Here is a 72,089-nt window from a genome sequence, read left to right as displayed (position 1 = left end):
CTCCCTTCTGTATTGTAGTGAAAATATAGATATTAAAATTACGACAACACCTCCCCTTGTGATCTACAATCATAATATTCTTCGAACGGCTCTAAGGCTTTTAGTGAAAATGTTCACTAATATTTATAAATTTTATTTTCATCATAATTAACAAAATTATTAAATTTACTTATTAACTCACTAATGAAATGTGTTTATTTTATTGAAAAATTATTTTATTTAACATTTTAAGTAGATATCCTAGATCTATATATATATATATATAAATCAGCAAAATAACGTTTGTATTTTCATCTATCCCAAAAATAAAAACCTACAAAAAACATGCAAAAGAAATACCCAAAATAAACAACAGAACATTGCAAACACATTTTGTACAACTAAAGTCAAATTACTTACCAAAAATATCTTAAAGCATATGAAATCTAATTGGAAAAATATACTTAAAGTATGATTTTTCATACTTATTTAGCTAAAAACATAAGTCTAACTACAAATATATAATTAACAAATTAAAAACAAATTACTTTTGAATCTTGAAAGAGGTGACCAATTTCAAATCCTTCACTGGAGGGAGAAAAATAGCACCTTCAAACACAATAATCAATTTTTTTTTCAAAAGGGTTTACTGTTTATAATTTTTACCATAATTATGTATTTTAGATTTTACATTGAAGGTCGGCAGGCAATAATCATCCCTAGAATAATTTTTCTCAAAAAGAAAAACATAATTAAATGACAAACTGAAATTTCCATAACATAATTAAATGACAAAAAGAAAAAACCCGTGTAATTTCCACTTATGTAACCCTGTTGATAAAATAATATTAGGTTCTCGTAAAGATAGTTTGGTCAAACTACGTAAAAAATATAATCTTAGTGCATGCATGTATATATCCAAGTAAAATTGGGTTATATCATGAAGACGAAACGAATTATTCTTTGACTTTTGCACTCTTATATATGTAAGCATTGCATACCAGTTATTATATATGCCAACCAATGCAGACCAAGTAGTAGTGCGGCTAGGACGCGTGAGTATGACCCAAACAAACATGCATTAATTATTATGACATAATAATATTACATTACATATAATCGTGTATCCTATAAATACCAATTGCTAGGTTCTCTTATTTCTTCACCATCGATATCAAATATTCAAATCTTCTCATCGACCACTAAAATTAAGCTATATATCTATAGAAAATATTCTCAAATCGGTAGTATTTTATATATTATACTTGTTAAGATTATTTTGACTCGTGTACTTTATTTTAGATTGGTTTCAATTAATATGGGGTTACGTCGTAATTATGAATTTTGGGCTGTTGCTCTGGTGTTGATTTTGAGTACGTGCACAGCTCAACTTTCTTCCACATTTTACGACAGCACTTGCCCAAATGCTCTTTCTACCATTCGAACTTCGATCAGAACAGCGGTTTCGAAAGAGCGTCGCATGGCAGCTTCTCTCATCCGCCTTCATTTTCACGACTGCTTTGTTCAGGTATATATTCTTCTGATTATATATTTAACTAAAATAATTAATCGTAGTTTTTGGATATATATATTGATAATTAGTTTGTTGTACGTAGGGATGTGATGCATCACTTTTGCTCGAAGATTCAGACTCCATCGTCAGTGAAAAGAGCGCTCTTCAAAACAGTGGGTCGATCAGAGGTGAAAATGTAATAGAAGATGCAAAAGCCAAAGTGGAGAGCATATGCCCTGGGGTCGTATCTTGTGCCGATATTCTTGCCGTTGCAGCTCGAGATGCATCCGTTGCTGTGGGTGGTCCCTCTTGGACTGTCACGCTTGGGAGACGAGATTCGACCACAGCAAGCAAATCTGAAGCTGAGACAGATCTGCCTCTTTTCACAGCAACTCTTCAACAGTTGATTGCTTTATTTGACCGCAAAGGTCTTACTGCCAGAGACATGGTTGCTCTATCAGGATCGCATACTATTGGACAAGCTCAATGCGGATTCTTTCGTGCTAGGATATACAACAACCAGAGTGACATCGATGCTAACTTCGCTAGAACTCGCCAACGCCGCTGTCCTTCTACTGCCTCATCTCAAGCTGATTCAACTTTGGCACCACTTGATTTGGTCACACCCAATTCCATCGATAACAATTACTTTAGGAATTTGATTCAAAAGAAGGGTCTTCTCGCGTCCGACCAAATCCTCTTCAGTGGAGACTCAACAGATAGCATTGTCAATGAGTATAGCAAGAGCCCTTCCACCTTTAGCTCTGATTTCGCTTCTGCCATGATTAAGATGGGAGACATCCAGCCTCTTACCGGTTCTGCTGGGGTCATTAGAAAAATTTGCAGTTCTCTCAGCTAAACTTCATTCTACATATATATTGTAATTAAACAAAAAGTTGTTATTATTTTATTCTATTCCTTGCTTATTTCAAAAATTGTAAACAAAAGTACTAGCTCGTGATCATTATTTTGTTTTACTTCGTTAATACATATACATGCAAGTGTAAACAATTAAGTCGAAATTCTAATTATTGTTATAAACAGAGGTATTATTGTTATATTTAATTTTTCTTTTGTTTAACTTTAAACTTTAAACTTTGATTGTTTTATGGTTAATAAAATATAAAAAGAAAGTAAAATGTTGCTTATCATTCTGGTCATCTTCTTTGATGATGGTGAGAAAGCATATTGTCAGGTCCCGACCAGTGTCCCTCGACCAGTGGGCGCACATCCTACGCACGGACTCGTACGGATGAATGAGTCGAGTAAATGTCACGACCAGTGACACGGCCCATGAAGGGCCCATTTGACTTGAGCGGTTTGGGGATTACTTAGCATGGATGTATTCCTCCTTCTTAAGTAACTTAGCATAGAGGGTTTACTCCCTAAATGGGCCGGCCATTTAGTTTATGGGCTTGTCCATATGCTTTATGTAGATATTTTAAGGGAAATGGATGGTGGGGAGCTTGCCACTTGTCGGCCTAGGGTGTTCTCTAGTTTCCTATATAAAGGGCAAGACCCTCACTTGTTTAGGGGCTGCCATTACATTTCTCTATACTTGTACACCATATTTTTATCAATACAAAGCACGGATTCTTTGTACCTTGTTGCTTGTTCCTTTCATTAAGTTGCTTACACTCTTTCGGAGTGGTTGTCCATACCCACTCTTTTAGGCTGACTTTGCCGACGGACTGGTGAAGTGCCGCACTCCCTAACCTCGGTGGGTTCGGAGCGTGTCAATATGCTTCCTACATGTTAAAATGACTACTTTGAAGAGGAGGTTGTGATAGTACCTCTTTTGAGCCTAACCGGCCATACCAAAAAAGATTTTTGATGTCAAAGGAAAGAGAGAGAAGAAAAAAGCTAGAGAGAACATTAAAAAAAAAAGCCAAAAGATTTACTATGTGCTAGTAACAATGTAGATAGTTGTGGAGAGATAGGTTTTATTATAATATATTTTATATATGTCTCTACAAGAAAGAAGGTCTTTGCCGGCGCAATTCGGAATTGCGTCGATAAAAAAAACATTTACCGGCGCAATTCGCGAAAAGCGCCGGCAAAAACTCAATCTTTTGCCATCGTTCATTTGCGCCAGTATAGGTTATCTTTGCCGGCACAATTCCAAAATACGTTGGTAAATGTTACTTTTAATTGTGTCGACAAAGATTTTATGAAAATTGGACGGGGAATTAGTTAGGTACTTTTTCCAGTGCATTTTACCAAACGTGCCGGCAAAAATCAACGTTTTATATTAATGTCCATGAACGTTTTAAACAAGGTTGGTAGGTAGACTTTTGTCGGTGCGTGGCAAAAGTCTACACTGCGTCGATAAAAGCCTTACTTATTTAAACGATGCCGTTTTGAATTAGGGTTTTCTACTTGACTTTTGCCGGTGCAGTGTAGACTTTTTTCAACGCGCAAAAGTCATTATGATATTATACATAGCCGCCGAGCCTTCTTACCCATTTTTGCAATCTCTTCAAGTTCTTCTCTTCTTCAAACTCCCTTCAACGCCACCACCACCACCCCGACCCTACCTTTAACACCACCACCAACCCGACCCTCCCTACAACGCCACCACCAATGCAATCTCTTCTCTTCTTTCCCACCATCGCCCCGACCCTCCACCACCACCCCAAGCCTCCAACGCCACCCACCCCGACCCTCCAACGCCAACCCACCTCGAGCCTCAATCGGCAACCCATCCCCCGAGCCTTCATCGGCCACCCTGACCGTCCAACGCCGACCCACCCCCGACCCCGAGTCTCTGCCTAAGGTAAGTTTAGTTTACTTTTGTATTTTTTTTTAGTTTTTGTTATGTATTGAATTTCTTTTGATTTTTTTTTTGTTTCTGTGGAGTCTCTCAACTTTGCCAACCCAGAGTCGCTGCCAACCCACTGTAATATATCTTTTTTTATTTACTATTTTTATGTTATTTTTATAATATATGTTTTTAGTATTTATTAAAAAAAAAATAGATTTGAGTATGTATTTTTTTTAAAATTTAATGTTTTATATGTATATTAAAAAATAGTTTAGATTATTATATTATATTGTATATTTGTATTATACTTTATTTTTTTATATTAAAGATTATTTGTTTATAAATATTTACTAAATAAATTATTTTGATGTTACTTATATAAAAAGATTTGATATATGTTATTAATCTGGTTTACATTGTGCATGCTCTGGTAATATTCTGTATATTGCTCTAGGAATATTATGTATATTTTTGTGTGTAGTTTGCAGGTTTTATAAAATTTTGGGATAATTTAAAATATAGTTGTTATGATGTCCAAATTTTGTTAGACTTAGGAAAATTAACATTAATTACAAAAACTAATAATTAAATTTTAAGTAAAATTTAATTTTTATTTTAAGTAATGTTGAAAAAACAATTAATTAAATAAAATCTAATTAAGTAAAATACAAATATAATAAAAAATTTATTAAATATTAATTAAGTAAATAATTAAATAAATTTGAGGAATAATTAAAAATAATTACAAAATAAAATTAACATATAATTAAATAAATTTTAAATTATATTTTAATTTATTAATATTTAATTAAATAATGAATAAATAAAACCAACAATTAATTAAATGATTTACAAAAAAAAATATAATTGCGTAAGACATAATTGAACGATTCTTCCATAATACATCATAATTTGTTGATTTAAAAATAAGAGATCATAATACATCATAAATATTATTATCACTTAGTGATAATTTGTTCTCTTAATAATTTTAGTTGAAGATGGCGAGCGACAGAAGATGGATGAGTGTGAGGACTCGCTAGTCTTTGGAGTATAGAAATGGTGTTAAGGAGTTATTTGAGGTCGCTCAAAATATGGTGAACGATCGGAGTTTGAATCTTTGTCCGTGCAAGAAATGTGAGAATGTTAAGTTCCAGCCTATAAATGCAATTTCGATGCATTTATTCAACAATGGCATCATACAGTCCTACAAAGTGTGGCATTACCATGGAGAGGCGTTAGTACGAGATTGGGATAGAGATGAGATAGCGGATATCCTGGAGGATGTTTACGCTAAAGATGACGCTTCCGCTGGAAACTATAATGATCCTCCCCAAGATGATGTTCAACATCGCGACAAGTATAAAAATTTATTCAAGGAAATGTCAAGTGAACTGTACCTGAGTTGCAGAAAGTATTCCGCGTTGAACTTCTTGGTGAAGTCGATGCATCTGAAAGTTATTAACAAGTGCAAGACTCATTACTTTGATGGTCTGCTGCAATTGTTAGTCGATGCTATGCCTAACGAAACAATTTTACCTAAGTACAACCATGAGGCGAAGGCAAAGTTGCAGAGTATTGGATTGGGATATGAGTCCATTGATGCTTGCAAACATGACTGCACATTATTTTGGAAGGAGAATGCAAATTTGGAATTCTGTCCGGTTTGTGGTGAGTGTCGCTGGCAAGATAATCGTGGGAACGGGAAAAAAGTGGCTCATAAGGTAATGCGGTACTTTCCGTTGACTCTGAGAGTGAAAAGGTTGTACAATTCGAGATATACTGCTGAGGATATGAGATGGCACTATTCTAAAAGGCCAAAGGAAGCTGGTGTGATGAGGCACCCTGCTGACAGTAAGGCGTGGAAGCACCTTGATGAGTTGTATCCATCTTTCGTAGTCGAACCTCAAAATTTTAGGCTTAGGTTTGCTATAGATGGTTTTAATTCTTTTGGCAACATGAACAACTCTTACAGCATGTGGCCTGTGATACTTGTCACATACAACTTGTGTAACGCCCCACGTCACTATGGTTGCTTTCTGGAATGACGAATGGCCCTATAAACCAACACGAGTATTTCCAGTATGCTTTGTCCTCACTCGCACGCTTCTTGGGAAAACTTCCCAGGAGGTCACCCATCTTGAGATTACTCCAGGTCAAGCACGCTTAACTTTGGAGTGCATCTTGTTGATATAGGTAGTACCCATCAATCCATTATAGCCATCTTCTACTCTATAATCCCATACTTACACAGTCTTAGAATCATCACACTTGACCTTCCCCAGTCAGTATGGGATTGCACAACTTTACCCGGTCTTTCCCCTTACAAATCACAAGATTCTAACTATCACAATCACCCCCCCTTACGAGCCCGACGTCCCCGTCGGCCACACTTCTGGCTGAGTCAAGGCTCTGATACCATTTGTAATGCCCCACGTCACTATGGCTGATTTTTGGAATGACGACTGTGTTAGGAAAAATAATATTGCCTCAATGGAAATGGTAAGATAATATTACAACTCTAGACAATATATTACAAATAAATATTGATTGATTAAAAGTGTTACAACTCTATGACAAAAGGTACATGTAAATATAGAGAAAGAGGTAGAAGATGATAGAAATAGAAAATACAACTCTAAGACAAAATATACAAATAAACTAGAAGTAGTATAATGAAAAGATATAGATGAGATTACAACTCTAAAACAAAAGATACATGTAAAAGAGTGAATAATAGAAGAAAAGAAAAGCAATATAATAAAAGAACAAGAATAAGAACAATGAACAAAGAACAAAGAACTCTCACTCACACAACCAAAGTGAAGAGTATTGGGGATCACCAACTTGAACAAGGTTTGAAACCTTTGCCCAAAAGCTTATTTCCCCCTAACTCAAGCACTAAGGGATCTCTCACAAATTTTGGAAATGCTTTCTGGAATAATCAAGCCTCAAGGTGTTTCTAGCCAAGTGCTCTAGTGGATAGAAATGGTGTGTCTTACAAGTGAGCATTAGGCTCCTATTTATAGAGTTTAGAGACACCCTTTGAATTTCAAATTCCACCAACCCCCATGGCTGTTACCAATGATAAATTGGGTGTTTTATGGAATTAAAATAGAGATTTGGGAGTTACTTGGCTGTTGGAAACGTTCAAAATTGGATAAAAACTGACTTAGTATGAATCTGTCAGCCACTAGCGCCGCGGCGCTAGTTTCAAGCGCCGCGGCCCTTGGTCAGTTTCAGCAACCAATTTTTTGAGTTTTTTCCAAAATGTTCCAATTTATTCCCACTTTGATTTTGTAACTTCCATACACAATATGGGAGTTAAAATCACATCTCTATCAGCCATTTCTCATATGGCTTTATGAAATCCAATCTCAAATGTGTAACATATAATATACACATTATTGGGTAATATTTGGGAGTTACAAATTTGTGATGAATTTGTAACACCAAATATGTTACATGTTTGGATTTTTCACATATATCCAAATAATGTAACTCTCTATTATATGTTACAATATGTGACACTCTATGTCACATTTATTTAATCTAAAACATTATATTATAAAATAATATAATATTACATTATATTATAAAATAATATAATATTACATTATATTATAAAATAATATAACATTCCCCCACTAGATTAAATAGTCATCTATTGTAACACTTATTTAATCAATCATTATATTTAAAATATAACATATCCCCCACTTGATTAAATAAGAACTCTCTCTTATAGGAGTCATTGCATTGATGCATAAAGTAAAGTGTTTTTCAACTTGCACTTTACTATAGTGTAATTATCACAAAATTTGTCGAAAATTTGGTTGCACTAGGCATTGAACCATCTTTTCATGATGACAAATCGGTGATAATACACACACCTTTGTGATGTTCACTTGAGACCTCTATGTCTCGCTTTGCACCGTTAATGGCCATGTGCACTTTCCATTCATGGACGTTCTTGAGAATACTCCCAATTCTCATGAGAGGCGGCACCACCCCTAGGTCCATATAGGTAGAATTGTTACAGTATTTTGTTACCAAAAATACTTGTCTTTACAAGACTGAATTCTATTAAAAAACCTTTCGGTTTTAACCCTCCATTTGGTAACACACAAGTACTCAATATCTCAGATGGGACTTGTTTTGAGTACAACTAATATTCACTTGATTGACTTGTTATTACCTATTGAACCTAGCACTAGTTGAATAACTAGTGTTAAGATAGGTTACCATCAATCGTGAATCTCTTTAGGGAGTTTAAGGCCCATCCCTCGAGATGATGCAGCCACTAAATCCCTCGTTAGTGGCTTAGTGAATGGATCCGCCAGATTTTCACTTGTTCTCACATAGGATATTGAGATGACTCCTCTTTGAATAAATTCTCTTACATATCCATGTCTGAGACTAATATGTCTAGACTTCCCATTATACACTCCGCTGTATGCTCTAGCCAATGTTGCTTGGCTATCACAATGTATCGATATAGCAGATACATTATCTTTGATTAGGGGAATCTCTATCAACATATCCCTTAACCATTCGGCCTCTTTGCCAGTAGCAGCTAGAGCTATGAACTCTGCTTCCATAGTGGAATGAGATATACATGTTTGTTTCTTGGAACCCCAAGAAATTGCACCTCCACCAAGTGTAAATACCCAACCAGTTGTGGACAAGTTGTCCCCAATATTGGATATCCAACTTGCATCTGTATATCCTTCTAATATCGAAGGAAATTTGGAGTAGTGAAGGCTTAGTCTTTTGGTTTTCTTGAGATAACCAAGGACTCTTCCAATTGCCTTCCAGTGATCCACACTTGGATTACTTGTAAACCTACTAAGTTTACTTACCGCAAATGCTATATCAGGTCTAGTACACTGGGCAGCGTACATTAGACTCCCTATAGCACTAGCGTACTCCAATTGAGCCACCGCTCTTCCTTCATTCTTCTCTAGTTTTACACTATGATCGAATGGAGTATTGGCATCTTTAACCTTGAGATGGTTAAATTTGTTCAATACTTTCTCAACGTAGTGGGCTTGCCTTAGCGCAAAACCTCCACTATGTTTCTTTACTTTGATACCGAGTATGGTATCAACTTCTCCAAGATCTTTCATCATGAAGGTTGATGATAGAAACCTCTTCGTTTCTTCTATCCCTTTCATGCTATTACTTAGAATAAGCATGTCATCCACATATAAGCAAACAATGATCACATATCCCTTACAAGTTTTGGAATACAAACACTTGTCTCCATTGTTATGTCTAAACCCATTAGACATGATGGCTTGATCAAATTTCTCATGCCATTGCTTAGGAGCTTGTTTCAATCCATATAAGGATTTTACAAGTCTACAAACTTTATGTTCATATTTTGGTAGGACAAACCCTTCGGGTTGTTCCATATAGACCTCCTCATTGAGGTCACCATTAAGGAATGCTGTTTTGACATCCATTTGATGAACATACAAGTTGTGTATAGAAGCTAAAGCGAACAAAATTCTTATAGAAGTTGTTCTTGCAACAGGCGCATAGGTATCGAAATAATCGATACCCTCTTTTTGCCTAAACCCTTTAGCTACTAATCTAGCTTTAAAGGTTTGGATAGTGCCATTAGTGTGGTATTTTCTCCTAAATACCCACTTACACCCAATTGGCTTAGACCCCGGTGGGAGGTCTACCAATTCCCAAGTGTTATTGGAAAGAATGGAATCCATCTCATCATTGATGGATTCTTTCCAAAATGCACTATCTCTTGATTGCATAACTTCTCTATAAGTCTTAGGATCATCCTCAACGAGAAGTACAATAGGAATTTTCCTAATGACTTCCTCTCTATTTCCTTCTACCATGTAGAATGAAATTCGTTGAGAATCTATCTCATCCACTACTAGACTTTTATGATTTTTAAGCCTTTGACTTCTTCTAGGTTCAAAGGGTTGCTTTACATCCTTTTGAGAATTCTCCTCTTGAGAATCAACTTTCGATGTAGAAACTTGAGAATTGTTCTCATATAATAAATTCTCCTTTAGAGATGTTGAAGCTTGAGAATTGTTGTCACATAACATATTCTCAAAGAATTCAACTTCTCTAGATTCAATCACAATATTAGACTCTAAGTCTAGTAGCCTATAAGCTTTACTATTGTTGGCATAACCAACAAAAGCACACTTTATGGCTCTTGAACCTAACTTTGTTTTATTAGGTTCGGTTTTCTTGCAATATGCAAGACACCCCCACACTTTGAAGTACCCTATGTTGGGTTTTCTTCCTTTCCATAACTCATATGGAGATATCTCATTTTTCTTCATCGGTATTCGATTAAGAATGTGACAAGCGGTTAAAAGCGCTTCACCCCATAAGTTGAAGTTCAACTTAGAAAACACCAACATAGAATTTATCATTTCTAGATAAGTCCTATTTTTCCTTTCGGCAACACCATTGTGTTGTGGTGTATAAGGTGCAGTGCACTCATGAATTATACCATTTTCTTCACAAAATGTATTGAATTCATTAGAAAAGTACTCTCCTCCTCTATCACTTCTTAGCACCTTAATCTTTTTATTAGTTGGTTTTCAACTTCTAATTTATACAATTTAAAAGCATCAAAAGTCTCATCTTTATGCTTTAAAAGAAACACATAGGTATATCTACTAAAATCATCTATAAAAGTAAGAAAATACCTTTTACCACCTCTAGTTAAAACACCATTTAATTCACAAAGATCACTATGGATTAAATCTAGTAAATTAGATGATCTTTCTACACTAGGAAATGGTTTCTTAATCATTTTTGCCTTAACACATGTTTCACATTTACCATAGTTTTTAATATTGCATGCAATCATACCACATTTTACTACTCTTTTCATGGTTGAAAAACCTATATGCGATAGTCTAAGATGCCACAAAAGTAAAGAATCATACTCAACAATATAGGCGGAATTAGCATTTTTATTGATAACATTGAAAGTTACATCATTGGTGCACAATTTAACCATACCCTCACAAGAGTACCCCTTTCCCAAAAATACATTTGATTTGGTAAGTATAAGTTTACCGGACTCAAAAACGGCTTTAATGTCGGGCTTGCCAAGCAAATCACCATTTACCAAGTTTCTACTCATTTCGGGAACATAAAGTACATTCACTAATGTAACTTTCTTGCCGGAGGTGAAGTAGACATCAATAGTACCTTTTCCAAGTACCTTGGATTTGCCCTCATTGCCCATTTGTATCTCATGGTTGCCCTTTGACTCTTCAAAGGTCTTGAACAATGATTTGTCATAGGTGACATGGACGGTGGCACATGTGTCATACCACCACCCTTTCACCTTGCCTTGGACCGCATTCACCTCACTAAGGGTAGCAACTATGTTTTCCTCTTGAGTTGCGTTCACCTTAGGTCCTTGTTGGTCTTTTCTATGTCTACACTCTCTAGCATAGTGACCCTTTTTCCCACACACAAAGCAAGGACCTTTCTCGCCTTTAAACTTGTTTGGGTTGGTTTTTGGACCCAAAGGTTTCTCATTACCCTTTTTCCCTTTGTTTTTGGGATGTTTTGGTTGTGACACCGCATTTGCTTTGGAAGTCTCTCCATTAGACCCCTCCACAAGTTTATCTCTACATATCGATTCCTCTTCGATTCGAATATGCTTTTGGATCTCCTCCAAAGAATAATCCTCATTTTTATGAAGGATTCTTTTCCTATAGCTCTTCCAAGTTGGTGGTAATTTAGCCACTATAGCACCAACTTGAAAGGCCTCGGGAAGCTCAATCTTTAACACTTTCAATTTATTAACAATAATTTGCAATTCATGAATTTGAGGAAGAATAGGTTTATCACCAAAAAATTTGAAATCGAAGTATTGAGATATCAAAAACTTTTTGGTACCTTCCTCTTCCGCCTTAAACTTTTTCTCAAGTGCATCCCATATCTCCTTTGCCGATTTGGTCTCGGTGTAGAGGTCATAGAGCCTATCGGATGGGGCGTTGAGGATATGACCCCTACAAAGAAGATTGTCCTCCTCCCTCTTCCTTCTCTTCTCCACCTCCTCGGGAGTGTCTTTGTCGGATGGCTCGGCTAGAGGTGCCAAGGAAGACTCAAGGATATAGGCGATTTTGAGAGTGGTTAAAAGAAACCTCACCTTGTCTTGCCACCTAGTAAAATTGGATCCATCAAACCTATCCAATCTCACTAAGTCTTGGTTCATGATTTTGATTGTCTCCCCTTCCATTGAAACAAAAAGGGATAAGCTTTTGAATGTTAGGAAAAATAATATTGCCTCAATGGAAATGGTAAGATAATATTACAACTCTAGACAATATATTACAAATAAATATTGATTGATTAAAAGTGTTACAACTCTATGACAAAAGGTACATGTAAATATAGAGAAAGAGGTAGAAGATGATAGAAATAGAAAATACAACTCTAAGACAAAATATACAAATAAACTAGAAGTAGTATAATGAAAAGATATAGATGAGATTACAACTCTAAAACAAAAGATACATGTAAAAGAGTTAATAATAGAAGAAAAGAAAAGCAATATAATAAAAGAACAAGAATAAGAACAATGAACAAAGAACTCTCACTCACACAACCAAAGTGAAGAGTATTGGGGATCACCAACTTGAACAAGGTTTGAAACCTTTGTCCAAAAGCTTATTTCCCCCTAACTCAAGCACTAAGGGATCTCTCACAGATTTTGGAAATGCTTTCTGGAATAATCAAGCCTCAAGGTGTTTCTAGCCAAGTGCTCTAGTGGATAGAAATGGTGTGTCTTACAAGTGAGCATTAGGCTCCTATTTATAGAGTTTAGAGACACCCTTTGAATTTCAAATTCCACCAACCCCCATGGCTGTTACCAATGATAAATTGGGTGTTTTATGGAATTAAAATAGAGATTTGGGAGTTACTTGGCTGTTGGAAACGTTCAAAATTGGATAAAAACCGACTTAGTATGAATCTGTCAGCCACTAGCGCCGCGGCGCTAGTTTCAAGCGCCGCGGCCCTTGGTCAGTTTCAGCAACCAATTTTTTGAGTTTTTTCCAAAACGTTCCAATTTATTCCCACTTTGATTTTGTAACTTCCATACACAATATGGGAGTTAAAATCACATCTCTATCAGCCATTTCTCATATGGCTTTATGAAATCCAATCTCAAATGTGTAACATATAATATACACATTATTGGGTAATATTTGGGAGTTACAAATTTGTGATGAATTTGTAACACCAAATATGTTACATGTTTGGATTTTTCACATATATCCAAATAATGTAACTCTCTATTATATGTTACAATATGTGACACTCTGTGTCACATTTATTTAATCTAAAACATTATATTATAAAATAATATAATATTACATTATATTATAAAATAATATAACAGACTGGCCCTACAAACCAACACGAGTCTTTCCAGCGTGCTTTGTCCTCACTCGCACGCTTCTTGGGAAAAATTCCCAGGAGGTCACCCATCTTGAGATTACTCCAGGTTAAACACGCTTAACTTTGGAGTTCTCAAATGATGGGTTAGCGAAAAGAAGATGCTTCTTGTTGATATAGGTAGTACCCATCAATCCATTTAAGCCATCTTCAACTGTTTAGTCCCATACCTACACAGTCTTAGAATCATCACACTTGACCTTCCCCAGGCAGTGTGAGATTTCACAGCTTTACCCAGTCTTTCCCGTTACGGATCACAGGATTCTGACTGTCACAACTTGCCATCGTAGAAGTGCATGAAACCACAGTCATTAATGTTGTCTATTCTAATTCCAGGTCTTTCTTCACCTGGAAAAGATATTGATGTCTATATGAGACCTTTGCTTGACGAGTTGAAGGAGTTATGGGTGAATGGTGTCGAAACACGAGATGCATACAATATTGCCTTATTCAATATGTGTGAAACAATCTTTTGGACCATTAACGAATACCCAGCTTATGCTAGGATGTCTGGGTGGAGCACAAAAGGGTACAAGGGGTGCCCCACATGTAATGAAGAAACTCCATCTGTAGGGATTTGAAGTAAAATTGCATACATTGTCCATAGAAGGTTTCTTGATATGGATCATTAATGGAGGAGTAAACGAGCACTATTCGACAGTAACAAGGAACTCAGGCCACCACTGAAAGATTACTCCGGTGATGATGTGTTGAAGCAATTAGAGAATTTGTAGATTAGACAACCTGGGAAACACAAAGAATTTGGTGGTGTGAAACACAAAAGAGCTTCGGGTGAACTTAATTGGTCGAAGAAGAGCATATTTTTTTAGCTTGATTATTGGAAGGAATTATTGTTGAGGCATAACTTGGACGTAATGCACATTGAGAAGAATGTTTGCGATAGTGTCTTGGGAACTTTGTTGAACTTATAGGGAAACTCTAAAGACACTGACTAGGCAAGACTTGATCTAGTAAACATGAAAATTAGGGAAAACCTCCACCTTCGCCAAAAGAGAAACAAGTGGAAGAAATTGCACACCAATTACACCCTCAGTGTCCCTGAGCGTCGAGTTTTCTGTGAATTTGTGAAGTTAGTTGAATTCCTAGACGATTTTGCTGCAAACCTTTCGAATAATGTCAATGTCAATAATGGAAAGATAATTGGGCTGAAATCACATGATTACCACGTATTGTTTCAGCAGTTGTTGCCCGCTGCAATTAGATCGTTTTTTGTTCCTAAAGTTCGGAAGTCAATTATAGAGTTGTGCGATTTTTTCAAAAAACTTTGGTCATAGAATTTGAATGTGAAAGACCTTGAGAAGATGGAGACGAACATTATCACCATTTTATGCATGTAGGAAATGATTTTTCCTCCTGCATTTTTTAACATTATGGTGCATTTGATTTTGCATCTTCCAAAAGAGGAAATTCTTGGTGGTCCCGTGCACTTTAGGTGGATCTATCCCATTGAACATTCAATGATGGTTTATAAACAGTATGTAAGAAATCGTGCATGCATGGAAGGTTCAATTGCAAAAGCTTACGTGGTGAACGAGACCTTAACCTTTTGCTCAATGTACCTCTGGGGGGTTGAGACTCGATTCAATCGACCTGAGAGGAATGATGATCATGTTGAACCAAACCGGGAATATTCTATTTATAAGACTGTTGGTCGTCCATTTGGTAAGAAATCAAGTATGCTCCTTAATCCGCAATTAAAGCAAAAAGTTGAGTGGTATATCTTGAACAATTGTGCCGAAATTAAGGAGTACCTTAGGTGTGTTTTCTAGTCTTTTTCAATAAATTTGTTTGGTTTATATATCGAGTAAAGGCAAAAATCATAACATTGTTGTCTGTTTGTAGTGAGCATATGGATGAATTAAGAAGACAAGGGGGCTCGAATCTTGAAGTTTGACAAGAAGCTGAGTTTCCTCAGTGGTTCAAAGAACGATTATGTATATACGTCAATTCTTTTCCAAAACCCCACGTAATCAATCCAAAACTAACCTCCAAGCTTAATGTTTAAAAGTGAACGGTTTGCACGAGTCAACACCTACTAAAGTTAATAATGAATTGTATGCTCTCGCAAACAAATCAAGCGGAACCGTGTTCTCTTATCCAAGGATGATAGTGAATGGGGTCAAACTTGTGATTCATGGTCGTGATATGAAGCTTAAAACACATAATTGTGTTGTAATGGTGCCAAGTGAGAAAGCAGTGAACTACAATGGAGTTTTGGAAAAAGTAATTGAATTGTCCCACTTGATGGGTTACAGTGTTCTCCCATTCAAGTGTAGATGGTTCAATACAAGTAAAATTAAAGTGGAATCCAATTTTACAAGCGTATATGTCAAGGAAGAATATTATAAAGATGATACTTTCATTCTCGCATCTCAAGTGAAGTTTGTGTATTATCATTGAGATGTATAAAATGGGGATGATTGGAAGATCATTAATGAATACATTCCAAGGAATGTATGGGATTTCTCAAATTCCGATGTTGATGATACTGAGACCACAAATGATATACCAATATTGCAAGAAGTTAATTTTTCTTCATTTCAATTGAGGGTAGAAATTCTAATTTTTGATAATCTTCAGTATGATCGGGTTGATGGAAATCCCACTGAAGTGTACGACGTCGATGATTTGGTTGGCGAAGGTTAGATGAATTTGTTGTCGATGATGAAGTTGAATTTGAAGACGACACGTTGGCCGAGTATGAAGACAATGAGAATGACGACAATGTTCTAGTCGATAGTCGATAGTGATAGTGATAGTGTTGTTCATAATGATGTTGTAGTTAGTGATGATGAGGACAGTGATATGTAATTTGAACAAATATTTGTAGCTTTTTATTTAATTCTATGAAAACATTATTTATTATCATTAATTAATGATATTATCAGATATACGTACACATGCACCTAGTGGATGCCTTGGGGATAGTCAATGTACTCATGTTCTGGTACTCATTTTTTCAAGATATTTGATTAAATATCTTGAAAAAAATAAGTATTAGAACATGTCTACTTACTCTCCCCAAGGGATCCACTAAGTCAGAAAGGGTAGGTTAGGAAAGACAACAAGTAATCAAATGTTAATTTTATATATATAAAAAAAAGTAATAGACATGAACCTATTGGATGCCTTGGGGATAGCCAATGTATTCATGTACTGCTCCTCAGTTTTTCAAGATGTTTGAGAAACATTTGAAAAAATGAGGAGAAGTACATGACTGCTTACTATCTCCAAGGGATCCACTAGTTCGAAATAGGGTAGGTTGGGAAAGACCATAAGTAATAAAATGTTAATTTTATAACAAAAAGCAATAGACATACATAATTTGAATTATTAATTAATGAATATTTAATGTAGAATGTCCATACCAAGTAATGACACCAGTGGTGGCTCCAAGAGGGGTAGGGGAGCTTATTACGGTGCCAATTCGAGAAGGAGCTGGCCACCAAAAAAGTTAGCCATCTGAAAGTAGAGTTCGATGCACAAACTGGAAAAGTTATTCAAACGTATTGCAAGTAGTTCAACAATTCCATGGCTCATTATATGCGTGACACCTTACCCTCAACTACACTAGCTTGGGAACAAGTAACGCCAGCTGATCTCCAAGTTATTCGGCATAGGTTATCTGTAAGCATTTTTTAAATCTTTAATGACTCACTATTAATTATTTTTTCTATCTTCATAATATTTTAACAAATTCCAAATTTAATTGTGATTTTAGGACAAATTCATTTATTCACAAGACAATCCAGTAATCAACGATGCTATGGTAAGACAAATGCAAAAGCATCTGAGTGGTTGGTGCCACACAATGAAGAAACACTGGGTACAAGTTGTAGGAGAGGTGGACAACGAGAGAGCGAAGTCAAAACCTTTTGGGTCGATTATTTCTTCTGATTGGGCAATCTATGCGATTTTTGGGCTTCTAATTCTCAGCAGGTATACCTTAGTTTTTACATTAATGTTTAATTATAAAGTTACAATCTAGATTAATGAGTATTATTTTCTATTTGAAGCGTATATCGACGAGAAATAAAGAAGCTCGAGCAAAAATGACCATACCAGGAGGACACGGTTCCAAATCCATTGTTACTCATGTTTATGATCACGTAAATTATAATGACCTATATCTTTACAATTACGAAAATATTATGAAGGTAACAATGTTTAAATAATTTGTTTTTTTAGATCGACCCGTCTACTGGCCAGCTTCCGAGCATGATCGACACATTCGAGCACCTCCACAAGAAGAAGGATAAGTGGATTAGCGATGAAGCGGCGACAAAACATGCAAGTTGTCTAACCTTAACTAATTTATGATCATTTAACTTTAAAAAAAGTTTAGTAAATAATTAATAAATATTAATTATTGATTGGTTGGTGTCAATTAGTAATTACTTATTAATTAAATTTATAACAATAAAATCTTTATAATCTATGTGATAATATTTTTATGATTAATGATTGTGGACTAAGATAAAAAAAAAAAAAACATAACTAATGTTGTCCCCGTATTAGGGAGCTTATGGGCTAAGTTAGTTTATTCATGAAAATCCATATCTAAATCACAAACATGCAAATATTATTGATGTATATGTTTAGAGATGAAAATTGTCCATTAATGGAATTAACTGCACTTACTCTATATATCAACAATATCTTCATGATTGTGAATTAGATATAGATTTTCATGACCAAATTAACTTTAGCCTATTTGCTCCCTGATACAGGAACAAAATTAATTACATTCTTTTCCAATCACTAGTCTGCAGTCATTAATGATAGAATGTTGGCAGATAGATAATAAAGTTATACTTTATATGTAGTTATATTAAAAATTTCTAAGTTAGGTTTTCAAATAATGTTATATTGGAATGTGATATATGTGTTTTTTATTGTGCAGACTGAGATGACCAAGTGTCGAGCATTGCAGAGTACGACCTCTGTATCATCTGATGTTTCTTGTGTCGGTGATAATGTAGACGGTCAGTTCCCGCTTGATATGGATATTGTCACAAATGTCATTGGGCCCCGCTCGCATTATAGGAGAGGGTTTGGGGGGTTGCCTAGGTTGATGGCAATTGGCGCAAAGAGGGCAGCATCTTCATCAACTTCTCAAATTTCTGGGCAATTGCCACCTGAAGTGGACACCATTTTGCAGCAAACTCAGGACATTATGCAGGAAAATCAGAACCTAAAGAAGTATACGACTAAACTTGAGAGTCGTCAACGGCGTCAAGATGTACTGCTCAGTGCTTTGTTGAAGCAGGTTGGTGTATTAGCTCCTGGTTTTACTGTCGACTTACCAAAAGAGGATCCGAACAAGGACGATGGTCCAGGTGACGATGATGCTCACGGGGGCGGGGATGATGAGGAGGACAAAACACATTTGTAAAACATTTTTATTTATTTAAAATGTAATTAATTAGAGATTTAATTTACTAAACTACTTTTATATTTTCATGTTTGGTAGAGGCAATAAACATTAATTTTTATAAAATATTTTTTATTTATTTATAAAATCTAAATTTTTATTTTATTTCTAATTAAATAATATTACTCAAAAATTAAATAATTATTAATATATTAAAATTGAAATTTATTAATTAATATTAATATTAATATATTGAAAATAAAATTAGAAATATTATAAAAAATTTATTTAAAAAAAAGTTTTACCGACACAAAATTACGTCGGTAAAAGTCTCAACCTTTACCGGCGCAAAAAAGCGTCGCTAAGAAATACTATTACTATTGGCGCAAAAAAAACGTCGCTACAGATATGCATCTTTGCCTACGCAATATTGCACCACTAAAAGCAACAGATTTTCCCGGTGCAAATTTTTTTCGCTAAAAGTGTTTTTTTCACAATCCCGTGGCCAATTTTTTCACCGGCACATCCGTATTTTTTCCAGCGCAGTTTTGCATCTCTAAAAGATACTTTTGTCGGCGCAGTACGTTTCGCGTCGGCAAAAGTCACATTATCGACGGATGTACGCCTTTACTTTTTTCCGACGCAAATGTGCGTCAAGAAAGCCTATGGGGCTTTTACTGGCGCAAAATGTGACTTTTGTCAACGCGAAAAAAGTCCCGTTTTTTGTAGTGTGTTAATATATGTAACAAAAAAAATAGATACATGGGACTGGGAGAAGGTTGGACAAGAGAAATTGTGCAAAAGAAAAAAATGGTATATAATAAACTAAGAAATGGTATAAAACACAAGATAATATTGTAAATATATAAAATAGTACACATGATTATTGTAAATAAAATTCTAAAACGGTACTAGTTGAAAGTGATGGACCCAAAATGGGTACATTTTAAATATTTATACTCGCAAGCGCATGAATCATATTTATAGAATAGTGTTCGTGTAAGCACGAGGTCGAACCCAAAGGATTTGTCTAAAATCGAAAAGAAAACTATTTTAAACCAAAATTAATAAAGTCTAACCTAGCCCCAAAGATTGATGAGATTTTGTGACAATAAAATAAAATAAAAGATAATAAAGACAATATATAAAAATAAATTAATATTAGAAATCTAGATGGTAAAAGAAAGATTATTAAGATAATAGAATCCACAAAAATATAAGTTCAATAATATTTAAATTGATTCCTAAGTTTTAGTAATAGTAGAAATTAATCAAATCATCACTTATTCAAACTAGATATTCTATTTAAGCACAAGTTTTCATAAAAATATAGGATTTATCTTCACTTTTAAAATTATAATTTCAAAGCATTTAGTGTAAATCAATCTAATGAAATAACAAATAAATCAATGAACATTATTTATAAAGCAAAACATAATATTTTTGTTCTAAGCATTGGATGTGTACAATTTAATGATACATCTTACACAAAGAATATTATGTTTTTGCACTAATGAAGAACAAAGTTTAAATATGTGCTAACAATCCAAAATACATGATATTTAAGATGAAAAGAAGATATTTGAAGAAGAAAATTCCATAAACTTTGTTGCACAAAATGGGAAATCAACATACAAAATAAATACTATCTAGTTACATAATGTTTCATCATCACCTTAATAATCTTAAAAAGATTAGAAACTCATAACTAAAATAACAAATACAAACTAAAAATTACATACATAAATAGGAAAATTTGAAGGAGAAACCCCCAAATTTTTCCTCTAAAAACTCATAGGAAAAATGACCAAAATATGCACTCAAATCCCTTATATATAGCCAAAAAATGAGTATTAAAATAATTAATTTAAATTAATTAAATTGATTAAATTAATAATAATATGGAAAATAGAGGTAAATTATAGAGTGTAATGATGATGTTTTGGGGTAAAATGTATAGAAAAGTTTGGGTAAAAAGTGGTATTTTTAACAAAGGGGACAAGGGTACAAAAGTGTATTTGTTGGGCTCAAAAATTGGTGGCTTTGGTGGGTGTTGGCAGCTGGTGGCATGGATGGAGGCAGGTGGCATTGGGCCTGGTGGCAGCTAGACATGTTGGGGCATGGCTGGGTGTGTTGGTGATGGCTGGCAGCTGGGTTGAAGGAGTTGAACATAGTGGCTGGCATTGGGCCGAATGGGATGGGAGGCTGCATGGAGAGGCCGCTGCTGGGCAGGAATGGTGGGCTCGTGTAGGTGGTGGAAGCCTAGCGGAATGGCTGGGAGAGCCGAAGGGTTGCTGGAGCTGTGCCAAAGTCTTGCTGCTGGGTGCTGAAGGAAGGAGTGGCACGGGCCTGGCTTGGGCCGAAGTGGAGGGCAGGCGGGCTGGGCAGAGGAGCTTGATCCATGGAATTTTTAAAAATGTCATTTTCCCTTCTTTCTTTTCCTTGAAAATGCCAATTTTCCTTCATTTTTCTTGCTTTTTCAAGAGCAAAAAATGCAAAAAAGTCTCTACAAAAATCAACATAAATTAAATTAAAACTAAATATTTTCAATAATAAAATATACAACAAAAGTTTCATGAAAATATTAATTAAAACTTAATTTACTTAAACATTTAAGCTCAAAATTGCATCTTTTTACTCCTAACTTAACAATATTAATTTTAAATAATTAAACTATAACATATTATAATAAAATATCTATAAAAACACACAAAAATCTATAAAATTAAAATAAACCTAATAAATTCAAAATTACTTAAAACTTAATAAATCAATTAAAAACTCAAGAATTAAGCAACAATTACCACATAAAAAGTGGTAAAATAACTCTATTTTTTAGAGTTATCAGTAAGTTTAACAAGAATGAATTATAAAGGCTAGGTTGATGACTTCGTAGGAAATTTCAATCAAAGCACTACAACAAAATTACATTTTAGCGCCGGCAAAAGTCCGCGACGTACCCCCATCGATAATGGTATCTTTTGGCGATGAAAAAATGCGCTGGGAAATTTTTTGTCACGTTGTTGTGGAAAACAATTTTAGCGGCGCAAAAATGCGCCGCTAAAAGATGTATCTTTTAGCTGCGCGTTTTTGCGCCGGGAAAGGTGTATGTATATAGTGAAGGTTGAGACTTTTGCCGACGTAATTTTGCGCCGTTAAAAGTATTTTTTAAATAAATTTTTTGATAATATTACTAATTTTATTTCAATATATTAATATTAATTAATAAATTTTGATTTTAATATATTAATAATTATATAATTTTTTAGTAATATTGTTTAATTAGAAATAAAATTAAAATTTTATAAAGAAATAAAAAAATACAACTACTAATATTTATTGTCTCCACCAAACATGAAAATATAAAAGTAGTTTAGTAAATTAAACTTTAAATAAATAAATAAAAAGTTCTACAAATGAGTACTGCCTGCCTCATCATCCCCGCCCCTGTGAGCATCATCGTCCTCGTCCGGATCATGTTCTGGTAAGTCGACAGTCAAACCATGAGCCAATATACCAACCTGCTTCAACAAAGCACTGAGCAGGACATCTTGACGCTGTTGACGACTCTCAAGTTTAGTCGTATACTTCTTTAGGTTCTGATTTTCCAGCATAATGTCATGATTTTGCAGCAAAATGGTGTCCACTTCAGGAGGAAATTGTTCGGACATTTGAGAAGTTGACAAAGATGATGCCTTCTTTGCGCCAATTGCCTTCAACCTAGGCAACCCCCCAAACCCTTTCTTATAACGTGAGCGGGGTCCAAGGACATCCGTGACAATATCCATATCAGGCGGGAACTGACCGTCGACATTATCGCCGACACAAGAAGCAGCAGATGATACAGAGGTCGTACTCTGCGATGCTCGATGCTCGGTCATCTCAGTCTGCAAAATAAAATGCACGTATCTCGAATTCCAATATAACATTATTTAAAAACCTAACTTATAATCCCGTGATCCGTAAGGGGAAAGACCGGGTAAGCTGTGCAATCCCACACCGACTGGGGAAGGTCAAGTGTGATGATTCTAAGACTGTGTAGGTATGGGACTACACAGTTGAAGAGGGCTTAAATGGATTGATGGGTACTACCTATATCAACAAGATTCATCTTCTTTTCGGTAGCCCATCACTTGAGAACTCCAAAGTTAAGCGTGCTTGACCTGGGGTAATCTAGGGATGGGTGACCTCCTGGGAAGTTTTCCTAGGAAGCATGTGAGTGAGGACAAAGCACGCTGAAAAGACTCGTGTTGGTTTGTAGGGCCAGACATCATTCCAGAAAGCAGCCATAGTGACGTTGGGCGTCACAATAACTTTATTATCAATCTGTCAACATCCTATCATTAATGACTGCAGACCATTGATTGAAAAAGAATGTAATTAATTTTGTTCCTATATCAGGGAGCAAGTGGGCTAAAGTAAATTTGGTCATGAAAATCCATATCTAAATCAAAATTATGAAGATGTTGTTGTTATATACAGTAAGTGCAGTTAATTCCATTAATGGGGAATTTACGTCTCTAAACATATACATCAACTATATTTGCATGTTGGAAAAAAAATTGTTTCAACAATAAATCGGCGTGTGATATTTCTCTCTCTCTTCCCATGGGTCGGAGGAGGAAAGTAATATTGAAGCCGGTGGCGGTTTCCGATGAGACGACGGTGGAGGTCCTCCCTTCGATCTTAGAAGTGGAGCCTGATTCGAATAATGCTGAGGAATTTCATGAACCTTGTGCTGAGTTAGAGACTGACCGTGGAGCCGAGGAGGTGGATGTTGGATGTTCGATGCGTTCTTCGTCAAGAGCAGTGAATTGGGCTGAGGAGGTTGAGGGTACTGACTTTCAGAGTTCTGCAAAGGAAGTTTGGAGTAAGTTCAAATCGAATCAGGTTCTCACCCCTTCGACTCGGTTGGATTTTACTGAACCTATGAAAGTTGGTGACCAGGTTGTTCCTCGACTAGATATGGAGGAGGTGGAGATTGAAGCGTCCTTCTAGAGGAATGCTATTGTCTGTATTGTGCTTGGTGCTAACCCTCCATTTAGAGTGTTTGAAGGGATTGTCAAAAGAATTTGGGGGAACCTAGGGGTTGATAAGATAGTAAGAATGCACTCAGGCTTTACATTGGTAAATTTCAGGGATGAAGCCACTCAAGACCTGATTCTGGAAACGGGGGTCATTCACTTTGACAAAAAACCAGTTCTCCTTCGACCTTGGACAACCGATATGGATTCTGTGAGAATGGTTAAGTCTGTTCCAGTTTGGATTCGATTGAATGGTTTGGGATTACAATATTGGGGTAAGAATAGTCTCAGTGCACTGGTGAGTACTATTGGCAAACCAATAATGGTGGACAAGGTGACTCAGAGCAGAGCGATGGTGAAATATCCTCCGGTTTTGGTAGATATGGAGATTTCGGATCACCCTCCTAAGAGCATTGCTTATATCAATGAACGGGGACAGTTAGTCGAACAAATGGTTGAGTATGAATGGCTCCCATCTAAGTCTGCTGCTTGTGCTCAATTAGGGCATATAGTGGCAAATTGTAACAAGGGGAAAGGTGTGGTTTGGATGAAGAAAACCTCTGTTGAAAAAGGAGGTAATTCCGAACAGGAAGTAAATGGTCCTGAGATTGATAAACAACAAGTTTCAGGATTTGCTATACCAGAAAACAGAGAGCCTATTATTACAGTTACTGATGCAGACGATAGGGGAGAGACATTATGCACAGGCATTGATTCAAAGGAGAGTAATATTGATCAGGGATCTCACAGCTCTTCTCAGTTAGCTGGAACTGGTAAAAAGGACAGTGTTGGCAATTGGACTACTCCAAAAAGACGAGGGCCTAAACAGGCAATGGCAGCTCATCACAAGGCAGCTGTAGCTCCTAGTAAGGCTAATTTGAGTAATGGTTATATTGTTTTACAAGAAACAGGGGATGGGCATATGGTCATTAATGCTTACCCCAACTCTTGATGGAAGTTTGTAATATGATAGGGTGGAATGTGAGGGGTATGAATAAAAAAGAGAAGCAAAAAGCTATTTTAGATGTTTGTAAGGAAAATAAGGTTGGTTTTGGAGCGTTTTTTGAAACGAAGGTGAAACATGAGAAGACTCAAGAAGTGTTTGGGAATAATTTTCATAATTGGGACTACTTTTCTAGTTCTATCACTTCTGGTAGGATCTTGATTATTTGGCAAGCTAAGTTTGTGAAGGTTGATATACTATTTGAGGATCCTCAACTTGTTCATTGCAAAATAAAAGTCAGTGGCCAGCAGGAGGTGTTCTTTGCTACGGTAGTTTATGGTAGTAACTCAATGGCGGATAGGAAAATTCTTTGGGACAAGTTAGCTAACATTGGTCATCTGAATAATCCTTGGATCATATTCGGGTATTTTAACGCAATGTTTAGCTTCCAGGACAGGATTGGTGGGAGACAAATTTTAGCTAAAGATATTGCTGATGCTCAAGAGTGGCTGGCTTTAGGTCAAGTGGAAGAATTTAAATGTTCTGGTGCGCACTTTACTAATGTTTCGTGGCTGGACTTGTTCCCTAAAACTGAAGCTTGCTTTAAATGGGACTTTGTTTCTGATCATAGCTATTGTATTATAAGAAGTCAGGAGTTGAACAAGGTGGGGATCAAACCTTTCAGATTTTGTAATCACCGGCTTCATTACAGAAGGTTCAAGGAGGCTATTTTGGGAAGCTGGAATTCTACTTCAGGTTCGGTAGGGGGTCTGAATCAGATTGTTAAGAAGCTGTTGAGAGCTAAACATGTATTGAAACGTTTTAATAGGGAAGAGGTTGGTGATGTTGTGTTGGATTACAAGCTGGCTAAGGAGGAGCTCAGTATTGCTCAGGAGGCCTTAGCTACTAATCCTTCTGATCATTATGTGCATCAAGTTGTTATTCAAGCTCAACAGAAGTTTACTGTCATGCAGAATCGTTACTCTTGTTTCCTCAAGCAACAGAGAAAGTCAACTGGGTAGTTTTCAGTGATGAAAATTCGAAATACTTCCATGCGGTTATGAGGAAAAGAAGACTAGAGAATAGAATCACATCTTTTATTACTGATGATAAAATTGAAGATGATTATGAGAAAGTTGTAAAGCATTTTCTCTCCCATTTTGAGCAATTTATGGGGAGGAGTAGTTCGACTACCATGGATCTGGACTTAGATTGTTTGAACCAGGGAAATAGACTATCTGTGGAGCAACAAGTTCGTTTATTAAGGCCGTTTAGTAAGAGTGGTGTGAAGAAGGCTCTATTCAGCATTCATTCTTCTAAAATTCCTGGGTTGGATGGTTTTGGTTCAAGCTTTTTCAAGGGGTTATGGGGAAGTATTGGAGCTGAAATTTCCCAAGTTGTCTTGGACTTTTTCCAGGATGGTTTCCTGCCTAAATCATTGAATGAAACGGTGATTTCCCTCATTCCTAAGGTAGCAGACCCGAAATCAGCTAGTGATTACAGGCCTATCGCTTGTTGTAATACACTCTATAAGTGTATTTCAAAACTGCTTTGTACTAGGCTCTCGGAAGTGCTTCCTTCCCTAGTTCATAGCAACCAAGGGGCCTTTATTAAGAACAGAAATCGTGCTCATAACATCATGATCTTCCAGGATCTCCTAAAAGGGTATACTAGGAAGAATATATCAGCAAGATGTATAATGAAGATCGATCTTAGCAAAGCCTACGATACAGTCGATTGGCACTTTGTGGAGGAGTTGCTTAAGAATCTTTGTTTCCCATCTAGATTTATTAACTGGATTCTGGTCTGTTTAAAAGGAACGAGCTACAATCTCCTCATGAATGGTAGAATTCAGGGTTCCTTCAAAGGGGAAAAAGGTCTTCGTCAAGGTGACCCTATATCTCCCCTTTTATTTGTCCTGATAATGGAGTACCTCACCATACTCTTGGCTCACAATGCTGGTAAAAAAGGATTTGGATTTCATCCTTTGTGCAAACATCTTAGATTAACTAACCTTTGCTTTGCAGATGATTTGATTATTTTTTGCAAAGGCAATATCAATTCGGTGAGAGGCATTCAAGATGCTTTCAAGAGGTTCTGTGATTCTACAGGTCTTTCTGCAAATAAAACTAAATCTCATATCTTTTTTGGAGGAGTTAAAGAAGGAATTAAAATCAAGATTCTTGAACTAATGCAAATGGATGAAGGTTCATTTCCTTTGAAGTACTTAGGGGTTCATCTTAGGCCTACTAAATGGAAGGCTGCAGACTATGGGGTGATTTTGGATAAATTGAACAAGAACCTCAACTGTTGGGCGAGTAGAAACTTATCTTTTGCAGGTCGGGCTCAACTTATTCACTCGGTTATGCTTGGTATTAGGAACTTTTGGATGAGTATTTTCATTTTTCCTTATAAAGTCACAGCTGCAATTGATAAATGCTGTCGAGATTTCCTCTGGGGTTCTAGAGGGAATAAAAGTAAGCTTCATCTCCCTTCTTGGGAGAAGGTGTGTCTACCGAAAAAGTTGGGTGGTATTGGCTTTCGTGAAGGCAAGAAATGGAATAAGGCGTTGATGTCCAAGTATATATGGGCTTCCTCTAGCAAGCAAGACTGCCTTTGGGTTAGATGGATCAACTCCATTTACCTTAAAGATCATAACATATGGAGTATTCCAATTAAGCAAGATATGAGTTGGTATTTTAAGAAGCTGCTCAAACTAAGGCAAGTTACTGATGAAGAGTCTTTGAGACAAGCTGAAAAGGGAGGTAAATTTCGAGTTAAGGAATTTTATACTTCTCTGATTTCTGCTCAAAGAGTTGTTTATGCAGAGACTGTTTGGAACAAACTTCTAGTGCCCAAGCATAGGTTTATCTATTGGCAGATTTTTAACTCTCAATTGCTTACCAGAGATCACTTGAGTCACTTCTTACCTATTCAATCCTCTTATTGCCCTGTTTGTGACCTGGTTTTAGAATCTCACTGTCACCTTTTTATGGACTGTATCTTCTCTAGGAGGCTTTTTGGGGAAGTTAGCAGCTGGCTTGGTGTTTTTATTTGGCCGAAGTCTTTCGTGGAGCTTCAGGATTGGTGTCATTTAGCTGTTAGAGGTTTGAAGTACCAGATCATGAATGTAATTCTTTCAGCAACTCTGTACTTTATTTGGAAAAACAGGAACAAGTGCATTTTTGAATCGGCTTGTAGTTCTGCTAGCAGTATTAGCCTTGAAATTAGGAAAGTTGTTAAATGTAGAATCTTGGGTTTGGGTATTCTTAGCTTTAGCAAAAAGGACAGATATTTGATCAATGTTGTAGAAGGTTGGTAATAGTTTCTTTTTGAGAGCTGTGGCTGTTTCATTAGGCTGCCACTTTCTTTGTTTGGTTGCTGTTGCTTCTGTCCTGTTTTGTATCTGGTTTGTTTTTTAATAAATTTCTTCTTTTGTTCAAAAAAAAAAAAACTATATTTGCATGTTTTTTATTTAGATATGGATTTTCATGACTAAATTTACTTTAGCCCACAAGCTCCCTGATACGGGGACAACATTAGTTACATTCTTTTTTTATCTTAGTCCACAATCATTAATCATAAAAATATTGGCACATAGATTATAAAGATTTAATTGTTAAAAATTTAATTAATAATTAATAAATAATTACTAATTGACACCGACCAATTAATAATTAATATTTATTAATTATTTACTAAACTTTTTTAAAGTTAAATGATCATAAATTAGTTAAGGTTATGCAACTTACATGTTTTGTCGCCACTACATCACTAATCAACTTATCCTTCTTCTTGTGGAGGTGCTCGAATGTGTCGATCATGCTTGGAAGCTCGCCAGTAGACGAGTCCATCTAAAAAAAGCAAATTATTTAAACATTGTGACCTTTATAATATTTTCGTAAATTTAAGGATATAGGTTATTATAATTTACGTGATCATAAACATGGGCAACGATGGATTTGGAACCATGTCCTCCTGGTATGGTCATTTTTGCTCGAGCTTCTTTATTTTTCTTCGATATATGCTTCAAACAGAAAATAGTACTCATTAATCTAGATTGTAATTTTATAATTAAAAATTAATGTAAAATCTACAGCATACCTGCTGAGAATCAGAAGCCCAAAAATCGCATAGAATTGCCCAATCAGAAGAAGTAATCGACCCAAAAGGTTTTGACTTCACTCTCTCGTTGTCCACCTCTCCTCCAACCTCTACCCAGTGTTTCTTCATCGTGTGGCGCCATTCAGTCAGATGCTTTTGCATGTGTCTTACCATGGCATCGTTGATTACTGGATTGTCTTGTGGATAAATGAATTTGTCCTAAAATCACAATTAAATTTGGAATTGGTTAAAATATTATGAAGATAGACAAAATATTTAATAGTGAGTTATTAAAGGTTTAAAAAATGCTTACAGATAGCCTCTTTCGAATAACTTGGATATCAGCTGGTTTTACTTGTTCCCAAGCTAGTGTAGTTGGGGGTACGATGTTACGCAAATAACGAGCCATGGAATTGTTGAACTACTTGCCGTACGTTTGAATAGCTTTTCCAGTTTGTGCATCAAACTCTACTTTCAAATGGCTAACTTTTTTTGTGGCCAGCTCCTTCTCGATATTGGCACCGTAATAAGCTCCCCTGCCCCTCTTGGAGCCACCACCTGTGTCATTACTTGGTTCGGCCATTCTACATTAAAATATTCATTAATTAACTAATTCAAATTATGTATATCTGTTGTTTTTTGTTATAAAATTAACATTTTATTCGTTATGGTCTTTCCCAACCTACCCTATTCCAACCTAGTGGATCCCTTGGAGATAGTAAACAGTCATGTACTTTTCCACATTTTTTCAAGATGTTTCTCAAACATCTTGAAAAAATGATGAATAGTACATGAATACATTGGCTATCCCCAAGGCATTCACTAGGTGCATGTCTATTACTTTATATATATAATTAACATTTTATTACTTATGGTATTTCCAAACCTACCCTATTCCGACCTAGTGGATCCCTTGGAGATAGCAAGCATGTGATCTCCAGATTTTTTCAAAATATTTCTCTAACATCTTGAAAAAATTAGGAGCAATACATGAATACATTGGCTATCCCCAAGGCATCCACTAGGTGCATGTCTATTGTTTTTTGTTATAAAATTAACATTTTATTACTTATTGTCTTTCCCAACCTACCCTATTCCGACCTAGTGGATCCCTTGGAGATAGTAAGCAGTCATGTACTAATTCTCATTTCTTCAAGATATTTCATCAAATATCTAGAAAAAAAATGAGAACCATTACATGAATACATTGATTATATATCCCCAAGGCATCCAATAGGTGCATGTGTACCTATATCTGATACTATCATTAATTAATGATAATAAATAAAGTTTTCATTGAATTAAATAAAAAGTTACATATACTTGTTTAAATTACATATCACTGTCCTCATCATCACTAACTACAACATCATTACGAACACCACTATCACTATCACCATCGACTAGAACATTGTCACCATCCTCATCGTCTTCATACTCGGCCAACGTGTCGTCTTCAAATTCAACTTCATCATCGACAACAAATTCATCTGAACCTTCGCCAACCAAATCATCGACGTTGTACACTTCAGTGGCATTGACATCAACCCGATCATACTGAAGATTATCAAAAATTCGAAGTTCTACCCACAACTGAAATGAAGAAGAATTAACTTGTTGCAATATTGGTATATCATTTGTGGTCTCAGTATCATCAACATCGGAATTTGAGAAATCCCATACATTCCTCGGAATGTATTCATTAACGAGCCTTCAATCATCCCCATTTTTCACATCTCAAAGATAATACACCAACTTTGCTTGATATGCGAGAACGAAATGATCATCTTTATAACATTCTTCCTTCACATATACGCTCGTAAAATTGGATTCCACTTTAATTCTACTTGTATTGAACCATCTACACTTGAATAGGACAACACTGTAACCCATCAAGTAGGACAATTCAATTACTTTTTCTAGAACTCCATAGTAGTTTACTCCTTCCTCAATTGGCATCATTACACCGCAATTTTTGTGTTTTAAGCTTCATATCATGACCATGAATCACAAATTTCGCACCATTCACTATCATCCCTGGATATGAGAACACGGTGCCGCTTGATTTGTTTGCGAGAGCATACAATTCATTATTCACATCAGTAGGTGTTGACTCATGCAAACCGTTCACCTATCAACATTAACATTGAAAGTTTGTTTTGTATTGATTAAGTGGGGTTTCGGAAAAGAATTGACTAATATACATACTCTTTCTTTGAACCACTGAGGAAAATCAGCTTCTTGTTGAACTTCAAGATTCGAGCCCCCCCGTCTTCTTAATTGATCCATCTGCCCACTACAAAAGGACAACAATGTTATGATTTTTGTCTTTACTCAGTATATAAACCAAACAAATTTATTGAAAAAATACTGGAAAACACACCTAAGGTACTCCTTAATTTCGACACAATTGTTCAAGATATACCACTCATCCTTTTGCTTTAACTGCGGATTGAGGAGCATACTTGATTTCTTACCAAATGGATGACAATTAGCCTTATAAATAGAATATTCCCGATTTGGTTGGGATTCAACGCGATCGTCATTCCTTGATGCTCGACGCAAAACCTTCCGAGAATTCAACTGACTTCACAAATTCACAGAAAACTCGATGCTCCGGGACACTGAGGGTGTAACTGGCGTGCGGTTTCTTCCACTTGTTTCCTTCTTTGCGGAGGTGGAGTTTTTCCCTAATTTTCATGTCTGCTAGATCAAGTCTTGCCTTGTAAGTGTCTTTAGATTTTCCCTCTAAGTTCAACAAAGTTCCCAAGACATTGTCCCAGACATTCTTCTCAATGTGCATTACGTCCAAGTTATGCCTGAGCAATAATTCCTTCCAATAATCAAGCTCGAAAAATATGCTCTTCTTCGACCAATTAAATTCAATCGGAGCCCTTTTGCGTTTCACACTACCAAATTCTTTGTGTTTCCCAAGATGTCTAATATGCAAATTCTCTAATTGATTCAACACATCATCACTGGAGTAATGTTTCGGTGGTGGCCTGAGTTCCTTGTTACCGTTGAATAGTGCTCGTTTGCTCCTCCATTCAGGATCCTTATCAAGAAACCTTCTATGGCCAATGTATGCAATTTTACTTCTAATCCCTACAGAGGGAGTTTCTTCATTGCACGTGGGGCATGCCTTGTACCCTTTGGTTCTCCACCCAGACATCATAGCATAAGCTGGGCAATCATTAATGGTCCACAAGATTGTTGCACGCATATTGAACAGGTACTATTGTATGCATCTCGTGTCTCGACCCCATTCACCCATAACTCCTTTAACTCGTCAAGCAAAGGTCTCATATAGACATCGATATCTTTTCCAGATGAAGAAGGACCTGGAATTAGAATAGACAACATTAATGACTGTGGTTTCATGCACTTCCACGGCGACAAGTTGTATGGGACAAGTATCACAGGCCATATGCTGTAAGAGTTGCTCATGTTCCCAAAAGGATTGAAACCATCTGTAGCCAACCTAAGCCTAACATTTCGAGGTTCGACTGCGAAAGATGGGTACAACTCATCAAAGTGCTACCACACCTTACTGTCAGCGGAGTGCCTCATCACACCATCTTCCTTTGGCCTTTTAGAATAGTGCCATCTCATATCATCTGCAGTATATCTCGAGCTGTGCAGCCTTTTCAATCTCAGCGTCAACGAAAAGTGCTGCATGACCTTATGAGCCCTTTTCTTCCCGTTCCCACGGCTATATGCCAGCGACACTCACCGCAAACCGGACAAAATTCCAAATTTGCATTCTCCTTCCAAAACAGTGCATAGTCATGCTTGCAAGCATCGATGGACTCCCATCCCAATCCAATACTCCGCAACTTTGCCTTCGCCTCATAGTTAGACTTAGGTATTATTGTTCCATCAAGCATAGCGTCGACTAACAATTCCAGCAAACCATCAAAGTAATGATTGCTACACTTGTTAATAACTTTTAGATGCATCAGCTTCACCAAGAAGTTCTACGCGGAATACTTTCGGCAACCCGGGTACAGTTCAGTTGACATCTCCTTAAATAAATTGTCATACTTGTCGCGATGTTGAACATCATCTTGGGGAGGATCATTATAGTTTCCAGCGGGAACGTCATCTTCAGCGTAAACATCCTCCAGAATATCCGCTATCTCATCTCTATCCTGATCTCGTACCACAGCTGGTGGCGACGGCAGCGCCTCTCCATGGTAATGCTATTGTAGGACTGTATGATGCCATTGTTGAATAAATGCATCGAAATTTCATTTATAGGCTGGAACTTAACATTCGCACATTTCTTGCACGGACAGCGAACCAAACCCCGATCGTTCACCTGATTTTTAGCAATCTCGAAGAACTCCTTAACACCATTTCTATACTCCAGAGACCAACGATTCCTCCCACTCATCCAGCTTCAGTCGCTCGCCATCTTTAAGCGAAATAATTAAGAAAATATTAATAATTGTCTTAAAATGAGGGAAATGATAGTCAAAATATTTCATGACTGTTTGTCTCCCTAATTATCACTAAGTGATAATAATATCCTATCTCTGGCAAAAATAATTATTTATATTTACCAAAAAAAATGTAGCTAATTATTAATTATTACAATTTTTAAAATCATTTACTTATTTATTACTTTTATTTAAAAATTAAATTAATTATACATTAATTGCATTTTGTAATTTTTTATTAAATTCTTCAATTTGTATTGAATTATTTACTTAATTAATAACAATTTTATTATATTTATATTTTACTTAATTATATTTTATTAAATCATTTATATTTTTAACTTTTTCAATTACAAAACATCTAATATTAATTTTAAAATTGATTATTAATTATTATGATTGGTAATTTTATTTTATTTAAATTATAGTTAAAAATTAATTTTTTGGTGGAGTTTTTAATTATACTTAAATTTTTATTTAATTAATTATTAAAATTTTATTAATTTTACTAACTCTAACAAAATTTGGGCAGCATAACGACTATATTTCAAACTATCCCAAAAATTTAAAATCCTACAAATGAAACACATATATAACCAGAATATTCCTAGATCATACAAAACATATATATACATTAACAAATACATCAATTTACATATATACAAATATTTAACCACAAAAAAATATATACCAAAACTAATTTTTTTTATTAATACAAAAAAAATTATTAAATACATATTTACAAACATATCACATTTAATATAAAACAATTAAAAAATATAAACATACATTATTAATCTGATTTTTTTTTAAATTCATACTTTAACTAAAATACATATATCACAAAATACAATATAATAAATATTAACAAGCAAAAATAAAAATAGTACAGTGGGTGAAGTGGCTCCACTCCGGTAGTGGTTTCGCTCTAACTTCTCCAGTAGTGGCTCCGCTCCGGCAGTGGCTCGGGGACTCCATAGAAACAATTTTTTTTAATTTAATACATAAATAAAATAAAATAAAATACAAAAGTATATTAAAAAACTTAAAGTGGGCAACTTGGAGGAGGAGGAGGGGGCGGCAGTGGTGGCTCGTGGTGGCGCCGGGGTGGAGCTCGGGTGGGGTGAGGTGGGGGCTCGGGTGGAATGGCCGTCGGGGTAGATGGACTCGGGTGGGATGGGGTGCCGTCGGGATACAGTTGGTGGGGGTGGTGGTGGTGCGACTGGGGAGTGGTGGAAGATTGAAGAAAGAGAGAAGAGAAGAAGAAGGAGAGAAAAAAGAAAAGGAAGAAAAAAAATGGGGAAGAAAGGCCCGGCGGCTGGCTGATATCGCTATGACTTTTGCCGGCCATTTCATTGTGCCGGCAAAAGTCTTTAATAAAACCCTAGGACAAAACAGTGTCATTTTATTTAGTCTGACTTTTACCGACGCAAAATAAACTTTTTTCGGCGCAACGAAACGCGCTGGCAAAAGTCTAGCCACCTACTTTGTTGAAAACGTGCACAAATTTAAAAATGCACGGTTGACTTTTGCCGGCGCGTTAGGTGAAATTCATCGGCAAAGGTGTATGGTATTTTTTTTTTAAAAGTTGATAGATCTTTGCCGGCGCAACACCGAATTGCGCCGGCAAAAGTGATTGTTTTTGCCGACACAATTCTGAATTGTGCCGGAAAAGGCCTCATTTCTTGTAGTGTTTGAGCCCAACCAGCCAGCGATATAGCCGAAAAAGATTTTTGATGTCAAAGAAAAGAGAGAGAAGAGAAAAGCTAAGGAGAACGTTAAAAAAAAGCCAAAAGATTTTACTATGTGCTAGCAACAATGTAGATAGTTGTGGAGAGATAAGTTTTATTATAATATATTTTATATATGTCAATATGTAACAAGAAAAATTGATACGTGGGATTGGGAGGAGGTTGGACAAGAGAAAATGTGCAAAAGAAAAAAAATGGTATATAATAAATTAAGAAATGGTATAAAACACGATATAATATTGTAAATAAAATAGTACACATGATTAGTATAAATAAAATACTAAAATGGACTGCTGGTCGACTATTAAAATAGGTTATGGAGTTAGGATAACCCCGAACAACAATAAAGGGCCACGCATTAGCAGATTTTGTAGCCGAGTTCACTAATCTTCCCATATGCGAGCAAACACCAGGAACACAAGTGGAACCAGAAATTCCATCTTGGAAGTTGTTTGTCGATGGGTCTTCCAACGAGCACAATTATGGGGGCAAGATTGATTCTCATAACACCAGAAGGGCATCGATTTCAATGTGCAATTAGATTTAGATTTATTACGTCCAATAATGAAGCTGAATATGAAGCCCTACTCGCAGGATTAAGACTAGCCAAGGAGTTAAGAGTAAAATCACTAGAGGTATACAGCGATTCACAGTTGGTCGTTAATTAGATTCTGGGAGAATATCAGGCTAAAGGATTGAAAATGGTCGCATATCTAAACAAATCAAAAGAATTGTTGGCACAATTCGAAAAATATACATTGCAGGTTTAACAAGAATGAACCATAAAAGGCTAGGTTGATGACTTATTAGGAAATTTCGATCAAAGCACTACAACAAAAATCCATTTTAGCCTTAGCTTTTTGCGTCGTTTTGCACACTCACCATCGTAATTGAACAAATTAGCTCAATAGTGTCGGTTCCAAACTGATGTTATTTTTTGTCAACTGCGACAGTTCTAAACCGACGCTAATGATATCAATTATGACAGTTTTAAAATCAATAGTGTCGGTTTATGCATTGACTGTAATATCCACGTCTACTAGTAAAGTTATTGTGGTAAATTGTATGTTCTTATGTGTTTAATTATATAAACTATAATATGCATGAATTATGGTGTATGTTATTTTATGTTTTTCGTCAGCAATCCACACATATGTTTCTTCAATTATTGGCGGGTCAAATAGTAATAATAGTTATGATATGGGGGTCAAAGTAGAAATACAAGCTTTTGTGGTAAAAAGTGTAATTAAGGAAAAGTAAAACTATTAGTTTAAGTAAAAGGCAAGTAAGGGCTTTGGAGGTCAGGTTGGAAAATGTAAAGGTTGGGGACAGTATGGTAAATTGGTTTATACGATTAATTACCAATAAAATTAATAGTGGAAATTAAGTTTAGAGTTTCAGACGAAAGTCACACACTTTAGAGTTACATTATCCGATAGAGTATCAGGCTAAGAAGATCCTTCTTGATCTGAAGTTTGAGGCTTGGAGATTCAAAGGAGAGCAGGGAATTCTATGTTGGTGGACCATGGATCGTACAAGGGGAGAAAGACTTTGAAGATAAATTTGAGAACTTGAAAGGTAACTCTTTGAATTGTGATTGTTCAAGTTATGATAGATTTAGAATTTTGATAATGTAAGAGGAATTTAAGTGTATTTGGGTTAATGAATTATATTAAAGGTTTAGGATTGATAATATCTCGGTTCCAAGGGTTAGAAACATGTTAGGATAGCTGATTTGATGATTTGGGGTCGAAGTTTTGCAATTGGGGTCAAATCCTAGATTTAAAAATCGCATCTGTGATTTCCACAAAAAGATCCTAGTGCGACTGCACTACCTAGCTGGTTTGCACTGGCGCTCAGTGAGCGCGACTACGCCCAGGCTAGCGTGACCGTGCCAGTTTCCCAGAAACACGAATTTTGGGGATTGTAATGTACCGTATAGATATAAAATTGTACCTTTTTGGAGTTTGATGCAGTAGAGTTTTAAGACTTTCTTAAGGATATTGAGGGGATGACTTTGCCTTAAAAATAATATGAGTGTATCTTAATATGGTTTTGTTTGGTTGAGGTTTTAAAACTTTGATATTATGTCTCATGTTTATGTTCACGTTATGGTGTGTGAATCGCTGCTGTTTTTGAGGTAAGAAGAGTGGACACCTGCACTCGGGGTGTATGCTTGATGTACTTTTATGGTAGATTTTTTTTATATGATATGTTTATGTTAACGATTGAATAGGCTAAAGTATGATTATGTTTAATAGCTTACATGTAATTGTGGTTTATGTGTATTTTATGTTTATGTGATAACTGTGTGGCATGCTTACGTTTTAAAATGTGTGTCTACGTTACGAAACTACATGCTTATGATATGTGCTACACATCTCTTCTAGCTAGGCTTTGGCCCATGGGTACTATGTGCTGCAGGTAAATGCAAGAATGTGGTTACAATGCAATAAGTTGGAGAGCTTTGACGGATGGTGTAACGCCCTACTACCCAGGGACCGTTACGTTGTGTATTTTGAACAGTGCTAAACTCGCTAACCAAGTCATTTGGCCATAATCGTGTAACTAAATGTGATTAACGAGTTAGGGTTATAAATTTTGGTTAAAGACACAACATTTCACTAAAACGTTTACTGTATACATTTGGATCCCAAAATATATTTTAAAGGTTAATTACAATAATAGATTTACAACCAGCCGACCTAAGCGGCAAAATAGGGTTTAACCCTAGTTCCTCTTTAAACCCTCGGCCGTGGTGGTCGAGCAGCCCGATATGTACACATCGTCACCTAACCTCTCAAACTCAAGTATGGTCCAACTTTCTTTTTCCTTTACCTACACCACATAGCACCCGTGAGCTGAAGCCCAGCAAGAAAACTCAATATGCTCATGAACAGTCATATCATGACATCAAATCATATCTGGCATGACTAGCAAATATAGCTCTATTCAAGCATGCAAATAAGTTCAAGTAATGATGGGGTATCCAGGATAAGAAATCATGCCCTCCTGATTGGATGACTATTAAGTCAATCCTAATCAGATGAGTGATTTAACATTGGAGGTTCTGGTAAACCATACTGAGTGACTAACAAGCAAGTCACCACGGGGCTCAACACCCACAGCCATGCCAATGATGATCAGAATGATCATACAGAGTTTATAGCCCTGAACAGATGAGTGAATATCACTTTGAGGTTCTGTTAAACCATAATGAGTGACAAATGAGTGAGTCACTATGGGGCTCAACACCCACAGCCGTGTGACGAAATTGTCACCTGGGCTTTCTGGCAATGGCTCTAATCAAATGAGTGATTTAACACTTGAGGTTCTAGTAAACCATACTGAGTGACTGATGGGTAAGTCAATAGCTTAAAGAGATGAGTGACTGATGGGTAAATCACTAGCTTAAACAGATGAGTGACAGATGGGTAACTCACACGGGGCTCGGCACCCATAGCTATGCGACTAAACAGTCACTAGGCTCGCTGGCCCTGGCTCTAAATGACTAGCCTTTAGCTAGACAAGCGCTTTTAGTTTTCATCGAACTTGAGGTTGGTCCGGCATTAATGCTCATTTGATTCATTCAATGCAGATGTCGATTAGATCTAATCTTTATCGGCTTGCGTTAAACACACTAAGGCCATCATTGACTTATTAGTCAATACCAAGTGACCAGTGCTCAGTACTACTGCAAAATTTGACAAGTAGGTCACAACTTCACAGTTAATACTGACACCATTGCCAAATCTGACTAGTTAGTCAGTGCCACGCACAAGTAAGCAATGCTACCAGACATATATCATATGTCAAATATCCAAAAGTAGGGCATTCAGCAAGCTTACTTAACAGTTGCTAAAATAATTATGATCATGCACAAACACAGAGACTCAAGCTCTGATCAATCTCATATTCAACATTCATGGCATGCCCTAATCACATGTTTCTCGTGCATCACATGCATCACATTTAAACATCCAACATGCATAAAAAATAACCATGCATCTCACATATGGGGTGCAGTTTTCTTACCTCGGGTTCGAGCAAGAATTTGTAAAAGAACGACCCTTGAGAACGATCAATCATTTAATCCTTTAGCGGTCACCTAGTCATAACCAAATATGGGATCCCATCAATAAAATAAATCATAAAAAGGTATATAATCTAAAACCTCACTCCCGGGACCAATCCCGTGCTCCCGGGACTCTCAAACCACCCAACCAGGGTAAAGGAACCCATCCCTGAGCCTTCAAAGTCATTCCGAGCCCTGAAATAGGCTTGCTGGAAAATGGACCAGCGTTGGGGCGCTGCTGAGTGGCGCTGGGGCACTGTCCCAAGTCAGAGAGGCCCTACTCTCTGCCCAACCTAGCGCTGGGGTGCCATCTGCAGAACAGAATTTCTTTTGGATATCCTGAGCAGCCTTGGGAGCTCACCTCTTTCGCACGAGAGGTACCTCATCTTCTTCTTGCTCCTTGCCTTCATCGACATCAGCACCCCCTTCGGGGATTGGCGGGAGCTCGCGGACTACTGGGAAGTTAGCCCGTGTTCTTCTCAAGGCCAGAGTCTGGCCTTCAGTAATTAACTTACATGCCAACATCGTGTCGTTGGACACGAGCTGGTGGTAATCCTTCTCGCTAGGCAGAAGCCTCGATAGAGTATCATACTGACCCCCAAGGGTCACAGATTTGGCCGTCCTCGCAAAAATGGCTGCATGAAAATACTACTCAGTATACAAACAAGAAATAAATCCATATACAAAGGGAATGATTTCATGAGCTAAGAAAGAAAAGAAAACTTATGAGGACGATTGAAGTAGCGATGTTCGCAGCTGTGAAACCCATTCGACGTAAAGAATTGATCTTTGTAGTCATTGGGATGGCTGGACAACTCAATGACTGCGGGCGAGTTCGAGAATCAGATCAAGTAATAAAACCCATCACCTCGCCCTCGTTGATCCGGGCTGGCCTTGAGGCAGAAAAAGTAGAGAATATCCGTCGGGGTGGGGACCTCCCACTTGTGCTTCAGGAAAAGGTACTTCAACCCCACCAGTAGCCGATACGAGTTCGGGGGGAGCTGAAACGGTGCCAACTTCATGTAATTGAGGAAGTCGACAAAATATTGATCAAGGGGAAGAACGGCCCCTGCCTTTAAGTGCTCATCACTCCAAGCAGAAAAGTCATCCTGGAGAGGCGCGCAGCTCCGTTCCCCTTCATATGGAGGTCGAGCAATGAGGACGCCAGTCTTGACCTTAATTTCCTGGGACAACATTATCTTGTTGACCTTTCTTTGGGTCGTGATCTTGGAGACAATTCTCTCTGCCTCGAAGAATGTGTCAGGTCCAGCCACGACCTCCTCCTCCACCACGGGGCCAAACTGAGGGATAGGGGATTCAGAGGCGACCTCTTTTCCCTTGTTGGCTCGTTGAGGCGATGAGCCAGCTGCACTCATCTTGGATACGCTCTTCTTGGGCGCCATTAGATCGCCTGGCGAACAAGAATGATGGAGCACTTAGTAGGCGACCTAGAACTTTTATAAAGGCAAGAAAGCACGAAGGAAGGCTGAGGTTTTTAATGCACGAGCTGAGGTAATCTCAGCCCACGACGTGGTGCCACGCGCTACCTATGCTACGCGCCTAGGTTTCCCAGCAGACCCCTGGCGTTTCGGGATCCATGTGTCAGAAAATACGACCACTATTGTCCTTGGGGGGGGGGGGGGGGGGGTTCACAGAAGAGCCACAAATGAAAGCGTGTTCCCTAAGCAACCAAAATTTTGAACCCCTATCATCTTCTATGCACAAAATGGGTATTTCCTAGAAACTACCCAGAAAATATCCTATGCCATAAAGTCGCAACATTAGGAGAAGTTCAAAATCTTTATATAATTCTAAGGTTAGAACCTATGTGCCAGAAAAACCAGAAGGCATCCTAATATTGTCTACGGCGAAGCATAAATAAATATGGCCAGAAAAATGCAAAAATCTATAAAGAAAAAAACCATAAGGAATGTTATGACTTACAGTAAGATCGTCGATGCAAGAGATGTACTTCGAACGGTTTGGAAAACTCACTCCTGGGCAGCTGAACGGCTGGGTCTTCGGAAGATTTTGGGCATAGGGAGATTTTGAAAGCTTTTCTTTTCTTTGGAAAGGAAGAGGGTATGAAAACACAAAAGAAAGAAGATGAGGAAATTTTTTGAATGAAAGGTGGCGAATTGTGAAATTACTTTGTTCCTTTTTATACGTAAAAGTCATAAAACAACGTGGACCGTCTTATCAAACTAGTACAAGATCCGAGGATATAGTGTTTCGAAAGATGAAACAACGGAAAAAAGTTAGCCAGACCATTAATGCAATCCTCAAAACCCGAAGATGCCAATCGTGACATTCCACATGTCCAATACTCAAGTAATGGGCAAACCTGGATAATCGCGGCAAGGGTTCAAAAGTCTCTGCCGTGTAAGTCAGAAAATGACGTCATTGAACACAAGCAGGGACTTCGGGGACAAATGTACGTCAAAAAATTCAGTACGAGTCTTTTAGCCAGCTCGGATACAGCTGCCTAGCCAAGAACTGTAATAGATGATCCACAAATCCATATTTCTTTTGTAAAGGAAACACGATTCCCCAGGTCTATAGCACGAGCTGGTGAATACAAAACAATATGCACGAGCTGGAAACACTTATGAAGCATAGCATCTGAGACACGAGCTGACGCTACACTCAGTTCGAGGTAGGCTAGAGATCTGCCATTTCCCTGGATCTTTATAAAGCTAGATACGTTATATAGACGTGCGTGGACAGACATTACATGTCCACAAATCCCTGAAATCCCAAACACGTAATATAATCGTGCATGATCAGACATCACATGTCCGGTTATCCCTGATGACCCATGATCAGTTTTACCTAATGATTAGACCATACATTAATATAAATTGTAATATTTATCATTAGTATGAGATAAGTCACACGAGGGATTTGGATTCACGTGAAGACCCCAATGCCTATCCAGGGATTTTCTCTATAAATACTAAGACCTTGGATAAGGAGAAGAGTGGTTGTTTTCTCGGTAATGCAAAATCTCTGTCAAAATTAAAGAGAGATAAATAGTAATTATACAGACTCGCGGACTAGGGGGGTTTTAACCTCTGAACCACGTAAAAAGGAGCGAGTGTTCTTGATATTTTGTTTCTAGTGTTTTTAAGTATCATTTTCTTATTATGATTTACCATTAAGCACTAATCGATCCCAGTTATTTTCATAATTCACTGTTGGCGAAAAATCGCGTCAACAGTGTTTATGTTAATTTACAAATCTATTGTTCATATGTATGTCATGTTATTTTTTGTTTATACTAAGTTTTTGGAAAAATAATAGGAAGTATGCATTTAGATTTAAATTCAAAGATCTTACAGTCTTCACGCAGCCCATCCCTCCAGTAACAACCCCTTCGCGAAGCCCATCCCTCCGACAACGACGTCCTCATGTATCCCAATCCCCCTCCCATGTCCTCACTTAGCCTAGTCCGACCCCTTTTGCATCCTCGCACACCCTAGCCTTACCCCTTCCGTGTTTGTGTAGCCCAGCCCTTTGACAGTGATGGTCTAATCTCCTCCAACGTCTTCCTCTGAGTAGTCATCAATGCCCACAACCCAAATTTGGATATTTATATAATTATTTGATTTCAAATCTAATCTAGGTGTGTAAGATTTATTTTTGAGGATATTGTTGATGATTTATCATATCTGGGTTATTTGTAATTAAGTGATGAAATTGTTCTATTGGTTGTGTGCGTCTTTTGTTGTTTATCTAAGTTTTGTTGGGGTTGTTCGATTGGAGAGAGTGATGGAAAGTGTGGAAAAATACGAGATTTAGGAAAATATTATAAACTGATGGGTTTTGATGAGGGTATTTGGTTAGTGAGAAAGAGTAGAAAAGTAAAATTATGGAATTTTAATATAACTTTTTTTTATTTTTTTTTAAGTTTTGGAAGTCTTTATTTAATTTAAAATTGATTTAAAGTTTTTATTTATATATTTTTTAATTTTAGTGTTAATTACTCTAATAATAGTGTCAAAGTAATGATATAGGTGTAATTATCCTAATAAGGAAGGGTCTGAAAGTTTCAAACTAAGACAAATAGAAGTGTCGCAGATGAAATTGTCCACTAGGCCTCTTCAATTAGAATAATTTTGTCGGGTTGTGTATGAATAATGTAAAACATGGGATATTATGCACTAACCCCAAAGAAATTATTAGAAATAAAAAGTATAATTTGGCTAGCCTAGAAAATGCCAAAGGCCAACTCGCATAGTATCCAAGGATGCAATCTATAATAAAAAGCTTCGTACGTGTGTTGTCAAATTTAGTTGAACGTTTTTTTTTTAATGAAACATTTTAGAAAAAAGTCTAAATTTAAATACAATTATATATATATAAACAAATATTTTTGCACACGCCACACAGAAGTGACTAATGAAACCAGCATAACACAACTTATCTCATATTATGGAAGAGTCAATAAATTTAAATATATATATTTTTATATATTCCTCTTTTGAACTTTCTTATCCTTCTTCTTTACGTAATTATATAGATTTAAATAAATATATATATGCTGGGCAACCAAAGCCGACAATGCATAATTTGTCCTAAACATACAAAAGAAGACTTCCATAATGTACACTAGCTAGCTAGGCACGTCTTACATTTCTATGCTATAAAATGATGAGCTCTCTTTAATCTTTCTTCACCAACCAAACATTTATTGTTTCATAATTTTCTTACAATTAAAGAAGATATATCGATGGATTATTCGATGGGTAAAGATAGGTACTTGAGAATTATGCATGCATTGACGCTGTTGCTTCTACTTAGCTCTACAACATGCATAGCTTCTAAACTGTCTTCATCAACATTCTACGATCGCACCTGTCCCAAAGCTCTCTCCACCATCCGATCTTCCATCAGCCGAGCTGTTTCACGTGAGCGTCGCATGGCAGCTTCTCTCATCCGCCTTCACTTTCATGACTGCTTTGTTCATGTATGTACGATACATATATAATATAGGGAAATTTGATAAATCATGCTTACATTAGCTTAATATTTAAAATTTGAACCAAAGTTAACCACCATATGATACAAATGCTCATCTTTCATTTAATACCAAAAATACCCTCATACATTTCCTCTCTATTCTCCCTCTTCCTCTCTACCTTTTATTTAATAGCTTAATAATTAAAATTTGAACCAAAGTTAACCACCATTTAGAATGTTGTTTAGATGTTGGATCTGTAGTTTGTTGGTATTTTTTGCTGTTTTTTTAGTGAAAATCGTGTTCTGTGAAAACCTGCGTTTTTTTTGGTTCCTTGAGTTTTTTTCGAAATGCCCGATAGTGTCCGATAGAGGCCCGATTCGGGCACGATAGTTATTGAGTTTCAAGGTTAGGGATAAAGGTCCGATGACAACCCGATGGTTGCCCGATAGTCAAGGTTAGGGATGGTGGTACGACGGTATTACGATAGTGGGTACGATAGTGTGCAATACTGTAGTTATTTCCATAATGGGTACGATGATGGTACGATATTAGCACGATAGGTGTACGATAGAATTTGTTAAGTAGTTACTATAACATCGTAATTTTAGAATTTGTAGTGGGACGATATAGGTACGATGGTAGTACGATAATAGTTAGTTTCAAATTGTTAACTTACTTTGTCAATGGTACGATGATGGTACGACAGTGGGACGCTAGTGGGTACGATGGTGTATAATACTGTAGTTTTTGCCATAAATGTACGATGATGGTACGACATTAGCACGATAGGGCAACTATCGGGTAACCAAAACTATCGAGCAACCATCGGGTTTCCATCGGACCTTCATCCCTAACCTTGAAACTCAACAGCTATCGTGCCCGAATCGGGCCTCTATCGGACACTATCAGGCATTTCGAAAAAAACTCAAGGAACCCAAAAAAAACGCAGATTTTCACAGAACACGATTTTCACCCAAAAAACTACAAAAAATACCAACAAACTACAAATCCAACATCTAAACAGCATTCTAAATAGTGGTTAACTTTGGTTCAAATTTTAATTATTAAGCTATTAAATGAAAGGTAGAGAGAAAGATGGAGAATAGAGAGGAAATGTATGGGGGTATTTTTGGTATTAAATGAAAGATGAGCATTTGTTTCATATGGTAGTTAACTTTGGTTCAAATTTTAAATATTAAGCTAATGTAAGCATGATTTATCAAATTTCCCTATAATATATATATATATGATCAAATGATCATATGATTATTATATATCTTCCTCAATAATATATTATCGAAAACAAATTAATAATTTTATTTGTGCTTTTGCAGGGTTGTGATGCATCCATTTTACTGAATGATTCGGACTCCATTACAAGTGAGCAAAACGCACTTCAGAATAAGGACTCTGCGAGAGGTTTTAATGTCATAGAAGATGCTAAGTCTGCAGTGGAGAAGATTTGCCCAGGAGTTGTTTCCTGTGCGGATATACTTGCCGTGGCAGCAAGAGATGCAACTGTTGCTGTAAGTCATATAATTAATATATATTATTTGAATGGGTTAATAATAATCTTCTAATTTATATATATATTATATAATTCAGGTGAGTGGTCCATCATGGGATGTGAAGCTCGGAAGAAGAGACTCTATCACAGCAAGCAAACCTCAAGCTGAGAAAGATCTTCCTCTTTTCACAGCAAGCCTTGGAGAGTTGATTGATTTATTTGAAAGCAAAGATCTTAGTGCCAGAGACATGGTTGCTCTATCAGGTAATATATACATATTTACATACACATGATGCATGGTCATATATTAATTGGTACTGAGATTTAATATACATACATATATGTACGTAGGTTCGCATACAATTGGACAAGCCCAGTGCGGGTTATTTCGTTCAAGGATATACAACAGCAAGAGTGATATTGATGCTAACTTTGCTAGAACTCGCCAACGCCGTTGTCCTGCCACTAGCTCACCTCAAGCTGATGCCATGCTGGCAGCACTTGATTTGGTGACACCCAATTCCTTTGACAGCAATTACTTCAAGAACTTGATTCAGAAGAAAGGCCTTCTTGAGTCAGACCAAGTCCTCTTCAGTGGTGGATCCACTGATGCCATTGTCACTGAGTACAGCAAGAGCCCTAAAACATTTAGGGCTGATTTTGCATCTGCAATGATCAAAATGGGTGATATTCAGCCTCTCACTGGTTCAGCTGGACAAATAAGGAGGATTTGCTCTGTTGTCAACTAAAAAAATACACACATTTTTATATGTTTATGCTTCATAAAATTGTCTATTATTTCTTTACCCTAAAATTATTACATTCATTTCAAAAATACTACTTGCCCTTTCCATGGCTACTCAATTGTAATAAACAATTTTTTTCATAATTTCTTGTAACACAAATTTGAAAAAATAATAATTTTTCATCACACCATATATTTTGAAAAGTTACTTTTTAAGTATATGAACTTTAAAATTGATTAAAACAATTGAACAATGAACAAGAACTTACAAAGTAAAAAGCACAGCTGAATTTTTACAAAGTTCACTCATTAAAATCAACTACTCCTTGGGTCACAAAGACCAGGGAAAAATACTTCCACTATAGCAAACTTTGTTTTACAAATTACAAAATCAACATACTAATTTGCTAAAGAACACCTTTAAATCGTAGTAAGATTTACATTCACCCTCAATTGAGTCTCCAACTCAATTTTACAAACTTTTGAACCCCTTAAAAGATGAGCTGAAATCCCTTCAGTACTTAGTCTCTGAAATCCCTTCAGAACACCTAAAACACATCCCTCTGTTCTTCACTCTGTAAAATCACAAAACAATCTTCAACCAAGAACCTTCAAACCCTAACAAAGAACCTGCAACAAAGGATTAGAGAGAAAACAACAAGGACAACCAAAACTCTCTACAACAATGAAACGGTTAGCTCAGTCACCAAGACCCAAAACCAACCAATATATATAAGCAAGTAGTAATCCTAACAGAAACTCCTAATAACAAACTAAACAGAATTAGTTAAACACTAACTGAAAAACGTATCCTACGTGGCAAGTGTAACCACGAAGATCTCTAGATGCAACCAATACATAAATTAGATGCATCTAGGATCATGATTTGCCATATTGTAGAGGCCAAAATTGGGCTTAGGCCGGCTTAGGCCCAATGTCATATGTCAGAACACATGCGTTATCGACAAAGAATGCTCAAATAAGACCGGATTGGGCTATCTGACTCCTAAATGGTACAATCACAAGACCAAGCCCAATAGGCCCAAAACAATATGGTCAAGTCATATGTTAACATTACCCATGACCCGACATTGAACTCAATGATCTGCCCCACACCCGAGACTAAGTCTCGTCACTCATCCAAACAGACTGAGAAATGGTTAATCAAACTAACCACGCGGATAACGATCTCCCTCATAAAGTGGGAGAAGAGCGCCTCCAAAGAAGAATGAGGGGCCATGAGTAATTTTCTTCCACAGTTGCCTATAAGGGCCACTCTCAGTCACTGAGAGGGGGGGGATGAATCTGAATCATCACAACTCTTCTCACATACAATTCATTCTCTCTTTCTCTCTGAAATTACATACTTATTTTCGCAGTCAAGATAGGTGGCAACTTAGCTCAGTCATTCATTTTCCTTTTCATTGTTGCATTGTTAACAATCTTACTGACTTGACCGTCGGAGTCCATTTGACCGACACCATCCCGGTGTCCCAAGGTTTCTCAGTTACTCTCTTCTTTGTTCTACAGGTTTTCAGTGCCCGCATATGATCATCTTCAATTGATTGTGGATTTCAACATCTACAATTTGGCGCCCACCGTGGAGCCCTGACAAGTTGCAATTGAGAAAATTGTTATGACTCTTACCGTTCAGTCAACCACCACTAGGACGATGGTAGAGCAGATGGAGGAAGGAGAGATCAATGTGGAGCAGCCCAACGTCCGTGACCAACTCGCCGCTCTTACAACTCAAATGAAAGAGAACATGGAGCGCACTCAAGCAATGGAACGAGAAAATGCATCGTTCATGGAGGAGAATGCTACGCTGAAGGCTCAACTTGAGTCATTAACTTCTTCAATGACAACACTAGATGCTAGTCGAGGAAGATTCCAAGTTCCAATTGTTCTAATGCAATCACTTGACAAAACCCCAATAGGAGGATCATGCCAAATGACCGGACAACCATCAGCATTGGGAGCAACTACCGTCGTGGTCGGACAACAAACAACCACATCCAGCACAATCAACCAGAATGTGGGTTTACAGTTGACTTCATCAGCCATTCCTCCAGCAGCCAACTCATCGGCTATTCCTTCAGCAGTCAACTCATCAACCATTCCTCCCATAGTTATTCCACCAGCAGTCAACCTGACCAACATGACTGCTACTGAAAGCTCTCAAAAGCAACAATCCCTTGCTGGACCAAATAATATGACTATTGATTTAACATCCTCTATTTTGAATGCAAGAAAGAATGCTGCACCTACTCAAGAAGAGTTGATTGAACAAATAATTGCACGAAAAATAGAAAGCATGGAGGCCATGATCCAACGAATTCCAGGGGTACCAACTCCCATTAAAAAAAACCTACCTAGCAGCTTTGCAGATTCACCCTTTGTAGATGTAATTTCCTTAGTGGAAATGCCAAAGAAGTTTGTGTTCCCACTGATGAAAATGTATGATGGAACGACTGATCCCAATGACCACATAGCTAGCTACAAGCAGATGATGTTTACTGCCGCTATACCTAGCGAGTTGCACGATGCATGTATGTGTAAGGGGTTTGGGTCACATCTGGTTGGCGCAGACCTTCAATGGTATACAAACTTGCTTAATAATTTTATTGCTCAATTGACTGATGTTTTTGTAGAGCAGTTTGCTAGTAAACTGGAGAAACTATCAGATGACCTCTACAGAATTAGGCAGAGAAGGGATGAATCTTTAAGAAATTATGTAGCAAGGTTCAATGCTGAGAAGTGTCAATTATGGCCTGCAACGTGGACACAGCCGTCACAACCTTCTGAAAAGGCCTTCTGGTAGAATCTGACCTTTATAAAGAGCTAACTAAATATCCTTGCAGGACAATGGAGGATGTTCATGCCAAAGCATGGGCTCAAATAAAATGGGAGGAAGACGAGTCTAACAGACAATCGATCTCCAACTACTCAAATTCTCGTGAGAGTCGAGGTCCGAAACAAGGAGAGTGCAAGTCATCTTATCATGTTGAACCTTATCCAACCAACAGATCCAGACCATTTCAAGGTGGTGGAAGAGCTCCACCCCAACGATCTCGTGATTATCAAGAGAGAGGACAATCATCCCAAAGGTTTAGAAGCTACCAAGACAAAGCACCAATTTCGGAGTATACTCTGACTATAGACCCTGTTGAAGTGGTTGCTGTGATGAAAGGCATGGGAAATAAAGTCAAGTGGCCTGGAAAGATTCAAAAGCCAGAAGCTCTGAAAGATATGACCAAATGGTGTGAATTTGATAGTGATCACGAACACACCACAATTGAATGTATAGCACTCAAGTTTGAAGTTGAAGGACTCCTTCGCTGAGGACAACTATGCGATTTCCTTTCTGATAAAGGCAAAGCCACCATAGCAGAAAGGGACAAAAGACAAGAAAATTGACCTGAACCCCCTCAAAATGCAAGGACCGTAAATGTGATTTCAGGAGGATTGGAAGTTATTGGTATTACGTATTCAATAGCTAAACTTCATGCACGCGAACCCATCAACAACCAAGGAAAGCCTAGAAAGCCAGAGACACTCATTGGACAAACCATCAGCTTTGTCAATGACAAAGCCACATATTTTCTTCACCCTCATCATGATGCTTTAGTCATTTCATTATATATTGCAAATTGTTTCATTAAACGTGTATTGATCGATAATGGAAGTTCTGCTAACATTTTATTTATCAATACTCTCAAGGACATGAAAGTTGATGAGTTAACAATCATCCAAAAATCTACAGTCCTAATCGGGTTCAATGGTGAGCAGAAGCACTCAATTGGAGAAATCAACTTGCATGTTTGGGCAGAAGGAGTAAACCTCCAGACCAAGTTCATTGTTGTTGATTGCCCTTCTTCATACAAGGCCATCCTTGGTCGACCATGGATCCATGAGATGAAAGTTGTGCCATCCACATACCACCAAGTGGTAGATATCAAGGGTACAAAAAACAGCGCGAGACTGTTATCAAAGCACTCTAAAAGAAAAACAATCTACCTTATAGCAAATACATCAGTCAAATACAATGATTGCCCCATATGAGCCTAACATGGAGGAGCTTGATGAAGTGAGCATTAGCAAGGAATTCCCAGAGCACAAAGTTCAAATCGGAGCCAATCTCACACCAGAACTACGAGCCAGATTGATTGAATTTATTATTAAGCACCATGACTGCTTCGCTTGGTCTCAAAAAGATATGACAGGTATAGACCCTAACATTGTTATGCATAAGTTGTAGGTAGACCCTGATTTCCCTCCAGTCAAGCAGAAAAGAAGGAAGTTTGCTCAGGAACGTAACAAAGTAATCAACGAAGAAATTCAAAAGCTCGTCCACATCAGATCAGTTAGAGAGGTCAATTATCCAGACTGGTTGGCCAATGTAGTTGTCGTTCGAAAAAAAGAATGGGAAGTGGAGGATTTGCATTGATTTCACATACCTCAAGAAGGCGTGCCCCAAAGATTCATTCCCGCTACCGCACATCGACATGCTTGTTGATGCCCCAGTCGGACATGAGCTCTTTAGCTTCATGGATGCATTTTCCGAGTACAACCAGATCTTTATGCAACCAGATGACCAAGAGAAGACAACATTCATCACGGAGCAAGTAACCTTCTGTTACAAGGTCATGTCGTTCGGACTTAAGAATGCTGGTGCAACATATTAGAGATTGGTTAATCGGATGTTCGTAGACATGCTAGGAAAGTTAATGGAAGTATATATTGACGACATGCTCGTCAAGTCTCTAGCAGCAGCAAACCACCTCGATCATCTCGAACAATCATTCCATGTACTTAAAAAATATAATATGAAACTCAACCCTGCCAAGTGTTCTTTTGGTGTTTCTTCAGGTAAATTTCAAGGGTACTTAGTCACAAAGCGAGGAGTTGAAGTAAACCCAGATCAAATACGCTCCATATAGAACATTCAATCACCAAAATCAGTTAAAGACGTCCATCGCCTAACTGGGAGAATAGCAGCACTCAGCCGTTTTATTTCAAAATCTTCTTAACGTTGTCACCTGTTCTTCTCGACACTTAGAAAGACAAAGGACTTTGAGTGGATAGAGGAATGTGAAGACGCACTTACACAACTTAAAAAATACCTTGCCTCACCTCCACTCTTAGCCAAACCAAAAGATGGTGAATCACTATACATGTACCTAGCCATCTCAGGGACAGTAGTCAGCGCTGTGTTAATCGGAGAAGAGGAAGGAAGGAAATAACTCGTCTATTATGTCTCAAAGACTCTTCTTGACGCAGAAACAAGATACAACCAACTTGAGAAGTTGGCACTAGCACTTGTCATAGCAGGACACAAACTCAGACCATACTTTCAATGCCACCCTATTGTGGTATTGACTCGATATCCACTTCGCAACGTCCTGCACAAGCCAGAGCTCTCAGGAAGACTCACCAAGTGGGCAATAGAACTCAGTGAATATGACATCACATACCAACCGAGAACATCAATCAAATCTCAGGTATTAGCTGACTTTATTGCAGATTTCTCTAGTGACATGCAGGTACAAGTAGAAAAAGAGTTGTTGTGCTTGAAAGAACAATCTGACTCTAAGTGGAAGCTGTCAATAGATTTTTCAAGCAACAGTAGAGGATGTGGTTTAGGAGTTGTTCTAACCTCACCCCAAGGAGATGTCATTCAACGAGCAATCAAGTGTGACCTCAAGGCAACCAATAATGAAACTGAATATGAAGCACTCATTGCTAGGCTCGATCTTGCCAGGGAGATGAATATCAAGATTCTTGAGATCACGTCAGATTTTCAACTTATAGTCAATCAATTCAATGGTACATACCAGGCCAAAGACTCAAAAATGGCGGCGTACCTCCAGGCTGTGAAAGAAAGACTGTCAAGCTTCACAGAAATCTCCATCAATCAAGTGCCGAGGATCGAAAATAGTCATGCTGATGCACTAGCCAGCCTAGGGTCAACAATTAAAACCAAGAATGGAGTCATAATTCCAGTCATCTACATGTAGTGACCAGCGGTGTGGAAGCCTCAAGAGGAAGTCAAGGATGTGTCGGAGTTCATCAGTTGGATGACACCCATAATCCAATATCTGACTAATGGCAAACTCCTGCAAGATAGGAGTGAATCTCGAAAGATTAGAGCCAAGGCATCAAGGTTCACTTTATATGATGGAAAATTGTACAAACGATCATATTATGGGCCCTTACTTAGGTGTCTCACTCCAGCAGAAACACACTACGTTCTTACAAAGTTACATGAAGGTGAGTGTGGCAACCACTCAAGTTCAAGAAGTCTCAGCAATAGGGTGTTAACTACCGGATACTATTGGCCAACCATGAGAGCAGATTCACTCAACTTTGTGATAAAATGTGACAAATGCCAACAGTTCGCCCAAATCTCACATATGCCACCAAAAAAGCTACATTCAACTCTATCACCTCGGCCTTTCATGAAGTGGGGGATGGACATAGTAAGGAAGATGTCAACCACTCCAGGACAATGAGTATTCATGCTAACACTGATAGACTATTTTACCAAATGGGTCGAGGCAAAAGCATTTGCAAAGGTAAGAGATCTCGAAGTTAAGAATTTTTTCTGGAAAAACATAATATGCAGGTTTGGAGTGACCAAGGAGATAGTCACAAACAATGGCTCACAATTTGTATATTTGGAATTCTGGAACTTCTGCAAAGAATGGGGAATCCAACTCTCATTTTCGACCCCAAGATACCCACAAGCCAACGGTCAAGCAGAATCAACAAACAAGATTGTTGTCAATACATTGCAAAAGAGGTTAGAGAAGGCCAAAGGAAGGTGGGCAGACGAGTTGCCTGGTGTTCTATGGTCTTATCGCACAACTGCAAAAACCTCTACCGGTGAGACTCCATTCTCGCTCAACTTCGGAATAAAGGCAGTCATCCTAACAGAAATAGGCATTCCTACCCCCAGGTATGGATACTTGACTGATAATCAGAACTGGCAAAATATGAACCTCGAGCTCGATTCACTGGATGAAAAGAGAGAGAAAGCCTTGGTTAGAGTTGCAGCATACCAACAGAAGGTCGCTCAGCATTTCAACAAAAACATTCGAGCACGAACGTTCAAGGAGGGAGATTGGGTGCTCCGTCTGGTATTTCAAAACACTAAAGAGGCAGGAGTTGGTAAATTGGGCCCCAATTTGGAAGGCCCCCATAAAATTACTAAGGTCATTGGACAAGGGGCATATCGACTTCAAGCGAATGATGGTCGAGAAATAGGAAACAGCTGGAATTCCACTCATCTAAAACAGTATCATTTCTAACTTAAACTTTGTCAATTACACTTTCTATGAATAATATACTGACTTAAGCATCAGAGAGTCGACGAATATGCCGTCCACTGCACCCCCAATCACACAGTTGAGTTAATCTATCCTCGAAGCCTAGAGTGGTCAAACTAGCAATCAATTCTAATCATAAGCGCCCAGGTTGTGAGCACTCATACGATCATACTCAAATCAAATCATGAATGACCAAGATCATGCCAAAGCATTTGTAATGTATTCAACACTTAAATTATTCAATTTATTTCATCTCATACACTCTACTGACTTAAGCATCGGAGAGTCGACGGCCCTACCGTCGACTGCCTTCCCAGGTACAATTTATGGAATCAAGAATCTGACAGTCACAAGTTCATATCTTCCAATGACTCCATCATTAGACGGGACCTCAATAACTCATGTTCACACAAGCGCATGCTCCCAGATACTAAAGTGTTACCTTCAGTCCAAACTATTAAAAAAAAACACTCACACAAAAGAGTTTGACTGCGACCAACTTCATCACTCACACTCAAACTGGGGAGTAAGGAGTATAGTCGTTATCAAAGTCGAAGCAATCAAGAAATCTTGCAAAAGACATTTAGAGTCTCAACCACCTTCAGCTTATGACAATGATCTATGGTAATCTATGGTACACTCAACTCAAACTAAACTATACACTTATCTATTTTCTTCAAATATTACATTTGTTAAAATTACTACTATGTTTATCAATCGGTCAAATTCAAAAATGTAAGGAGAAATTTTAACACTCATTTAGAACACCATAAATAGAAAAATATTCCTTCTATCAGTCATTGAACCCTGCTAGGCAAATAGTACAAAAGATGAATCCAAAAAGGGGACATGTACAAGGCAAATGTCAATAATCAAAACACCCAGATACATGAACCACTAAGAAAAATATGAAATGAAACTAAGCATTTGCATGAGGTTCTTCACGGTCCTTTGTAGTACCAAGATCATGGATCTCGGCAGCCGCTTCTTCAATATTCACAACAGAAGCATCTTCATGCTGTTCAGCTCCTTCACTATCAACATCCAAACCCATGTGGGCATAGTAAGTTTCTATCTCACCATCCACATACCAGTCAACATACTTTCTTTCCTTATACTCAATCATTAGTTCTCCACGAGTCTTGACAACAACAGTCAAAGCAACCTGCTCAAAATCAGAGGCAAGGTCCTCTGCCTTTTTCTTCTCATTATTCAGGTCTCACTTCACCTTCTCAAGCTCATCCTTTAGAGATTTAATGAGATCTTCAGATTGGCGCTCTTTCTTTACATTCTTCTCAATCTACAGCTTCAGGGAAGCACTATTATTAGCCAAAATTATGTTCTTCTTCTCCAAGACAGGATAATCTTCTCGAATATAAATCATGGCTTGAAGAATCTACATACATTACAACCAAGTTTAAAAAGAGCTAAAAGGATTAAACACAATAATAAGGCAATAAACAACATCCTTACCTTGTAAGCCTCAGATACTCCATAGTTGGCAGCCCCAACTCTACAAAAATCATTCAGTCGTTCTCAATCAGCAGGATGAAGGAGTCCACTTACATCTCCTTCAATCAATGCAGGGTTCGAGTAACCGACACAGTATGAGGAATTTGAAGGACAGTCTCATCAGGGCTCTCTGGGTCAAGAAAGTCAACTTTCCTCTTGATAGTAGTACATTTACCCAAAGAAGATTGGGTCAGCGAAATATCAGAAAAGTCAATCTCGGAAACTTGTTTGGACCCGCTTGTCTTTGGCCTCTTAGCTGCTGTCAGTTTAGCTTTAACCATAGCATCACTAGCTTTGGGTATTTTGATCACTCTTTTTTTTTTATACATCTTGTCTGCAAACATACATTGCTCTTTGTTCAAGTGAGTCAAAATAGTAAACTCAATTCCAACCTTCTCAAGTTCTCGAGTCAAAACAAGGATGTGAATGTGTTCAAGGGATTGAAGTTCAAAGATACCTTTGTCGTTACTGTCTTGTGATTTTTGCCGATAATCTTTGGGAAGAAACTTTCTGAAATTACGATGCTCCTCTTTTATAGATTCAATATCCTTAATAATTTGATCAACTAGCTCGCCCATGTAAGGTTGAGCACCAAGGTCAGTATCTACACCAGAAACATACATCAACATTAATAAAACATACGTGATCGAGTGAGTCAAAACAATAAACTCAATTCCAACCTTCTCAAGTTCTCGAGTCAGAACAAGAATGCGAATGTGTTCAAGGGATTGAAGTTTAGAGATACCTTCGTCGTTACTATCTTATGATTTTTGCCGACAATCTTTGGGAAGAAACTTTCTGAAATTACGATGCTCCTCTTTTATAGATTCAATATCCTCAATAATTTGATCAATTAGCTCGTCCATGTAAGGTTGAGCACCAAGGTCAGTTTCTGCACCAGAAACATACATCAACATTAATAAAACATACGTGGTCAAGTGACTCAAAACAGTAAACTCAATTCCAACCTTCTCAAGTTCTTGAGTCAGAACAAGGATGTGAATGTGTTCAAGGGATTGAAGTTCAGAGATACCTTCGTCGTTACTGTCTTGTGATTTTTCCTGACAATCTTTGGGGAGAAACTTTCTGAAATTACGATGCTCCTCTTTTATAGATTCAACATCCTCAATAATTTGATCAACTAGCTCGTCCATGTAAGGTTGAGCACCAAGGTTTGTATCTGCACCAGAAACATACATCAACATTAATAAAACATACGTATCCGTCACAATAAAAGCACACAATTCAACACTCACTCAAGATCCGCCAAGAGAATGGAAAACTCCTTTCAACCCCCGGCTCAAACAAACCACTACCTCTAAAGAAGCAATATGCTTCCTTCCAAGCTAAATCATCAGCCTTAGTCAAACTGGTTACAAATGGCTTTTTCCTAGAGCGACAAACGAATTGTACTCGACCCTTCTCTCTATCGTGCTCTTTAGCATAATAATGTTTCCTAAAAATTATGAGATCTACTATAATACCAAACCTTTAAATAAAGTGCTCAAGGCTTAGGAGTAGTCTCCAACTATTTGACATAAGTTGCCCAGGGGATATTTCATAGAGACTAAGTATCTTAGTCACCAAAGGAGTGAAAGGGAACCGAAATCCACAATCAAAAGCTGCCTTGTAAAGACACACCCAATCTCCCATATCTCAGTCAACTCTCTCATAAGATTAGGCAATCTCATTTCCACATTTGAAGGTGTATTATAAGCAACTCTCCATTTTTGCAAATCTCTACTTGTCAAGGTGCATTCAGGGTTTACGTTAAGGAACCCAGTAGAACGACCGGAGCACTCAACTTGACATTCATAATGTTCACCACCTGATGGAACAATCATGAAACCTATTGTCTCTAGCACCTCTCCATTCCCAAAAAGTTTTGCACCCATATCTACTTTGTCACAATCAAGATTTTGGACAAGAGCAACTCAGTCAAATGGAACCCCCATTGGGATCCCATCACTCTCAACATGCTCAATCAAACAATTTGACAAAAAACTCTCATTGTTATCCACGGCATTGTCCATATATCCCATAGCATGAGAACTCCACTCTATAGCAAAGTCTAGATTCATTAATTCAAAACTCTACATTCACCACTAGTGACAGTTCAATACTTGAACTTGGGCATATTTTGCTTCAGTCAACCTAAGAAAATTAACATATGTTAAAGAGCGGTCAACTTCCATGATCAGACATCACATATAGAAGAACTTAATTCAAAACTAATGATTAAGCACCCACAGTCAATTTTTACAAGTGAAAATGAGAGAGCACCACAGTCAATTTTTACAAGCAAAAGTGAGAAAGCACCCACAGTCAATTTTACAAGTGAAAATGAGAGAGCACCCACAGTCAATTTTTACAAGAGAAAGTGAGAAAGCACCCACAGTCAATTTTTACAAGTGAAAATGAGGAAACACCCACAGTTAATAGTAAATTTCCACAAATGAAAGCAAAAGCAAGAGCATTCAATTGTTACGAATGAAAGATAGCATCAACAATCAATAAAATGTACCTACAATCAACTTTTACAAATAAAAGTGGGGTAGCACCAACAGTCAATTTTCTTCAAGATAGTACCAACAATCAAATGAAAAATAGACACTAGCACTGAAAGCTACCAAATAATCAAAATCAATTATATTCAAAAGATAGGCCCACAAACAGGCCCCATAAAATATTACAAAATCAAATTGGATCGAAAAGCTAAACCTTTTCCAAGCTTACAGAACAAATTTTGGGACAAACCCTAAAACCTCAAGCATTCTAGAAATCAACACAATGATTCAAACAATCAACAACAATAAAAAGTTGTAGAGAGAACTAACCTCAATACAACAAAAAGGAGCTCAAGCTTCAAATCCTTCAAATTAGAAAGAGAGACCCAAATATAAGAAAAATGAAATAGCTCCTGAAAATGCCTAGCAAACTGAAATAATATTCTCCAAATATGTGTATATATACATATCCATATACATAAATACACACTAGTTTTTCAAAACAACAAAGTTCACCAACAATAATGGGCATACAAAATCAAAGTTAGCCCCATTTCATGACTTATAGGAATTGCCAAAGAAAAAAAACAAATGCAGAAGCCAGCTGAAAAAGGAGCCCAGTCGCCAAAAATCTACAAGGTAAGCTTCTCTAATCCTTTGGGTATATGTCTTAAATAATATGATTGTATTATGTTGTCGTACGGTCCTTTGAAGTTTTTCTCTACTGGTGGACAAAGTATTTATGTAATGATATAAATGTTATATTTAAACCTTTTTTGAAAATATTATTATAATAATCGTAAATATTATTATATATATGTTGATAGTGGGTATGGCCCATAAAAAAAATATATATATATACATATAGGGAAGTTCTTTGGTGCGGGCAAACGGAACGCCCGCACGGTTTTTAATATATATTAGTTTATTATTATTATTGTTATCATTACGGTTTTCAATATATATTTAATATATATTAGTTTATTATTATATATTAGTTTATTATTATTAAGTTTTGTTGTAGTCAGATTTTAGTCAGATTGTAGTCAGATTTTATTATATCAATTAGTCAATTTTTGTATCAATTAGTCATGTAGTCAGATTGTATTAATTAGTCCATGCCTCTATCTCTACTTTTTTTTCTTTGATATATATGCTACACGTAAGTGAACCAAGTGCAAGTGGGTGTGGTCCCATCCCCTGTTATGCTTTCTTCTTCATTGTACTTTGTTTTTTCAAAGTTCAGCCGTGAGACAAAAACGTAAGTTAACCCAGATACAATTTGCAGTGATTTTGTTTCATTCTCTGGAGAAATGGGTTTGGTCTCATTCTCCATTTTCTTCTTCTCAGCTTGAGCTATACAGGTATTGAGTTTCAAACTTTTTCTATTGAGCGATATTTTCTTCTTCTCAGCTTGAGCTATACAGGTATTGAGAGAAGAGAGAATTTTTCTGGTTTTCATTGAGGGAGGCAAAGAAAACAAGGTATTCCATGGTTTATTTGATTTATACCAAATCAAATGATATGATTTAGTTTCTGATATGTATATTATATATATTAGTTTCTGATATATATGCGTTTTATATCTCATGCTTCTACATTGTCAATCTCACTCGTAACCTCTGCTTTTTTTCTTTGTTTTTTCAAAGCTCACATATATATGCGTTTTATATTAGTTTCTGATATGTATAATTCTCATCGTGTGAATTGGTGCGTATGTTTTTTTTACACATGGTTAGTTATTTTAAAAGCTATGCCCACTTTCAAAATCAGTAGGGGTATGTAAATATTTCAATTATTTTACTGTTTTGTGACTATAAATGTGGTTCTGATTGATTATTTAGTGTATAATTAGGGAATGTGAAGAGGATAGAAAATTGATTTAAAGTAGGCAATGTAGTTTATTTGTTTGGGCAATGGTTGTGGTTTGTGAAATCAAGTTTGTGTTTTTGTTCATTTTAAGGGAGCATGTTTGATGTGAAATAAATTTGGAGGTAAGTTAAAATTTTCTTTATTGATGGTAGGTTATTATGGATAAAAAGAAGTTAAGCAAAATATTATTGGAATTGATTTCACACGAGGCTGAAATGAAAGTATTTAAACACGAACTTGCTTCTATAAGGCATGATGTTTTAGAGTTACTTCATAATTCGTTAAGAGACGTTGAAGATGAGATTATGTTAGAAAAATTGGTTGAGGAAGCTATGCGGATAATGATGAAGTTGGAAAGTTGGAACGTGAGTTTAAAGAATCCTCTCAATCGAAGGTGAATGTTGCAGATAAATTATTGGGAAGCATTTCTTCCGATACTATGAATGTTTTGATTGGAGATCTGGATTTTCAGCTGAGTGGTGAAGGTGCTACTAATGTTGATAGTGCTGGAGTTGACTTGCATCCAGTTGGGTTTGCTGATAGAAACTTTGTGTAGGATGAGGGGTTGTTTCATAATATGGGTCCGGTTGATAATTTGGAAATTGAAGGACAGGATATTTGGTTAGTTTCGTTGAATGGGAAAAGCGGAGAGGATGACATGCAATTTAATAGTTCAGATGAAGTTATATTGTCAAATGCATGTGCCAACATCGACTCAGGTGATTTGAAGCTGAAGCTTCATTCTGAGGATGAATACCATTTAAATATTTTGAAAGTTGATGAGGTAGATGTAAAAGAAAAGGTGAGCGATGAATGTTACACAATGGTTACGCCAAGGAATTTGGTTGAGGTAGAAGTTGCGGGTGGAGATATTGATGTTGTAGGAGATTTGGTAGATGCAGCCATGAATAATAATTCGGCTAAGGCAACATTACAAGAGGAACAATTGGAAAAGTGTAGTCCTCGTATGTGTATAGAAAATTGTATGTCTACTGAGGAAATATTTGATAGTAATTTAGTGAATACGGGTGCTGAATTAGGTGACTTTTGTACGCATCTTGATGGAATCATGAATATGTTGACCTTCGGGAAGAGAAGATCCAACACTAGATTTTCCAGCATGGAGGATGAAATAAGATGGCACTTCAAAGATGAGATGGAGTTTGTCCTTCAATACGGTGGTTCTGGATTTGATTGTCATATGTTCGATGTGAGAGACAATGAAATTGGATTCTTTAATGCGCCAGTGAGTTTCTATTTATTGTACTTTGAATTTTATTAATTATGTTATTTTGTAGTAAAGTGAGTATTTTGATATTGTGCATATGTGAAGGGGATGTTATGTTAATTATTTGTATGTTTTAACAGCCGCTTCTAGGTTCTTTATTCCCAGCAAGGATAATTAATCGTGGGGTGTGGGGAGATCTGGAAGATTTACATGACTGGGAGAAAGTTATTGTGAATTATGTTCTTGACCCAACTTTGTCGGCCAAGTAAATTTTATATAGGTTTTTTTGTATAGAACCCTCATTTGTAATGTTTTTATCAAACGTTATAATTGTTTTATAAATATTTTGTACAGTGAGATTGTATTTCTTAGGGATAAAGTGATTGGGAGGAGGGTGGACTTTCTAACATTGAATGCACATCAACTGGTTAGCGCTAGAGTAAGTTTAATGGTGTGAAAGTTTTTTTTTTAGTTAGTTATATTCCATTATTTTTTAGTAATGTATTAATTTTGGTGACCAATATTTGTTTCAAGTTGTAAATTTTTTAGTAGAGATTTTATCAGCAGAGGAGGTTCATGGACGTGGTAAGAGGAGAAGGTGTTGATGGATTCCGACAGTGTTATCAGTGAGTTTTATTTGGTTTTAATAAGTAATATAATATAATGTTGTTGTCTTACTAGTGAGTTGTATTATGTGTGATGTTTTTAACAGTACCAAATAACATATGTTGGAGTAATTTCAATTGTTTGTAGCGTCCTAATCCGTACAATTTTTCTACTAAGAGCGAAGGAAAAAAATGGGAAGAGTGGTGTGGAGAAGTTGGTGATTGTGAGAAAGTATTGATTAGGAGTAGGTTGAAATTTGAAAATTTGGTATATTTTTTATTTTTTTATGTATGGTATATGCTCCTGTGCTTGCAAAGAGACATTGGTTTCTGGCAATTTTGAAGTTCGAAAAGATTCTTGTTGAATTGTATGATAACCTCAAAATTCCTTCGACACCATTTGGTCTTGCTATAATTGAGAATATGGTAAGTGTTTACTAGTGTTTTATTTGTGGTTTTTTAGCATGAATTTGATGAGGGAGATTGATTTTGAAGGTAGAAATTTGTTTGGAATAATTTCTTTTGTTTTAGTTGGAGTCAATGGACAATGCATTTAGTAAGACGTTGAAGGAGGTGCGAGGGAGTGATTTCTGTTTCCGGGGTTTTCATATTGAGCAACCTGTATCTCACAGCAAAGAGTGCGTACAGTACGACTGCGGTGTGTATGTGATGAAGATGCTTCTGCAAGAATATGTGCCTGAAATTCTAAGTCGGCGGACAGATGATACCCTTACTTTACTTTTGTAAATAATTTTAAAACTATCATTATTTTTTAATGTTAGTTTTTATTATATACACCATTTTTTGAATATATTATACTATATTTTATGTGCAATAAGCAATTTTTTTACTACAAATTTCATAAAAAATATTATATTTAGTTTTAATTAATTAAATTTTAGATACCTCAATATTGAAAAAATATATATAGTTCTTTTTAGATAATAGGACAATTTAATTTTAGAAAATAAATAAATGTTGTGTATATAGTTATTGTTATCCAATATAAGATATATTAAATAAATATATATATTTTTAGAGGAATACATTTTACTTGAGAGAACCAATATTTATTTAACATCTTATAAATCAAATAAACAATTATTTAAGGAATATACTGGACATTCAATTTAATGTAGAGAGTGAAGAAAAAATCAGTATAAATAGGTTTGAGAGTGGCATATAATAGATACAATTAAAAAAAAGAGTAAAAATGGATTAATTTAGGAATTCCATTTCCAAACATTTTTAAATGGAATAAAAATTCTTCCATTTCAATGTAGTAATCCCTTTGGAAAAAGCATTCTTGCAAAATATGAAACCAAACAAAGAAATAGGAATCTATTCAATTCCATTCCAGGAAATTTGTACCAAGCAAACATTCCCTAGGGATTTTAATTTCATCAATTTTTCAGTTTATCATGTAAATTGTGATCAAGCAATAAGAACGGATAAAATAATTTAGAATATAACTGAATAAAGAATCATGAATTCCTCATAGTAATTAACAAAGATCCAAGTGGTTACATTGAAAACCCTAGAAAATAAAATTAGGTCATGTTTATAATTACAAAATCCTTAAAAAAGAAAGTAACATAAAGCAAAGATAAATAGAAAAGATAAGAACGCTATGCCAATCCAAGTTCCTCTCCAAAGTAATCCCAATGCTCTTCTTCCAGTCTATGTCTGCAAAAAGTACCTCTTGTCTCTCAAAAATTGTGATTTAAACCAGATTAGGGTTTCTCCAATACATGAAATGACCCAAAAACCCTTTATTTAGTTGTATGCGATTTTCACACTTTTACACAGCTCATTCGGTCGCAAGAGGTGTTTTTTTGCGGTCGCACGATTACAATATAAATGTCTATATTCTCTGAAATTGCAGCCTATTAATACTCTGTAAAGTCGTCACAGGAATACCTTGTAAATGACCATGTTCGCTGGACTTGGGGCCGCAGACTCATATTCCTGCGGTTGTAGGAATACTTTTTAATGCCTACGTTCTCTGGACTTGCGGCTGCAGAAACATATTCCTGCGGTCGTAGTAATTGCGTAGGAATGCTTTTCTCCTCTGGAATTGCAGCCGCAGGATACTCTTCCTACGGTCGCAGGATTTCCCTTGGAATGCCTTTCTCCTTTGGAATTGCGGCCGCAGCATATCCTTCCTGCGGTCGCAGCACTTGCTTGGAAACACTGTTTTCCACCAACTTTTTTCATTCTGTTGGTTTTTTCACCACGTATGCACACCTATGTCTCCCAAGCCCTTCTATACTTGAAAACATAAAGAAAGAAGCGTAAAATAGAACAAAAAACAACTGATAAGTGAGTTTTAGACTCATTTATCTTTGTGTTTTTCAGGTAAAGTATTAGGTGTTTGTTTTGTCTTTGTTCTATTTTACGCTTGTTTCGGTGTGTTTTCAGGTATCAAAGGACTTAGGTGATTTAGGTGTGGAAACATGGTGGAAACATAGACAAAATGACAAAAAGTGGTGGAAATTGTGTTTTGGAGCACTTCCTGCGACCGCAGAAAGTGTGTCTTGCGGCTGCAGCTTCAGAGGAGTTTCACGTTTCAGAGCATTCCTGCGACCGCAGGATACGCCTGAAAAAGAAAAAAAACGCAGATTTTAATTAAGGGGTTTTTAGTCATTTGAAGGGAATAAAACAGGGATTAGGTTAAAAAATGACGGGGAATTAGACAGAGAGAGGCATTTTTGGAGTGCAGAACAGAGGGAGACGACGGCGGAGAGTGGAGGACACCATTGGAGGATCCATTCTTGAGTTTTCTTCATCTGTCTTCATTAGTTTCATGTTTGTAATTGAATTCTATGACTGCTAGAATGAATATTATGGGCTAATTTTCCTTTAGGGCTATTATGTGAATCTTTTGGAAACATTTTTATGGATTAATGCAGAATTCATGTTCTTCTTCATCTCTTTCAATTCCTTACAATCTGTGTTACTTGTGCAATTATTGATTGATCACCTCTAATTGTTATTTCATGAATCAAATTGAAATCTGAAAAGTGAAATTTGATATGCTTTGATTGTTTGGATGCAAATTCAATTTAGAACGAAAGTATCTAAATTGTTTGCCTATTTTACTAAGTTGCGTGGTTAATGCCTTCTTCATGATTCAACTTACCATAGAAATATAGGAAGTTGTCATTTAGATTGAATTTTGTAAATCTTAACCAGATTATGAATTGTTTTTGCAACTTGTTCTTGAATAGGGAGAAGGGGATATAATTCTTGCATTAGGAAATAAAAAAGTGGAAAATAGAGGATCGTAATAGTCCTAATTTCATTTTCTCTGTTATTTTGTTTTAATTTTCATTGTGCTTCGTTAGTATTCTTCTTTGTTTGAAATCTCTGAAAATTGTTTAATCAAATAGAATTAAAAAGATTGATTGATTGGTAATTGATAAATCGGTCCTTGAGGACGATACTTGGTTTTTACCATTTTATTACAAATTGCGACTGTGTGCACTTGCATAGCAAAAAAATATTGCAACAACAACATTGTTCCGTAACCTAAAAACACACATATTAATGAGTATAAAACTCGTTTATCAACCTTCCCTAATACTTTACTTTGGAATGGGACGATGGAGTAGTTAAATAAAAGGAATAAAGTTGCTAATTTTGGTTGATTTTGAATTGAGGTTTATATGCCACCCAGTTAGAACAATTTCAACTTTAGAACTAACGATAGAGGGGTGATAACATATCAATTGATTGGCATTAACTTTTGCCGGAGTTAGTAATCCATTAACATCCTAGTGCTTAGTCAATTAGTGTACTTTAAAACAGGATTATAATTGGTTGTACGTTTTCATATAACTAACCTCAATAAAATAAATAAGTCATTTATTAAAAAAAAAAACAGAAAAGGTGTAATGCAAATATGGTGGCTTGGTTACGTAAATTGGTGATATGAGAGTCTGCCCACCAAAAATAAATGATGATTTATACAAATAACACCTCGGAAGATGAGCTAAATTGCTGGGAAACATGTCAACTTTTATGTTGTTAAGCAACGAACGTACTACAATGATTTGTGTATCAATAACCATTGTCTGTGTTTATTTGGCCAATTAGTTGTAGCCTTATTAGGGCTATGATTTGAATATTCATCCCCATTATCACACAGAAATAATGAGAATAATAGATTTTGTATAATATGTTAATTTTTTTTTATGCAATATCAATGTAGTTATAATTCCTATCATTGGGATTTAACGTTGACACATTAAGAGAGCAGAGTGCATATATATATTTAAAATGAACATAAACGAATATGAGGTTCAGAAGAATGTATATGGGAAAAATAAATAAAGAAAAAATCAGATTTGAAGGGGTTAGGTGAGTTATTACAGTAATTATTGACGAAAATTTTAGTATTAGTTCTGCCTCCTTTAGTGAATTGTACACTTGGCAATGTAAAATAGAAAAGGCCTAATAAGCGAGTGGGGTTTTTTTTGGGAGCAATGGTTTGTAAATTTATGTGTTGAAACATGTCAAAAGCGTACGTTATTTGACATTGATTCTCCTTCGTCGTTATCAACTTCAACCCCTTTTGAGTTTGTCTCCTAAAATAAAAAGAAAAGTGGTCAGTTTTTTATAATATGCCTATCAACTTTGATGGATGATGGTGAACAGAAAACTCATAAAATAAAGAGTTGTAGAATAGGATGTACTACCATTTCCTTTTGGACAGTTTGAAGGATTCCTTTGTATTCCTCCACGACATGGGCATTAGTTGTAATTTGGTGTATTAGTCTTTCACCAAAGCCTTCCATATTGTTTAGGAGTTGTTCCCGTCTTTCTCTTTTTGTCTAGGTCATGCAGTATATATAATGAGATATATGTTACATTAAAAGGTTGAACCATATAAATGTAAATAATAGAAAAACTTGTACCTCCAAACCACATTGCGGAAGAGGATTGTCCAAACTAGTTTTGAAGTTACTAGTGATTGTTGGATTTTTTTTCCTGCGAAAGAAGTAGTAGCAAAACATTTGGATCACTTTTTGGATATGTTAAATAACCCAACTCCTATGTAATAATTAAACAATTTTTTGTTGTGCAAACAACTATTGTTTGTTGTTTTACCTTCATCTTATTGGCTGTGCTTAAAACTTGATTTCTATATATATCCATATTCTTCACTATTGTCTCCTCCAGGAATTGTTTTGCATTTTTTCCAATAAAAAACCACGTCTTCGTAATAATGACTAGCTTCTCCTTGCGGAGCATTGACTTTGGGGGGAGCTTTGGAATACACAGACACTTGACACGAGTTGATTGCCTAGTGACTCGCTCTGCCAAATACCACTCTCCACCGTCTGGTCCAACTACTAGTATCTGACACTTATTCGCTTCATCACTTTGGGCTACATAGTAAGGGCGGATGTCATCTTCTCCCCATGGACACCAATCAACCTAACCAGCATTAGGTATGTTTGTTTGTTAGTTCCCAGTATTAAGTTGTATTTTACGGTCCCCATCTTCCCTATTTAACCTGATAAAGATATTTAGATCTTCGTTACCTCTTCCAAACTCAAGCGACTTAATTTTCCTCTATAGTACTTCAACAAAACATAACGATCCATTGTCGGGGGTGGGCAATTACACCATATTAGACTACGAGGGAAGAATTTTGACGATATTGATTGGGGTGTGACACTAAGACATGGGAGGTACTCTCTCCCCCAGACCTGCCATGTTGAAATAAATAAGAATTGGCTATGTGTTGTAATTCAATATACAAAACACATGTCAAATCTAGTTTAAAAATTAACTCATAAATTAATATTGAACTTGTATTTACCTCCCAAGTTTTCCAAAGTCCTCCTATGCATTGTGTATTATGTCTGCACAAGTCATCCATTTGTTGGTATGCGAAAGCCAACCCAGCACCACCCCAATTGAAATTAGGTATGTCTGCAATACATTGGAAAGAAGGAATGTAGTATAGGTCGACCATGTTGTTACGACGTGCAAACAGAGTTGATCCCAATAGTGCTAATATGAGCTCCCTAGCAAGTCTATCACAATCCGTTCTAGTATTCAAAGGCATGTTCTTATAAACAGAGTACAGCCAACTAACTTCCACTCTACTTTTTTTGAGGAGTGTCAAAGGTTCTCCAACCAAGGTCCTCAACAAATTTGGGTTTCTATGCACCCTCTTGTTCATTTTCAGAACTTTCCCGTACAGCGGTAGGCCAGAAATTGCACTAAAATCTGTAGGAGTTAAGGTCATCTCCCCGAAATCTTCAAAAATGAATGTGTGTGTTGTATCCCACCATTTTGATGCCAGCGCTTGAATGAGTGGAACGTCAATCTCAGACCGATTGATTCCATCAACTAGGGCATGCATACCAGCAACTCTAATTCAGTCTCTAACTGGCGAGGGTAGGATATTATACCACTTCAACACAAGTAGAGAATTCTCTGCGCCTGTAATGTCCAATAAATTTGTCTGGATTTATAACATATGTTAGTGGATTGATTGAATAACGTTAGTGGTTTTAAAACATTAAATATGCAACACTGTATCAATAAACGACAATAAACATTAAATTGCCCCCTCAATCACAAAAACCCAGTTGAAATTATCAATATTTACCTTTCGTGATATGTGGGAATCCTCATTCAATCGCACTGTGGTCAAAGAATTCTTAGAGGGTGATTTTTTTTGCCACCGAATACCATGTTGCCCTTGTTGGACAGCTAATTCATGGCTAAGGACTTTTCTTGTCATGTAGGAATCTATTTTTCTTTGGTTGGTTGAGGAGTTACTTACGACTTCCTCATTTGTTCCATTCCAGACTTTGTTCATGTCCTTTTCATCTTCCGTTTCTCATAAGTTGTGTCTGCGCTTCATTTGGTCTAGTATTTGCACAATGCGACATCAAAAATTAATAAAACAGGGGTACAATAATAAGTTTAACACCTATATTGTAAAATTCTTCAGTTGTGTAATAACTAATAAGAAAAAGCAGGGGTTTTGATTCAAAAAATTAAGTTTAAAACAATTACTGTTATCACTAAGAAAATCTAGAACCACGATCATAAATAAAAAAATAAATTACGTTTTACTTAATGAAACATTATAACACAAATTATATAAAACCATAACGATGCTAACAAATGTATTCAGTGCTTACATGGTTCGGTGGTCGGTTAGGAGGAGGCCGGTGTGAATAATAGGTTGAAGTGCACACCAATGGAGACTTGTGAACCTTAACAAGGGACGGTAAATCCGTGTCTCTTTTAAAATGGGAGTAAATTTTTTTCGAATGTATTAAATTCAGATATTAAATTCACGTGACTACCTCACCAGTCGACCATGGCAAGCATTGATGAGGACTGTGAAGAGGGTCTCGATGTGTAGATGTTGATGATAGAGATGATAGGTCATTGACAACTTATTTGGCCCATTTATGATTGGGCTTCTGCAATAATTGCTGAAAGACTTTAGTTTACAAACACACATTTTGTTTAAAAATTTTATGGGCCTATTCTGTTTTAAAATTTTGGTACCATGTTACGGGCCTGCTCCTATTTTCTGTTGATTAACATTTTTTTTTAAACTTCAAACATGTAAACCAATGAACTAAACAGAAATAAAAATGAATAAAGTTTTTTTTCCCTTTCTTTGTTACCTGTTCATTTGCAGCATTTTCCCTCTTCTTTCTTCTGTGTCTTCTTCTTCTTTTTCTTCATTACCAGCCACCCACTTCAGCACATCTTGCTGGATAGAGCTGCAAGGCTGGGGGAGCAGCGGTGAGGACGGGCACGCAGCGACAAGGTCGGACCATTAAGTTGATGTTGTACAACGGTGAGGTTGGATGTGGCTGGGTTTAATTATTTTTCAACAAATCCCAGATCTAGCTTTATTGTTTGTTTCTGGTGAGCCTCTCTTCTTCTCATTCACTAATTCTCTTTCTCTAATATATGTTTTTTGTCAACTATTTCTGGCCTCCGACTTCGACTGCGACGGGGTTGGGTTTATGGGCTTCGATATCTCTGTTTTGCTGGTTTACAACTTTCTGCATATACTCCACTTGGTGGCGATTGATCTAGACAACATAAACCATGTATTGAAACAGAGATATGGCTACATAGGGTGATGGGTACAGGAATCAAAGTTAATTATTGTATGAATGAACAGTTGATATAATTTAGGTTTAACTCTGTTATCTACTTGAGTGAGAGAGAACTCTGTTATTGTCTTTCCCATCCTTTTTTAAAGAAAAATGCTAGATATCGAAGCCCGAAATTTAACCCGAGCCACATGGCATGATAGCTGGCATATTTTATTTATTTATTTAATAAAAAAATAAACACAACTCTACTATATTATGATAGGACAACACATCACACTGTTCATTTTCTTTTTTAAATACTGAAACTTTTCTGTTTTACAAATAAGAAACCACTCACAGGTTTCTAGAAAAACCATTCCCCGTTTCTAATAAAAAGAGAAGAAAAAACTCACCTTAGTTATGAAAATAGGTTTCCATGACACAAGTTGAAGTGTATGAAGAGTATGGTGTGATATACTGTTATATTCTTGCATCATTTTTTTTCAGCCCAAGTTAGTAATCTTTCGCTCACTTTCTATATACTTTAATTAAATCTTTAAAAATCTAGTAACAGAGTGGCCTATAAGCCATTTCACCAAGAAAATGAGCAGACCCATTACTGAGTATTCAGATTAAACAACATCAATATTTATATTTTATAAAGAAATCAAACAAAGATTCTAAAGAAAAAGAAATTTTCTTGACCGAAAATAGAAATACTTTAGATCTATAGTATAAGTTTGAGATGAAGAGAATGAATCTAGATTTAATTTGAGTTTTGAGATGAAGAGATGCGTGAGCCAAGAATAAGTTTCTGAATCTTGAAGTGATATGCATTTATATACATACATATATATATATATAAACAGGGTTCATATTTATAACAGTGTTGAAAGCAGGTTTTTCTCATCGAAGAAGTCTTCTTCGAACAGCCCCGACGCCTCCACTAGCAATCCTTGATAGATCGGCTCGAAATAATTCATCTCATAACCAATAAGAAGAAATCCAAATCCCCCTTAGCCACGCTCCCCACCTCGGCATTTGTTGCCAAACCTTGGTTAATAATGGCAGTGCGGAGAAGGACCTCAAGGATCTCAAGAGAAAAAAGACTATCTCAACCTTCCATGCCTTCCAAATCGAGCTTCACGACCTCCAATTCGTTGATTCTTGAATCGTCTCTCAAATTTAATATCACAAAGACACGATCAAGGTTGTCTCCATTGGAAGCTTTTGGATTTATGGAGCAAGTAATTTGTCCAGACATACATGGTAATGGCTTGTAGTTTCAAACGAGGAACTTTGGTAAGATAGATGTAGTGAGCACTGAGCAAGATGGGTTTTGTTGGAAAAAAATATATATATTTTTTGCTTATTTAATAATATTGTTTTAATAAAAATATCAATAAGAATAGAGAAAGTTATTTTTCATTTTTTTTTAAAAAGAAAAAGAAAAGTTGATTGTGTTTTAATAAGTGGAGCAGATCTAGGTGGCACTTGCCAAAAGATTACATATAGCCCGGGTTAATAATTCCACCGTGATGAATAGAAACTATATATTAAGTGTATAAAGGCTTACTGCACTCTGGAGATGAATTAGTGCACTAACCATAGTTATATCTGACTTTATTATACTTAGGCCACTTTTAAAAGTTTGGACATAGTGAAAGGGGAAAAAAGGTAGTTCCAGTATGGCCTACTCTTATATTTGAACTACATTTATTTTTATTTTTGAGGACTTCTTTTGCGAACTACTTTAATGTTTTAGCAAAGTCAACTTTTGGAAGTAGACACATTGAAGCAATTTGTGTTTTATGAACAAGGCATGAATGGGCTAGCGGTGAAGGCTAGGTGGCTGTGGTGTTGGCTTTAATTTGATTTTTATTTTTTCATTTCAAATATGATTGGTGTATTTTCTAGTTTTCAGTATACTGCAGCATAATTATTGTAATTTTTTGATAAGATTCTGCCAATTTGATGTATTAAATTCAGTTAAAATTTAATCTTTTTTATTTGTAATTTTTGAAATTTTTTATGACATTTCGAATGGAGCAATGCCCGTTGCTATATGAACCTACGGAAACTGATATTTCCTGTCTTTGTATCATAGAGCTATGGACTGCCCGTCATGTAGAGTTCAGAAAATAAATAATAAAAATATGTTTACCTATTATAAGGTTAAGGCTACTTAATATCAGCATAAGTACAGTTGCAAAATATAAATAACATGCAACCATTAAAGAGCCTGAGACTGTATTTTTATCATTATAAGACCAT

At 36.5% G+C, this 72,089-nt stretch overlaps 3 protein-coding genes across 3 annotated transcripts; all 3 read left to right on the top strand.

Moving 5' to 3' along the window:
* The first annotated feature begins 1,163 nt into the window (after positions 1–1,163).
* LOC133821654 (lignin-forming anionic peroxidase-like) lies at positions 1,164–2,535 on the top strand. The gene is made up of 2 exons (XM_062253818.1): positions 1,164–1,507; positions 1,596–2,535. The coding sequence occupies exons 1-2, from the start codon at positions 1,298–1,300 to the stop codon at positions 2,349–2,351; spliced, it is 966 nt and encodes a 321-aa protein (XP_062109802.1). The 5' UTR covers positions 1,164–1,297; the 3' UTR covers positions 2,352–2,535.
* A 21,690-nt stretch (positions 2,536–24,225) lies between these two features.
* Positions 24,226–25,095, top strand: LOC133825707 (uncharacterized). Its single transcript, XM_062258615.1, has one exon. It carries the CDS (start codon positions 24,226–24,228, stop codon positions 25,093–25,095), a length of 870 nt encoding a protein of 289 aa, XP_062114599.1.
* A 19,064-nt stretch (positions 25,096–44,159) lies between these two features.
* On the top strand, positions 44,160–46,726 carry LOC133824221 (peroxidase 4-like). Its single transcript, XM_062257089.1, has 4 exons — positions 44,160–44,427; positions 45,756–45,947; positions 46,027–46,192; positions 46,280–46,726. The coding sequence occupies exons 1-4, from the start codon at positions 44,191–44,193 to the stop codon at positions 46,675–46,677; spliced, it is 993 nt and encodes a 330-aa protein (XP_062113073.1). The 5' UTR covers positions 44,160–44,190; the 3' UTR covers positions 46,678–46,726.
* The last annotated feature ends 25,363 nt before the right edge of the window (positions 46,727–72,089 follow it).

This window comes from Humulus lupulus, chromosome 3 (genome assembly GCF_963169125.1).
Source record: "Humulus lupulus chromosome 3, drHumLupu1.1, whole genome shotgun sequence".
Taxonomy (NCBI): Eukaryota; Viridiplantae; Streptophyta; class Magnoliopsida; order Rosales; family Cannabaceae; genus Humulus; species Humulus lupulus.
The sequence above is the reverse complement of the archived record's forward strand: the minus strand, read 5'-3'. Positions and strand labels throughout refer to the sequence as shown.

Excerpts from the sequence above, each read along its gene's own strand:
- LOC133821654 (XM_062253818.1), top strand. The coding sequence starts at position 1,298 with ATGGGGTTACGTCGTAATTATGAATTTTGGGCTGTTGCTCTGGTGTTG. Across the intron at positions 1,508-1,595 it reads TTCACGACTGCTTTGTTCAG|GGATGTGATGCATCACTTTT; the intron begins GTATATATTCTT and ends TGTTGTACGTAG.
- LOC133825707 (XM_062258615.1), top strand. The coding sequence starts at position 24,226 with ATGCACTCAGGCTTTACATTGGTAAATTTCAGGGATGAAGCCACTCAA.
- LOC133824221 (XM_062257089.1), top strand. The coding sequence starts at position 44,191 with ATGGATTATTCGATGGGTAAAGATAGGTACTTGAGAATTATGCATGCA. Across the intron at positions 45,948-46,026 it reads CAAGAGATGCAACTGTTGCT|GTGAGTGGTCCATCATGGGA; the intron begins GTAAGTCATATA and ends TATATAATTCAG. Across the intron at positions 46,193-46,279 it reads AGACATGGTTGCTCTATCAG|GTTCGCATACAATTGGACAA; the intron begins GTAATATATACA and ends ATATGTACGTAG.